Source organism: Pleurodeles waltl, chromosome 5, assembly GCF_031143425.1.
Source record: "Pleurodeles waltl isolate 20211129_DDA chromosome 5, aPleWal1.hap1.20221129, whole genome shotgun sequence".
Taxonomy (NCBI): domain Eukaryota; kingdom Metazoa; phylum Chordata; class Amphibia; order Caudata; family Salamandridae; genus Pleurodeles; species Pleurodeles waltl.
The window spans coordinates 1,266,611,040-1,266,683,128 of NC_090444.1; positions in this window are offsets into that span (position 1 = coordinate 1,266,611,040).

The window sequence follows — 72,089 nt, forward strand, 5'->3', positions numbered from 1 at the left end:
AGAATTTGCAAACCTACCCCTGCAACTGTGCCCATGACATTGCCACCACAGTGCACTGTTATAAGGTCTGGGTGTTGATGGTTATTAATGGTTTCAAATAAAGGGGGCAATTGATGCTAATTTAAACCTCTCTGGTCAACCCAAGCATTATCCACATTAGATAAACCCAGGTCCCTGTCAATACCAATTGTTCGTGCACTTTCGGGCCCAAAACACAAAGCTGTGTTTCACAATCCACACTCTGAGCATTTGGCAGGGAATCTGGAGTACCATATAGAAGACGGCTGCAGCTGAATGAAGCATATTTGAAGTGAAATGCAGTTAAAATGGATGCTAGTAGCTAGAATTTCAAAGAACACATTTTATTGGTTGTTGTTTATATGTTTGTTCATGAAGCTAGTTAGTGATTTTGTGTGAAAAGTAAGTAAATGTTGGATTGGTTTTAGAGAAATTGCAAAACAATATGAGTGTTTGTCATATGTTTATTGTTTCAGAAATGTAACCATACCTGCTAAACTTGGTATAAAAGTAAGCATGGTGCACTCAAAAACTGTTATGAACTCATGACCTTTTGCTGCAGTAGAATGTTGTAGATATTTTTACCATGGTAGCACAGCTACAGGAGCATGAGTGGCAACGGAATAGAAAGAGACTAGAATGGGATTTTATAGTTGCAAATCTGGTGGGAATAATCCATGAAAATTATTATTTGGTGTGGGTATACTTTTTGATAAAAAAGTGTAAATATATATATCATTCTTTTCAAATACATAGCAACAAAAATATGTTGTAGTCCGGCGCATATCCACGGATCCAGTGCCTATTTACATGGAGGCCACACTAAATGCTGCAGCTGATTCATGGATCCAGTGAAAACCCCTATTGAATTGGGCTATCTTTGGAGAAGTGTTGGAAAGGGTTAACTGTAGAAGCCAGTCTCAAGTGGTATAACATAAGTTTAATATGAAAGGGAACTTGTGATTGGTTTTCTGATTGAGTAACCTTGAATGTAAAGTTGAAAATGTTGCCATTAATTTTGCCTTGTATGAGAGTGGTGCACGTTTCTTCAGCTTGGCGTTTGTGCATTTTTCAGTGAGAAGAAATTCTAGTTTTATACTGAAAGACAAACACACAGTCCAAAAGCACACTCAACAGGTATGTGTAGTGAAATGCAGTTTATTTTCAAATGTATTAGTAAAGGAATGAGTGTATATAAGGTGAATTAAAGTGAGCAACATGTTGATAAAATGCAAAAAGGAATATAAATGTAAAGGGTTGTGATTAATATAATGAAAATGAGAAAACTCACCAATAAAATAATTAAAGGCTTTTCTTGGAATTAGAAATGCTGCTTGATGAGACTTCATTTTTTTCAGCATAGAAAAACTGACCCCTGAGCTATGTTGGCAAGAGAGTAGATTGATTTATGATTAAAAGATTAAACATGTTAAACACTGATATGTCTAGTTGTATATACAATGCCCAGTTCATAGTAAAACTCACATATCTATTTAAGAAAGGGTAGAGCTTCTCACACACCCAGTTGGACATAGAAACAGCCATTTACATATTAATGTACACACCAGAGAGCAGGTATATATGGATCAGTGTCAAAGCTAGTTGGGTAGTGATACAGCCTATACAGTATGTAGTTAAGTACATAGATTATCTGGGTGCTCATTCCAGAAGTAGCCCTTTATGCATAGTTTGGGTGTAGTTGCTAAATAGTGACACAGCTTACTTACCCATCCAGAGTAGTAGTCTTTCAAACATGTCTTAGGCCTACTACTGCAAAGCTTAAGTGTGAAAGTTTTAAATCAGCTTGACTTGGCATTAGAAAACCTGCTTAAGAAGCCTTACACAGCCCTTTTACTCCAGGAAAGTCACCACTCAGCTAGAATGTAGGTAGGACATAGAGCAGGGTGCTTAAAAGATGGAACATATTTATCTTTGTTTCACTGACTAAAACATGAATGGCAGGTCCCTATGATCAGTTATACATGCAGTCTACTTACAAAAGCATAACGCCACGCACACCCCATCAGTCAGACACAGAACGTGCCAATTATACATTCTTGTACACATCCCGACAACAGCTTTACATGCTGCAGTATGATACCTGGTTGGCAACTGATACAGTCACTCCAATATGTAGTCAAGTACTCTTATAATCATGTTGCTCATTCAGAGAAGTAGTCCTTTAAACATGGTTTTGGTCTACTAATGATGAGCCTGAGTTTACAGTTTTACTGTCAGGTGGACATGCCATTAGAAAAGCTGCTTGACAAGTTTACACTCCCCTTTTATCACACAAAACTCAAGCCTTATGTTGGAAAATGGGTTATTGGTAGGGCAGGTAGGTACCTACACCTAGCAACAAGCCTCAAACCTCCACATAAGTACAGTTAGGTCTCAGTAAATTAATCCCAGCTCTACCCTTGGTAGCTTGGCATCGAGCGTCAAGGCTTAACTTAGGAGACAAAGTGTAAAGCATTCAAATATCACAAAACAGTAATTAAATAAAACACAGGAAACAGTTTAAAAATCCAAAACCAATTTATAAAAATAGCTTATATTTTTATCTTTAAAATGACACAAAAACGATTAAAATCGGTTCAGGGGAACCGGAGATATGAATTTTTAAAGTATTATTATTTTCTAGCGCTTAGAAACAAAAAGCGCCAATCGGGTCATCTGGTTGCACCAGGACCGGAGCAAAGTCAAACTTTCAGGCTGACCGCGATGGAGCCCTGCTCGGCTACATGTCGCGGGAGGCCTCGGTTAAAAAGTTACCTTCTGACTTAGTCTCTTTTTTGATGTTTTTCTTCCCCGGGACGAACCTGCCAGTTGGATCCGACCTCCTGGAGCCCTTGTCCGGATACGCGAAGTCGGTTTCCTCGGTGGTGATTTTTACCTTCGGACTTAGTCGTTTTTTTTAGATGAAAATCCTTCGACCGGGGTAAACCTGGATCTTGATCCGACGTCCGTGGAGCCCTTCTCGGATACGATGGCTGGAAGGTCCCGGTCAACTTTTTACGTTCGGACTTAGTCTCTTTTTTGGATGTTTTTCTTTACCGGGACGAACCACGAAGTCAGGCCGGGTCGCGGTTGAGGCAAGCCGGCTAGAATTTCCGCGTCGGGTCGGTCACTTTATGGAGCTTTTTTTCAAAAATTCTCCAATATTTTCCAAACTTCTGGGGCTTCACCCAGATGTTCTTTTAAGGTTCTTTTGGGGTCCACAGCTCACCCCAAGGGTCCAGAAGTTCTGTGATGGTCCTTGGGAAGTGCGGACTTCAACTCCCAGAATACCCCTGGCGCAAACTTCTTTTTGGCCACTGGACAGTGGTCAGCTGGTCACTTTTTCAGGAGTTGGTGCAGGGGACTCTAAATAGCAATTTTTCACCTGTAGCAAACAGGGAGTCCCTCCTTGAACCAGTGGAAGCCAGGCAAAGTCCTTCTTGTGGTGAAGCCCAAGTGTGCAGCTGGTGCAGTCTTTCTGAGTGCAGGGTCCAGGTGCAGGCCAGGGGTCCAGCAGGGCAGTCCTTCTTCTTCTTGTAGTTCCTTCTTCTTGAAATTTGGTGGGGATCTGAGGCGTGGGTGCAGGTCTGCCAGTTTTATCCTTGCTCCTGGGTGAAAAGCAGGGGGGCCCTGGTTCTCCAATCAGGGACAGGGTCGTCCCCCTGTGATGACCACTTCCTGGGAAGTGTGGCAAAAATCCATCCCAGAAGGCAACAGTCTCTAAAAATCTAAAATGGACGAATCTGATTTTTGGAGGAGAGATCTGGCTGAGCCCACCCACTGATGTGGCTAAAAATCATAAACACACCCCTCTCCTGCCCTCTCCTAATCTAATCAAGGGGGCACCTAGCTGTCTGGGGTTGCAGGATGTGGGGGTGTTTTTGGGTGCTCCAGATGTCCTTCTCTGCCTTTGAAGACCAGTTTGGCAGCCCTCCCCCTTCCTGCCTCACCATCTGCTGAGGGGAGATTCTCTCCCCCAAGCACATTCCTTTGTGTGAAGCCAGGCCACTTCACACCTCATTAAAGTAGCCTGGCAGAAGCTGCTGCAGGCTGGCCAATCAGAGCACAGCAGCAAAAACAATGCAGAGCTGAAATTGGCAACTTTTTAGGTAAAGTCTAAACTTTTTACCTGAACTAGTTATATTAAATCCAACAACTGGAAGTTGTGGGATTTATTATAACAATCAATTTGATACCAAATTCTTGGTATGTAACATTTAAGGAGACTTTAAAATTTAAAATAAAGTCTGCCCATTCTAGCCTATGAAGGCCATTTACTTCAATGAGGGAAAAACGAATTTGGCTGTTTTTACCTCACCAGGGCTTATAAATCTATTTTTATAAAGTCCCTGCTTATAGTTACATGGCACCCAGCCCTAGGGGCACATAGGGCACACCTTAGGGGTGACTTATATGTAAAAATAAGGTAGTTTAAGACTTTGGAAGTACCTTTAATTCCAAAGTCGAATTTGCATATAACTTTAATTTAAAAGCAGCCAGCAAGGCAGGCTTGCTTTTAAAATGACACTGGGCACCTCAGCAATGCACCTAGGTGTGCACCACCTATGCTGTGGTCCCTAAACCTACATGCCCTACCTATTATTAGGGACTTATAGGTAGGTTAACTTAGCCAATTATAATTAGCCTAATTTGCATATCCATTTTACACAGAGCACTGGCCCTGGGACTGGTAAGCAGTACCCAGGGCACAGCCAAGAGTCAGTAACCACCAGTACCTATCCAGAAAGAGTGGGGGTGACCAGGCAAAACAAAAGGACTTTCCTACACTGCCCCCCCCCAGATGAAAGGTGATGGGTACTAACCTACACCCTGGTAGTCCTCATCAGCTAAGTGGAAAAACCTGGAAAGGCCATCTGCATTGGCATGGGCAGTCCCAGGTCTGTGCTCCACTGTGAAGTCCATCCCCTGTAGGGAAATGGACCACCTTAACAGTTTTGGGTTCTCCCCCCTCATCTGCATCAACCATCTGAGAGGTCTGTGGTCAGTTTGTACACGGAAGTGAGTGCCAAACAAGTAAGGCCTCAACTTCTTCAGGGACCAAACCACAGCAAAGGCCTCCCTCTCAATGGCACTCCATTTTTTTTCTCTGGGGAGTAGTCGCCTGCTGATGAAGGCAACTGGGTGATCATGGCCCTCTTCATTAACTTGTGCTAACACTGCCCCAATCCCTTCCTCTGACGCATCTGTTTGCACTACAAACTCCTTGCTATAGTCAGGGGCCAGTAACACTGGTGCTGAACACACAGCCTGTTTTAGGGTGTCAAAAGCTTTCTGACACTCTGGGGTCCAAATGACCTTCTTGGGTTGTTTCTTGGAGGTAAGCTCAGTCAGAGGAGCCACTATAGTCCCAAAATTCTGAACAAACCTCCTGTAATACCCAGTCAGGCCAAGAAAGGCCCTGACCTGAGTCTGGGTTTTTGGAGCCTCCCAATCCAGGATAGTCTGGATCTTGGGCTGGAGAGGTTGTACATGGCCTCCACCAACAAGGTGGCCCAGGTACACAACAGAACTTTGCCCTATCTGGCACTTGCTTGCCTTGATAGTCAGGCCTGCTTGAAGCAGAGCCTGAAGCACTTCCTTCAGGTGGACCAGGTGGTCCCTCCAGGTGGAACTAAATACAGCTATATCATCCAGATAAGCTGCACTAAAAGATTCCAACCCAGATAGGACTCTATTCACCAACCGTTGGAAGGTGGCAGGAGCATTTTTCATCCCGAAGGGCATCACCTTGAACTGAAAGTGGCCCTCTGGTGTGGAAAATGCTGACCTCTCCTTAGCTCTTGGACTTAAGGCAATCTGCCAATATCCTGAGGTCAGATCAAATGTGCTCAGGAATTTGGCAGCCCCCAACCTGTCAATGAGCTCATCAGCTCTAGGTATGGGGTGAGCATCAGTCCTAGTGACTGCATTTAGACCTCTGTAGTCCACACAGAATCTTAATTCTTTCTTCCCACCTTGGGGATTAGCTTTGGGCACCAGTACCACTGGACTGGACCAAGGACTATCAGAGGGCTCAATTACCTTCAGGTCCAACATCTTAGCCACTTCAGCTTTGATGTTGGCCTTGACCTGGTCAGACAGCCTGTACAGCTTGTTCTTGACAGGCAAGCTGTCACCAGTGTCAACATCATGGACACACCAATTGGTGAGTCCAGGGGTCAGGGAGAACAGACTAGCAAACTGTCCCAAGACTTGCTTACAGTCTTGTTGTTGCTGATCTGTCAATTTGGGAGAGAGTACCACTCCCTCCACCGACCCATCTTTTGCCTTTGAGGACAGGAGGTCTGGCAGAGGTTCACCCTCCTCCTCCTTCCCTTCATCAGTGACCATCAGCATGGTCATGTCTGCCCTGTCCTGGTGAGGTTTCATCCTGTTTACATGTAGGATCCTGTGAGGATTCCTGGGGGTGCCAAGGTCCACCAAGTAGGTGACCTCACCTTTTTTCTCTAGGATTGGATAGGGCCCAGTCCATTTGGCCTGTAGTGCCCTAGGAGCCATGGGCTCCAAAACCCACACCAGCTGTCCTGGGTGATACTCAGGCATGGTAGCCTTTTGATCATGCCAGAGCTTCATGAGCTCCTGACTGGCCTCCAGGTTTCTGCTTGCCTTCTTCATATACTCAGCCATGCGAGACCGCAGGCCTAGTACATAATCCAGCACATTCTCCTTGGATTCCTTGAGAGGCTTTTCCCAAGACTCTCTCACCAAGCACAATGGGCCTCTTACAGGGTGCCCAAACAGTAACTCAAAGGGGCTGAATCCAACCCCCTTCTGTGGCACCTCCCTGTAGGCAAACAGCAGGCATGGGAGGAGGACATCCCATCTCCTCCTGAGTTTGTCAGACAAACCCATGATCATGCCCTTCAGGGTCTTATTGAATCTTTCCACCAGACCATTGGTCTGTGGATGGTAGGGTGTGCTGAACTTATAAGTAACACCACACTCCTCCCACATGGCTTTCAGATAGGCTGACATAAAGTTTGTGCCCCTATCTGAGACCACCTCCTTTGGGAATCCCACTCTGGTGAACACACCAAGTAGGGCCCTAGCCACTGTGGGAGCAGTGACTGTCCGGAGGGGTATTGCCTCAGGGTACCTGGTGGCATGGTCCACTACCACCACAATGTACCTGTTACCTGAAGCAGTTGGTGGGTCTAGGGGACCAACAATGTCAATCCCCACCCTCTCAAAGGGAGTCCCAACCACTGGCAGTGGAATTAAGGGAGCCTTTGGCTTGCCCCCTGTCTTGCCACTTGCTTGACAGGTGACACAGGAGCTGCAAAACTCCCTGAATTTTTCTGACATTTCGGGCCAAAAAAAATGGTTGACCAGCCTGCTCCAGGTCTTGGTCTGTCCCAAATGACCAGCTAAGGGGATATCATGGCTTAAGGTAAGGAGGAATTCTCTATACTTTTGGGGGACCACTAATCTCCTAGTAGCCCCTTCTTTAAGGGCCCTTGCCTCAGTGTAGAGAACTCCATCCTCCCAGTAAACCTTGTGGGTACCACTGGTATCCCCTTGTTCTTGCCTGGCAGCAGTCTGCCTCAGGCCCTCAAGAGTGGGACACTCTCCTTGTCCCTGGCACAACTCTTCTCTGGTGGGCCCACCTGCCCCTTGCAGTTCTGCCAAGTCAGGCAGAGTTTGCAGGGAAGGTGTCCCTCCCTCAGAGTTCAGATCCTCCCCCTCAGGGTTGGATTCTTCCTGACCCTCTGTACTTGTTGGGGCTGGCAAGCCAGACCCAGTGCCTTTTCTCTTTTTCTTGGAGGCTTGGCCCATTGTTCCAGGGTCCAAGTGTCCAGCATTCCCCTGTTGTGCCGCCTGTGACCTGGTCACAGCACACACCCATTCAGGGAGGTCCAGCATCTGTGCATGGACCCTTCTTTCCACTTCTGACCACTCAGATGCTTCAATATCATTCCCCAGTAGACACTCTACTGGGAGGGCAGGAGCTACAGCTACTTTTTTAGGGCCAGTCACACCTCCCCATTCCAGACTCACCATAGCCATGGGATGGAGTTTGGTTCTGGTATCTGCATAAGTCACCTGGTGGAAGACACTAGGTAAGACCTGCTCTGGAGAAACCAGCTTTTCTGCGACCATTGTCACACTGGCTCCTGTATCTCTCAGAGCTTCCACTTCAGTCCCATTGACTTTATGCCTCTGCCTATACCTCTCCATGATGGGAGGTAAGGTGGCCATAGTTGCAATGTCCACCCCACCCACGGATACTAAGGTGACCTCAGTGTACCCTGATTCCACCCCTGGGCCAACTTCCACCCCCAACCCTACACTAGCAATCCCCTGGGATTGCCCACCAGTGGGGGGCTTCTTGGTGCAGATAGCATCTCCTCTTTTATGTCCTGGCTGATGACAGTCAAAACACTTGCCGGCCTTAGCAAGCTCCTGAAACTTTCCTGCTTTAGCAGGATCATAATTCTTTCCCTGATACCCTTTCCCTTTAAAAGTGAATTGGCTCGGGGCTCCCCCTCCCTGAGAAGTTTTTGGGGACTCTTGTGAGGACTCTTTGGGTTTTTTGTCATCTTTCCCCTGGTTCTTCCCCTGAGAAGAACCATGTCCTCCCTTTTTCTGATCACCCCCTGGGGGTTTCTGGTTAACCCTAGTTCTTAACCAGTCATCTGCTGCCTCCCCCAGCTCTCTGGGGTTGGTCAACCTAGAGTCTACTAGATACTGGTGGAGCCTCTCTTGGACACAATTAGTTAGAAGGTGCTCCCTCATAATCAAATTGTACAGCCCCTCAAAGGTACTTACCCTGTTGCCCTGTATCCAGCCCTCCAGTGCTTTTACTGAAATGTTCACAAAGTCCACCCAGGACTGGGTGCTTGTCTTTTGGGTGTCCCTAAACTTAAGCCTATACTGCTCTGGGGTTAGACCAAACTTTTTAGTCAAGCAACTCTTCATACTGGGGAATGAGTCTGCATCCTCCCCACTCATGGTTAGGAGCCTATCCCTCCCAGAGTTGGGAACTAACTCCCAAAGGAGTGAACCCCAGTACTGAGGCTTGACTTTCCTCATCTGGAGGGCCCTCTCAAAGGCCCCCAGCCACTTATCTATGTCATCCCCCTCTACATAGGCAGGAACCACCCCTTTGGGTAATCTGGGGGCAAAACCCCCACCCAGGGACACCTCAGTTTCTTTCTCGCTGCCTCCATCTTTTTTTTCTTTGCTTGCCCACTTTTTCTTTTCTAGGGCAAGCTTATCTGCTTCCAAAGCTATGTAGGCTAGCTGGGCTTCCAGCTCTCTTTCCCTGATGGATGGGTTCTCTCCTCCTGAAAGGACCCCCTTCCTACCTCTAGCTTTGGGTCTGCCCCTAGTGACTGTATCCACTGAGGACCGTTCTTCCTCTTCCTCACTTAGGTTCGGATGCCTTCCCTCCCCTGAGTGGTTAGAGTTAGCATCTTCCCCTTTTTCTTCCCCCTCTGGAGCTTCCTCTGTCTCTACCTCTTGGGCCTCAGCCCATGCTGTCAGGGATTTAATCAGGATTTGCTTCCTGAGATCAGGGGTTGCAGGCAACCCTCTCTCAATACACAACCCCCTAAGCTGGACTACTGTCAGTGTGGGTAGGCTAGCCAGATCAAGCTCCATGGTTCCCTAGTTTTGTGTCAACAAAAACTTTTTGCAAAAATTGGTAACAAGAATTTAGAAAAATTACAAAAATTCAATAATTGAAATTAATACAAATGAATTAAAAAAAAAAAAAATCAAAATTTAAAACAATTTTTGCACTAGGACAATTTAAAGGATTTTTAATTTGTTTTATCTAAAACTGTAACGTGATATTGAACACAAGTACAGGATCCCGTCGCTGCTTCCAATTATGTTGGAAAATGGGTTATTGGTAGGGCAGGTAGGTACCTACACCTAGCAACAAGCCACAAACCTCCACATAAGTACAGTTAGGTCTCAGTAAATTAATCCCAGCTCTACCCTTGGTAGCTTGGCTTCGAGCGTCAAGGCTTAACTTAGGAGACAAAGTTTAAAGCATTCAAATATCACAAAACAGTAATTAAATAAAACACAGGAAACAGTTTAAAAATCCAAAACCAATTTATAAAAATAGCTTATATTTTTATCTTTAAAATGACACAAAAACGATTAAAATCGGTTCAGGGGAACCGGAGATATGAATTTTTAAAGTATTATTATTTTCTAGCGCTTAGAAACAAAAAGCGCCAATCGGGTCATCTGGTTGCACCAGGACCGGGGCAAAGTCAAACTTCCAGGCCGACCGCGATGGAGCCCTGCTCGGCTACAAGTCGCGGGAGGCCTCGGTTAAAAAGTTACCTTCTGACTTAGGGCCAGATGTACGAAAAAAGCAATTTGCGACTTGCAAATTGCGAGTCCCTGCGACTCGCAATTTGCAACTCGCAAATTGCTATGCAGTACGGTGTCTCAGACACCGACTGCAACTCGCAATGGGGTCGCAATGACCCACCTCATGAATATTCATGAGGTGGGTCGCAAATTGCGGCCCCATTGCGAGTATAGGCACTTGCTAACATGGAGGCCTGCTGACGTCAGCAGGCCTCCATGTTAGCGACCTGCTTGTCAATAAAGCAGGTTTTTTTTTTTTTAAGTGTAGCCCGTTTTCCCTAAGGGAAAACGAGCTGCACTTTAAAAAAATCCGAAACCTTTAGTTTCGGTTTTTCAGGGCAGGGAGTGGTCCCTTGGACCACTCCCTGCCCTGAAAAATTAATATCTGGTCCAGTCACAAAGGGGAAGGGGTCCCATGGGGACCCCTTCCCGTTTGCGACTGGGTTACCATCCACTTCAAGTGGATGGTAACTGCGAGTCCATTTGCGGCCGCTTTCGCGGCCGCAAATGGAATTGCATACCAGTGCGAGTCGCTAATAGGAAGGGAACACCCCTTCCTATTAGCGAGTCTGAAATGCATTTTGCGAGTCGGATCCGACTCGCAAAATGCATTTCTGCATAGCAAACCCACGTTTGCGAGTCGCAAACGGCGATTTTCGCCGTTTGCGAGTCGCAAACGGGTTGCTACATCTGGCCCCTAGTCTCTTTTTGGATGTTTTTCTTCCCCGGGATGAACCTGCCAGTTGGATCCGACCTCCTGGAGCCCTTGTCCGGATACGCGAAGTCGGTTTCCTCGGTGGTGATTTTTATCTTCGGACTTAGTCGTTTTTTCGAGATGAAAATCCTTCGACGGGGGTAAACCTGGATCTTGATCCGACGTCCGTGGAGCCCTTCTCGGATACGATGGCTGGAAGGTCCCGGTCAACTTTTTACGTTCGGACTTAGTCTCTTTTTTGGATGTTTTTCTTTACCGGGACGAACCACGAAGTCAGGCCGGGTCGCGGTTGAGGCAAGCCGGCTAGAATTTCCGCGTCGGGTCGGTCACTTTATGGAGCTTTTTTTCAAAAATTCTCCAATCTTTTCCAAACTTCTGGGGCTTCACCCAGATGTTCTTTTAAGGTTCTTTTGGGGTCCACAGCTCACCCCAAGGGTCCAGAAGTTCTGTGATGGTCCTTGGGAAGTGCGGACTTCAACTCCCAGAATACACCTGGCGCAAACTCCTTTTTGGCCACTGGACAGTGGTCAGCTGGTCACTTTTTCAGGAGTTGGTGCAGGGGACTCTGGATAGCAATTTTTCACCTGTAGCAAACAGGGAGTCCCTCCTTGAACCAGTGGAAGCCAGGCAAAGTCCTTCTTGTGGTGAAGCCCAAGTGTGCAGCTGGTGCAGTCTTTCTGAGTGCAGGGTCCAGGTGCAGGCCAGGGGTCCAGCAGGGCAGTCCTTCTTCTCCTTGTAGTTCCTTCTTCTTGAAATTTGGTGGGGATCTGAGGCGTGGGTGCAGGTCTGCCAGTTTTATCCTTGCTCCTGGGTGAAAAGCAGGGGGGCCCTGGTTCTCCAATCAGGGACAGGGTCGTCCCCCTGTGATGACCACTTCCTGGGAAGTGTGGCAAAAATCCATCCCAGAAGGCAACAGTCTCTAAAAATCCAAAATGGATGAATCTGATTTTTGGAGGAGAGATCTGGCTGAGCCCACCCACTGGTGTGGCTAAAAATCATAAACACACCCCTCTCCTGCCCTCTCCTAATCTAATCAAGGGGGCACCTAGCTGTCTGGGGTTGCAGGATGTGGGGGTGTTGTTGGGTGCTCCAGATGTCCTTCTCTGCCTTTGAAGACCAGTTTGGCAGCCCTCCCCCTTCCTGCCTCACCATCTGCTGAGGGGAGATTCTCTCCCCCAAGCACATTCCTTTGTGTGAAGCCAGGCCACTTCACACCTCATTAAAGTAGCCTGGCAGAAGCTGCTGCAGGCTGGCCAATCAGAGCACAGCAGCAAAAACAATGCAGAGCTGAAATTGGCAACTTTTTAGGTAAAGTCTAAACTTTTTACCTGAACTAGTTATATTAAATCCAACAACTGGAAGTTGTGGGATTTATTATAACAATCAATTTGATACCAAATTCTTGGTATGTAACATTTAAGGAGACTTTAAAATTTAAAATAAAGTCTGCCCATTCTAGCCTATGAAGGCCATTTACTTCAATGAGGGAAAAACGAATTTGGCTGTTTTTACCTCACCAGGGCTTATAAATCTATTTTTATAAAGTCCCTGCTTATAGTTACATGGCACCCAGCCCTAGGGGCACATAGGGCACACCTTAGGGGTGACTTATATGTAAAAATAAGGTAGTTTAAGACTTTGGAAGTACCTTTAATTCCAAAGTCGAATTTGCATATAACTTTAATTTAAAAGCAGCCAGCAAGGCAGGCTTGCTTTTAAAATGACACTGGGCACCTCAGCAATGCACCTAGGTGTGCACCACCTATGCTGTGGTCCCTAAACCTACATGCCCTACCATATATTAGGGACTTATAGGTAGGTTAACTTAGCCAATTATAATTAGCCTAATTTGCATATCCATTTTACACAGAGCACTGGCCCTGGGACTGGTAAGCAGTACCCAGGGCACAGCCAAGAGTCAGTAACCACCAGTACCTATCCAGAAAGAGTGGGGGTGACCAGGCAAAAAAAAAGGACTTTCCTACACCTTAGGTGCACTGTAGGTAGATCATAGAGGAGAGAGCTTTGTGATTAAAAGGTCAAACATGTATTTGTTAGTTTAACTTAGATCTCAAGTTAGAAACCCCTTTGCCCAGTCATACATGAAGGACAATACACATACTACAACTCATATTGCAAATTACAAAATGATAGTCATTCACACAGCCAGTCAGATACTGAGAGAGCTACTTATACATGTCAGTAGACACCCAGAGAGCACATATGCATCTAGTAGTAATTATCTCAGTTGCACACAAGGTTAGATACCTTAGTACTCATCAGTACAGTCAGCAAAGATGCAGAAAGTGACCCACATGCACATTTACAGGCCTATACACTAAGAGAGCTAAATATATACTGCACTGCTATATTTACTTAAACATCTAGTGCTCATCTAAATAGGGACTAACACAATCACTAAAAGATGCAGGCAAATACTGTTACAACCTAGTTACCTATCTAGAGAAGTAGTCATTTAAGCAAGACTTGTGAATACTACTGTACTTCCTGAGTAACAGCTCTTTATGAAGAAATAGAGGCACTCACACATGCAATCAGACAGAGAAACAGCTTCTGTGCATTGATGCACACATCTAGACACCAGCTATACAGTATATGCTGGAGCATGAAAACTAGTTGTCATCTAATATAGTCACTCCAATATAGAGTCAAATACTGTCATAACCTAGTTCCTCATTCAGAGAAGTTTCTCTTTAAATATGGTTTGCACTTACTAATAGTAAGATTGAGTGTTCAGTTTTACTGAGAGCTTGACTTACCATTATAAAAGCTACTTGACAAGCTTTACACTCCTCTTTTAGCATGGAAATCTCAACCCTTGGATAGGCTGTAGGTAGGCCATAGAGGAATTTGGTTTATGATTAAGAGGTTAAGCATGACCTTCTGATGCTTAGACTGACAGATCATATATACATTGATGCATATAGTAGCAAATGCAAGTACACACTGATGTATCACTGACACATCCAAACACAGACTGCTGCATGCATTGACATACCCTGCCACACACTGATTCATGCACTACGACACCCAGACACACATTATTACATACACTGATACAACCAGGCACACACTCATACATACACTAACATGCCCAAGCACAAACTGATGCATTTGCTGACACACCCAGGTTATTCATATGTTCACTTACTTGTATATTTAGAGACCCATAGAGTTATTAAAAGAACCAATTATAAAATGGTATACTTACTTAATCACTGGCTGACACACCCATAAAAGTACTGTTACAGTGATTCAAACATGTACTCTAGTACTAACATAACCTATTCACCCATACAGAGAAGGATTACTTTAAACATGGCTCAGGCCTACTACTGTACAGTGTGAGTTTGCAATTTTACTGTCAATGTAATTTGATAATAGAAAACCTGCTTCATAAGTCTTATTCTGTAGAGCTAAATGTATTCTATGTTTGTTTTCCAGATATCTAGTTCCAATTAAATAAGAAGATCCACAAACCACATAGAAGACAGAAAAGGAAACAACAGTACTACCTGGCTGTAACTGACAGTAAAAAAAGGTGATACAGTGGAAAATGTGCAGAAAAAGAAAACAGTCATTGGTATGAGTACTAAGGATTTTTTTTAAAAATATGCTGGTAAATGCAAAATGACAGAAACACGTTAATTGAACAGTGAAGTTTGAAATGTACTGACAAAGAGAAAGAAGCGCATGGTAATAAAATTAGGAAATTTAATAAGAAAAGAGAAACTTTGACTTGGAGACTGGGATAGTTTAAGGAGTTAAGAGTAAAAATTTTCTGAAACAAACTACTTCAAAATGTGTTGAAAAAATGAAGAAGTATAAGAGGAGAGGTGCTGTTCTTAAGAAAAATTAACATATTGAGAGTATAGGTGAGCAAGCATTTTCTGTAAAGAGGAAACTTTTTATCTTCATATTGAACAGAAAGAAGGCACTGGATAAAATAGTATTATGCATGAAGAAAAGAGCATTAAGCAAAGGCTTATAAATAAAATACATTCTGTAAAATGTTTAAAGGTGAATGGACACAGACATCAAGTACAGAGCAGTTTGTTAAGGAAGAGAGCTGCTTACAATTCAACACATTAGTGTATGCAGTTGACACAACAGCTCATTAGTAATAAATAAAAGATGGTGCAGTAGAAAAAGCCGAGATAGTTCCTAGGAATGTAGAAGAAGTGATAGCTGAAGAGGTATAATGAAGGCTTGTACATGTGGAAGTGTAGCAGTATTTGTGCTATTTATCAAGAATCAATTGATCAATTGAGAACTTTCCTAAGAGAATTTTCATGTAGAACTCTGAAACAGAAAATTATGTTTCATGGATTAGATCCATGCAAAGTTAGGAAATACACCAACTTTCAAGGGGTTTTACTAGCATGTCTTTCAAAGAAAGTGTGTAAAAGCACTTCTCATCACTTTAGAATGTGAGCTGTGCATCACTCACAAATGTGAAACTTAGGAGACTTTATTATGAAAAGTCCAGCTTTATATCTAGGGGAGATGAATAGAGCTTTTATTGCACGGTACTGTGGCAGAGATAGTGAAAGTTTGTGTTGATATTCAGATTTCTTTCTTTGGTCCCGAAGAAGAGTGTAGGGAAAATGAGGAAATAATGGCTGGAGATGCAGAGAAACAGAACAGAGAGATTAGTGTTGACCATTTTGGAAAAGGGGTAGCCATGTTTAACATACTGTATTCAGATAAACCAGAATGCGTTTGTATTTGTTGTCGCTGCATTCACTATAAAAAACAAACACGGAAAGTAATTATATTTTCTAAAATTGAAGAAGAAATAGAAATAAGTGGCAGGAATTCTGTACATATCTGTTTGTAGAATAATGCTTTGAAATATTCATAAAGCAAACAATATGTAAATATTGTTATGATAAATTAGAGGATAATAAAATGAAAGCTAGAGCAAAACATAATAGATTAGAATTGGTACCAATCCCACAAGAACTTGAATAATTAAATGTGTATGAATCAATTATAATTCAACTTTCAATCAATAGTTCAAATGGACCCTAAAACAGGGAAACTACCACCAACAGAGCTATAGAAAGGGCTGAAAGCACGAGTTGTCCACTTAGCTTTAGATTTAAAAGAGTGTTGACACTATGGGTGTTCAAAAAGATGTTAAAGAGCCACTCATTATTCTAGTAAATGGTGTGCCTACAAAAACTACAAATAAAAAAGAGTTATTGAATGTGAGTGAAGTGAAAAAAGTCATTTTATATATGAAAGAATGTAAATGTTTTATAAAGATCTTGAGTTTGTTGGAGATGTAACTTGTATTGATGAAGAGGTATTGCAATCAAGTGGACAGATAGAAAAAGCGGATAAACACAAATCAGAAGAAATATATGAGCACTATACCATACATCCACTTCATTCCAAAGAAGCTGTTGGGGGTGCCATTGATCTGTTTCACATGAAACAGGTTAAAGGAGCTCCAATGAGTGTGAGGGAGAAAAAAGTCCGGAAGCTTGCATGTTTTTCCAGAGTTATTTCTCACTGGAGTATGCGGGCGCTATGATGATAGTCAAAATACAAAAAAGAGGGGACAGGGTGAATAAAGGTCCAGCATGCACCCCCCAAACAAGCAATGTAAATAGGAGCATGCAATTCCTAAATAGAAGGAAAATATATAGGTTGTGAGTAATCTGTGGCACCAAATTCAATGATCTGATTGCTCAGGAGCAAGAGCCCTCACACACTCAAATGAGTGTCATGCTTCATCATCGGGCTGCTGCTCGTTGGGCAGGCGTTGGTTGCTACAGTTGGTTGGTTTGACATGCCAAAGCTAATTTATTAAACCACAGAAAACTTAGGGGCATATTCACAAGGAACTAGCGCATCAGTTCTTGTGCACCAGTTTCCTTGTGTCACCCTGCTCCCCCTAATGTCATCTTTTTAGCACAGTATTTACAATTCAGCACACCATGGCCACATTAGGACATTAACATCAACATTTTTTACACTATTTTGGTGCTTTGCTGAACTAGCACCAAAGAATTTGCTGCTAGTCGAATAAAGCACAGAGAGGCACGCAGGCTTATGCACTGGCGTCACTTTAACAACTGCCCTGGGCAGGAGTTAAAAAATTATGTTAGAATGGCGCACTCAAAACTTGTAGATTTCACTGTGTCATTTTTGTGGGTCTCCTGCGGGGGACAGCCCCCCTTGCATACATTTTACAGAGGCGCAGGTATAATGTGGCTCAAGGAGTTATAAAGTGGTGCAATTTTTGCACTGCGCCACTGTGTACATATGGCTCATGGTGGGGACTGGTTAGCACTGCCTAAGAGTAAAAAAAAAAAAAATTTACAAAAAAAAAAAGGCGCTATGGTGGTTCTAGGGGCATGGAAATATGCCCCTTAGTTGTCAAACTGCTGAGAAAAAAATATTTTTTCTGCTTAGCACTTCTGCAACTTTTAGAACCTTGATGTTCTGAAACAGAGTTACTAGGACAAAATGACTGCTACAGATTTTTTTTTAATGCTGTAAAAGACAGCATTGAGTTTCCAATATCTCCCAACTCCTTGTAAATGTCAAATGAAGAAATTGAACAAGATCAAACAATTGCTACTGAGATATCAAAGGATAGTTCATAAAAAAGCTAGAGTTCCAGGCTTCTCAGTCAAGATCGTTTTAGAAAGAAGTATATATCAGAGTGAAAAAAGAACACTATGGTGGTCATTACAACCCTGGCGGTCGGTGTTAAAGTGGCGGTAAAAACGCAAACAGGCTGGCGAAAAAAAAAATGGAATTATGACATCCGCCACTTCACCGCCATGGCGGTGAGAACCGCTGGGCTGGAGATTGCGGTCTCCATCCTGGTGGTCGTCACTAGACCGCCGACAGTATCAGGGCCCTTCACACCGCCATGGATCTCGGGTGGTTGGGAACCGCCATGAGATCCATTTCTTCCCTGGCACTGATAGGAGTCTCCCCCACCCCCGCCACCCCCCACGAATCCTCCCCCTGCCTCCCCCTAAAGGTGGCACAACCCCCTCCCCACCCCGACCCCGAACGTGCACATATACACACCCCTATACGCACACACCCCGAACATGCACATATACACACCCCTACGTGCACACACCCCGAACATGCATATATACACACCCCTACACGCACACATATACCCCGACAACACATACCCGCACACATACAAACAGACATGCACACCGTCCGACCCGCACACATTTCCCATACACACAGCACCCCCCGCATGCATACACTCACTCACTCACCCCCTCTACACGCACACCCCCATGCACGCACACAACACACAACTCCCCTCCACCCCCTTCCCTAACGGACGTTCAACGTACCTTGTCCGTTGATCCTCCGGGAGGGGACGGGATCCATGGGGGCAGCTCCGCCACCAGAACACCGTCACCAGAACACCGCCACACCGAATCATGGGACGTGATTCAGTGGGCGGTATTCTGTTGACGTGGCGGTGGAGGATGAGCAACCTCCACTTTCCCGCTGTCAGCCAGTATGGCTGCTGGCGGCTTTCCGTACGAAAAAGGACGGCGGCCAGCCACCGGTCATAATACGCGGAGCGGAAGACCGCCACCACTGGCGGTCTTCAACACGGCGGTACCTCAGCGGTCTTGCGAAAAGACCGCCGAGGTCATAATGACCTCCTATGTATTCCTCCACAAAAAGAATCAATGTAAATGTTCAACTTTTATGCCACTTCTTTGTTATATCAGTGGACAATCTGGCACTGGAAAGAGCTTTTTAATCCAAATTCTATCCGCTCCCCCACAAAGGACTACATACTCCATTTTGTTGTGTGTAGTAACCACACCTTCTGGATTAGCTGCATACAATATCAAAAGCACCGTCTACTTATGCTATCTTTTGAACACAATAATAAACTGGAGTAGCAAAAGTTATCTGGTGAAGCTTGTCACAAAGGTTCCATAGTTCTGAAGAAATTGAAACTTTTAATCATCAATGAGATGAGCATGGTATCAGACAGAATATGATGTACTTTTTGGAGGAAAGCATGTGTTTTTGGTGATTATTGCAATTTACTCCTGTAAAAGAGCAGCCTGTGTTTAAAACAATTTTTAATTTAAAAACTCAGAATTCTTTAGGAAGCATTGGACACGTAAACATTTGTTTGAATTTCCAATACAAAGAACTTAATAGAAATGTGTGTCACATATCTGATATGCAATATGGAAATATATTGCGTGATATTAAATTAGGAGTACTGTCAAAAGAAGGAAAACATTGCTTGCAAACTAAACATATAAAGAATATATTTCCTTCGAACAATTGTGCAGCAGAGCTAGTGTTTGACTTTATTCAACAACCAAATTCCATTGTGTGTTTAATGCCGACTTTTCATGAGTATACCTTTTAATTAACAATTGCTACAAATGGAGAAAGAACAAATATTGGATCTCACAGCAATTGATAAAATGGAACACCACAGAGAAACGATACTGTTGACTGAAAAACGACAATTAAAACAGAATTCTTTGGAGAAGTCTGTTTCCAAAACTGTGGGGTTAGAAAAGTGTTTGCATGTTTTTAAAAACTGTAAAGTAATTTTTCTGTGTTATTTAAACAATGAGGAAGGATTAGTTAATGGAGCCATGAGTAAAATAATTGATTTCATTTTCTATGTGAACAGGACTTGGGTTGAATATCTGTCAGTTAAGCTTAAACAACTTGAAGGTGTAGAACAGATAGCAAGGCCTATTACACGTTTCTTGCTTGTAAAAGACGTGTAAGTCCAAAAGAACCAGTTCACTGTGTCTCTCTTGCAGAAGCTAGAACAATCCATAAATCTCAAGGTTTAAGTGTAGATGCAGCATTCATTAATGTTGGTAGTACTGTTTTCAAGGAAGGTATTTCAAATGTAGCAGTGTCTTTGGTTAGAACCTTGCTCCGTTTGAATCTCATAGAGTTTGATGATAGTAAAGTAAATGCCAATTGAAGTTGTGTGAAAGATTATAACTGTTTAGGACACTATCCAGTTCACAAAAAGCCTAGAATCTTATCAAAATGAAAGGCTTTAAAGAACAACAGTGACATTCCTGATGAAAAGTGCAAGAACGACAAGAAAGAGGATTTGGAGAAAAATATAAAGGTGAGGGTGAAATAGTTGGTTACCAGTTTGTCAAATCTCTCTGGAGTCAACTTCTATGCCAATGTAGTTCTCACTGCTCTAAAATCTTTACATCAACTAGTTTACGCAATTGTGCCCTCTACTCCCTACCTTGTGCAGTGATAGAACAAAAACATATTCTGCATCTTGTATACGAGTTGTGCATTGGATCTATACAATCCACACAAAACACTTAAAAAGTTGCACAAGAGTTCTTAATGGTACTATTTGATATCTTAGAAAAATATGGTACTTATTGATGACCTATTTGTACCGGGGTGTTTCAGTGTCTCTATGAGTGTGTGCCTGTGTGTGTCAGTGTATGCATCAGTGTGTGCCTGCATATCTAAATGTATGTATCTGGCATGAGCCTGGGTGTGTCAGTCAGTGTATATATGACTATGTGCCTGGCTGTTTTACTGTATGTAGAAGGGTGTGCCTGGGTGTGCTAGTGTATGTATCAGTATCTACCTGGTTGTCTTAGTGTATGCATCAGTGTGTCCATGAATGTGTCAGTGTATGCAGCAGTGCCTGCCAGGGTGTGCCAGTGTATGCATTAGTGTGTACCTTCACATTGCCTTTGTTTACTTTTTTGGTACTTTCTATATGATTATTGCTCAATTTAAAACTACATACTCATTCTTTTTCTCTTGTAGCCTAAAATATGAATAATGCAGGAGGGTGGCCACAGGACCTGGACTAACCTCCTGCATTTGAAATACTATTGAAATTCACTGAAAAAAACAAAGGCTACAGAGATGTTATAGTTAGGAAATAGAATTAAGAAAGCCTTAGAAATTCAGTAAAAAAACAAATGTTTCATATACGTTAGAGTTAGGTACTGAATGTACTCATGCAATACCATAGAATTTCAGCAGTTATATTTGCCAGCCCTAACTATAACTTATGTCCCCGCAATGCACTGCAAATTACCTCACACACTATATCACTCATGACATGATCAGTGACATCACTGATAACATCTCAAATGACATCACTGATGACATCATCCACCTAAAGACCCTCACACCCCATTCAAATGCCTATAAAAACTTCTTATACATTCACTCACACCCTCACACACGTACTCACATATCCATTCACACTTCCATACAATCGCACACAAAAACACTCACTCATTGTAAAATGCACTCACACACCCATTCGCTTACTCTTATAGCCAGTCACACAACCACTCAATCTGCCATGCAATAACTCAGACACTGAATTATGAGACATTCAGATGGCTACACAGCTAGTACAAACTTCACTTATTCTCATATACAGTCGCTGACTGAGCCACTCACACACCCATACACACCCATATACCCACTCATATGCCTACTTACTCAGCAATTACAGCCACACAGACACTCAGCCATATTGATATGCAGGCATTCAGGCAATAAGTCACTCACCCATACAACCCATACAACTACCAGTACACCCACTCACTCACAAGTGCTAGAAGTAACTCAGCCAGTCACTCATGTACACACTTACTCACACATCTACTGTGAGAAATTGGGCTGCTGGCTGACTGTGGTGTGAACCCTCGTTAAGCCAGAGCCACAATCCCTTGCAGGGTGAACCACAAAAAGGCACAATGTTAACCTGTGCTTAACCATGAGTAGCTAGGCACAAAAAGCAGTCAGGCTAAAGTTACAGGCAATCTGTTAAGTATGTATGCAGTACAGAAACAGCAACACAGTGATAACACAAAACAATTAAAATCCCAAACCAATTTAGAAAAATAAAGAACGTTTTAATACCTTTTTTGAGAACAAAACCATGATAATCCAATTAGAAGAACGAGAGTTCTGATTTTTTACAGTTTAAGGTTCAAAATAGCAGGTCCTCAGTTTTAGAAAATGGCCACGTGGGCACCTTCAGCCCAGAAGTGGTGGGAGACATCTTGGGGGTGCATGACTAACTCAGGCTGGGTCCAGTAACAGGTTTAAGATGGTGGGAGCCTGTGATGTCCCTGTGGCTCAAAACAAGAGACCAGATGAACTAGCCCTTAGAGTCACTTCTGGAGTTCCTGGGTGTAGGTGGTGATACAGGGCTGTGCAGCAGGGCTGGTCTCCGAAGGTCCCAAGCAAGCTCCAGACAGCAAATCAGTTCTTCCAGGTACAGCACAGTCTGGCAGAGCACACAGCAGGTCACAACAGGCATTCCTCCTAGAGTCTTTCCACAGGTCCATTAGTGAACTGAGGAGCGGGTCAGAGAGCCTTGCTTTTATACCCTGGTGCCCTGCTCCTCGAAGTTGGAAAAAGTTTCCAAAAGGATTCTCTGAAGTTCTAGGAATTTACTGCCTCTCCTGCCCTGGCTCATATACAGTGTTGTTAAGCCTATTGGGTGGCAGCAGAGTCTAGCCTATTCAATTACAAGTGGAGCTGTGCTTAGCTCCGCCCCTTCAAGTCAGTTAATGGCACATTCAGGATCTGCTAAACCCCCATCATGTGATTCTCTGGGGTGAATTTACAAAGCCCCAACTATCAGTTGCGCCCAGTCATGTGACCTAATTCAGGTTACAGGCACAGAGGGCTAAGGGCAGGAAAATGCAAAATTATTAAAAGTGTTTTTTTCAATCTTGTAATAATAGATCCAACTTTACCAATAAAGAGGTTTTATTATTACAAGTTCATAGCTACCAAACATGAGATATCTGCTACTCTGGTTTAGGAATAACACATTTTAATGTTAATAAGGAATCTCCAATGTTACCATGTGGGAGGGGTACACTTCTCTGTAGCGATAACACAAATTTAGGAGTCTTTCACTACTAGGACATGTAAAATTAAAGAGTGCATGTTCTATCTTTTAATTACACAGCACCCTGCTCTATGGGCTACCCAAAGCCTACTTTACGGGTGACTTATATGTAATAAAAGGGGAGTTTAAGACTTGGCTAGTGGTTTTAAATGCAAGTTGACATGGCAGTGGAACACTGGCTTCAGGCTGCAATGGCAGGTCTGGGCCAAGTTTTAAGGTGTGACCTAAGTGGGTGTCACAATAAGTGCTGCAGGCCCACTGGTAAAATTGAATTGTCTTTATTCCTTTAATAAGAGTCCAAGGTGAAGAGGGCATCCTAGGGCCAAGGTCCAGCAGCTGTTACTACTGCTACCAGTGCCACCGCTAGTGTTTCAGCTCTGGCAGATAGTTCTGCTGGCTCTGGGTGTCATATTGATTAGTATTTCTTACTTTTATCTATTCCCACTAGTAATGCATTATGGCCCTCTATATTTACTTTTTTCAACTCCTCTACCTAATGTTTGTGATCCTTTCATTTCCCTGTGTTTTACATATTTCATATTTTCACAGCTGACTTTATTCTTTAGCTTTATTCTGCTCCATTTTTAGGGTCGAACTTGCAATAGCATGCTGTAGTGCATGCGCCTCACTTGCGAGACACATTTTGTAAACAGAAAAGGGCCAATTATTGACTTGCATGGCACTCTTCTTTACAGCCTCATAATTGATCACTGCAGGTATATTATTATTTCCATTCCTATCCATGGAGCAAGGATTGATTCAACTTAATCAGTGCCCGTCCACTGCACCCCACATGTTTGAGATGCTATTTTGCTCTTTTTAACTTGTAGTGACCAGCATACAGAAGACGTGTGACTAGCAAAAACATGCCCAGAAAGACGACCAAAATTACCAAGTTTTATTTTCTTTAGTAAACTCTTTTCCTTCAGTTTGCTAAGCCTTCTTTTCTCACTTTGCGTTCATGTTTTTTTGTTTTTTTGTATTTGCTTGTTGGCGCTGTTCTCAAAAGAAGATAATTATCTTGTTCTAAATATTGCAAAGTGACATTGTTTCTTTCTTATGTTTAATTTCCAAAATTATGGTTTAACACATGCTTTCACATATAATCATGCCATACACCACAATCCATCCCACTGCAATCCACTCTGCCCCACTCTGATCCACCCCATCTCTCCCCAATCAATCACCCACTCAAACCAGTCCACCGCAGACCAATCCAATCCACCCACTCAAATCCTAACCATTTCATTCCAAACCACTCACCGTAATCCAGTCCACCACACTGCAATCCTCCCAACCCACCCCACTCCAAATTGCCCCACTCTAACCTGAAGCAATCTGCCCTACTTCAAATCCAAACATATCTGCTCACTCCAGTCAACAACAATCTGTCCCTTTTCAATCCAAAGAAATCTTCCCCACTCCATTCTGCTCCAATCCAAAACAAACTGCCCCACTCCAAACCATAGAAATCACCCCCACTCCAACCCAAATCAATCTGCTCCACTCCAATCCAAAACAATCAGTCCCCCCCAAATCCAAAAGTCCGCCATTCTTCAATTTGCCAAACTATTATAAAAAATAACCTGCCCCACCCCAATCTGCCCCACTCTACTCCAATATGCCCCACTGAATCCAAAACAATCTGCCCACTTTAATCAGCCCCTCTCCAATCCAAAACAGTCTGCCCCATCCAATCTGCCTCACTCTAATTTACTTTACTCCATCCTGTCCCTCTCCGGTCCAAACAATCTTCCCGATTCCAATCTGCCCCACTCCAATCTGCCCCTCTTCAGTCCAAAGTAATCTGCTCTTATCCAATCCACCCCACTGTGATATGCCCTACTCCTGTCCAAAATGATCTACCCAACTCAACTCTACCCCTCTCCATCCAAACCTTTCTACTCCACTCCAATCTGCCCCACTCAAATTCTAAACAGACTGCCTCATTCCAATCTGTCCTACTTCATACCCATCCACTTCACCCCAATCTAAACCACCCCACTCTAACCCAATTCACCCCAAATAATCCAATATAATCTACCCCACTCCGATTCAGCCCACACTAAAATGACCCACCCCAACCCAGCCCAATCCAATCTACCCCACTGCAAATCAATCCACCTAACCTCACCCCAATCAAATCCACCCTATAGCATCCCAATCCATCCCACTCCAATCCAATCCACCCCATTCTAATAAAAAATAATCAGCCATTCTACAAACTGCCCTATCCCAATGGGGCACTCCGATCTGCCAAGCTCCATTCCAAAACAATCTGCCCACCTCAATCCAAAGCAAACTGCCCCACTCCGATCCAAAACAATCTGCTCCACTCTAATTTGCCCCACTCCAATTTGCCCCTCTCCAAACTAACCAACTTCAATCTGCCCCACTCCAATCCACCCACTCCAGTCTGCCCCACTGCATTCCAAATAAATCTGCCCACTCCAGTCTGCCCCACTCCAATTTGCTCCAATCCTATCCAAAGCAATCCTCCCCACTCCAGTCTACCTCATTGCAATCCAAATCAATCTACCCCACTCTGAGCTGCCCCATTCCGATCCAAAGCAATCTGCCCCACTCCAATCTTCCTCACTCTGATCCAAAATATTCTGCCCCACTACCACCTGCCCCATTCTAATCAAAAACAACCTACCTCACTCTAATCTGCCCCTCTCAAGTCTGCCCCACTCCAATCCAAAGCAATCTGCCCCACTCCAGTCTGCCCCACTCTATTCCAAAACACTCTGCCCCTCTACAATCAAAAAGAGTCTACCCCACTCCAATATAAAACAATCTGCCCCACTCCAATCTGCCCACTTCCAACCTGCCCAACTTCAATCTGTCCTACTTCAATTAGCCCACTCCAATCGGACCCACTGCATTCCCAAATAATTTGCCCACTCCAGTCCGCCCCACTCCAATTTGCTCCAATCCAATCCAAAGCAATCCTCCCCACTTCAGTCTGCCTCATTCCAATCCAAATCAATCTGCCCCACTCTAAACTGCCCCATTCCAATCCAAAGCAATCTGACCCATTCCAGTCTTCCTCAATATGGCCCAAAAAAATCTGCCTCACTCCAAACTGCCCCACTACAATCAAAAACAATATACCACACTAAAATCTGCCCCTCTCCAGCTTGCCCTACTCCAGTTCAAAACAATCCGCCTCACACCAGTCTGCCATATTCCATTCCAAAACACTTAGCCCCTCCCCAATCCAAAACAAGCTGTTCCACTCCAATCTGCCTCTCTGCAATCCAAACCAATCTGCCCCACTACAATCCAAAACAATCTGCGCAAATCCCAAACAATCTGCACAATCCAATCTGTCCCACTTCAAACCAAAACAGTATGCTCCACTTCAATGCGCCCCATTCCATTCCAATCCACCTCACCCCAATTCAATCCACCCACTACATCCCTATTCTCCCCACTCCAATCCAATCCACTCCAGCCCACTCTACTCCAATCCAACATAATCAACAACACTCAAATCCACCCCACGCCAGTAAATCCAAATCCAGTCTACACCACTCCAGTTCAATTCAACGCACCCGTACACTCCATTCCAATCCACCACAATCCATCCCAATCTCGTCAAATCTACCCCACTCCAGTCCAATCCACCTCACTCCAGTCCAACCACCGACCCCACTCCAGTCCAATGTACCCCACCCCACACCAGTCCAATCCTCCCCACTACAGTCCAATTTACCCCACTCAATTTCAATCCAATCCAGTTCAATCCAATCCAACCCACCCCATTCCAATCCAAAAGACACCACTCCAATCCAACCAGACCCACTCTAATCCAACCCATTCCAATCCATCCCAGCCCACTCTAATCCAATCTACTGCAACCCAATCCACCCCACTGTTATCCACCCACCTCACTCCAATCCATTCCACATCAATCCAATCCACCTTAATGCACCCTACTCCAGTCCAATATGTTCCATCTTAATCCATCCACTCCACCGCACTCGACTCTAATTCAATACACTCCACTCCACTCTAATCCACCCCTCTTGAGTCCAGTCCAGTCCACTCCAGTCCAACCCACTTTAGTCCAATCCTCCCCACTCTAGTTCACCCACTCTTATCAAATCCACTCCCCACCAATCCAATTTACCTACTCAAGTCCACACCACGTCACTCCAGTCCAATCCACCACATTTCACCCTACACAAATCCAGTACACTCAAATGAAGTCCACTCCATCCCAATCCAATTCCACCCAAATCATATCCACCCCATTTCAATCTATCCCACTCCTTGAAATTCCAACCCACTCTAATCCAAGCTACCAGACACCAATCTACTCTACCTCAATCCAATCCAAGCAGCCCTAGTACAATCCACCCTCACCAATACAATTCACCCACTCGAATCCACCCACTCCACTTCAATCCACGATACTCCAATCAACACCACTCCAATCCAATCCACCCCAGTCCAATCCAATTCACCCCAATCCAATCTACCCCATTCCAAACCAATTCTGCTTACTCCAGTCCAATCCAACCCACTGCAACCCAATTCACACCACTCCACTCCATTCCACTCCACTCCATACCACCCCACTCCAGTCCACCCCCCTCTAGCCCACCCCACCTTACTCCAGTCCACTCCGCTCCTGTCCACCTCATTCAATCCAATTCACCCCACTCTAATCTACCCCACACCAGCCCTACCCAACCCACTCCAATCCAACCCATCTCAGTCCAATCCACCACACGCCAACCCAATCCACCCCACCCCATTCCAACCCAGCTAATCCACCCTTCTCTACTCTTATCCAATCTCCTCCAGTCCACACCACTCCAATCCTACCCACCCCACTCCAGTCTCTCGCAACCCACTCCATCTCAACCCGACCCACCCCACCTTTCTAATCCAGCCCATTCGAATCCAACCGAGCCCACTCCAATCCAACTCAGCATACCCCGATCCAACCCATTTCTGTCCAACCCAGCCCACTCCAACACTCCAATCTACCCTATTCCACATTCACTCCAGTCCAATCCACTCAACTCAAATGGAGTCCATTTCACTCCATCCAATCCAATTTCACCCCAATCAAATCTACCCCACTCCAATCCATCCCACTCCACCACACTCCAAGAAAACCACCCACTCCAATCCAACCCACCCAATTCTAATCCACCCCACTTCAATCCAATCCATCACACCCCAATTCAATCTACCTTAATCCAATTCACTACAATCCAATCCACCCCACTCTGCTACAATCCTCCCCACTCCAATCTACCCCACTCTCGTCCACCACAATCTACCTCACTCCAAACCAATCCACCTCACTCCAATCCAATTCACCCACTACACTGCTTGCACCTCAGTGCAATCCATTCTGCTCAAATCCTTTCCACCCCTCTCCATTTAACCCGCTCCAGTCCACCTCACCTTACTCTAGACTACACCACTCCTGTCCACTCCACTTCACTTTGTCCAATTCACCCCACTCCAATGTACACCACACCTATCCTACCCATCCATTCCAATCCAACCCAATCCAATCACCCGACCCCACCCCAATCTAATCCATTACCACTCCACTCCAATCCATCCCATCCAATGCACCGTGTCCACTCTAACCCAATAGCCAATCTACTTTGATCCACCAGATTCTATCCCAATCAAATCCAACCTATCCCAGTTCACTCCACCCCACCCCACTCCAATCCAATCTATTCAGCCCATCCCACTCAAATCCAGCCCACCTCACATAAATCCAATCCATCCCACTCCCATGCATTCTACCCCACTCCATGCCAACCCACACCACTCCAATCCTATCCAGCCTTCCCCAATCTAATCCACCCTACCCAATCCAATCCACTTCACCTCAATCCAATCCAATCCACACCATCCAATCCAATGCAATCTACCGCACTCTAGTCCTCCTGACCCCTATTTTAATCTTCCCCTCTCCAATTCACCCCACTTCTCTCTAATTCAATCTACTCCTATCCACCTGACAGTACCCCAATCCAATCCTCTCTAGTTCAGTCCACCCCACTCCAATCCAATCTATCCAGCCCACCCTACTACCCCCACTCCTATCCAGCTCACTCCACTCCAATACAACCCACCCCACCCTACTTCAGTCAAATCCAATCTATCCTATTCTGGGCTAATCTAATCCACCCCACTCCAAACCACCAGGCTCCAATCCAATCCACCCACATACTCTACCCATTCCAATCCACCCCACTCTTCTCCCTATCAATCCATACCTCTCTACCCTAATCCAATACACCCCACTCTAACAGTCCAATCTACCCTATTATCTCAATCCACTCCAACCCACTCCATCCTATTCAATTCCATGACATTGCACCTTACGACACTCTCTGGCACTGAACTGCTAAACTCTACTTCCCTCAACTCAGCTTGACACTCTACTCTCTTACTTCACACTATGATACTCTACTCCATCGAATCCACTCTCCATTACTCTACTCCTCCACTCTACTCTATGACATTCCACAACACTAACATTTAACTCTGCTGAACAGAAGCCACACTGGTGTTCACCATGGCAAAAACATATTGCCAAAGTCAAAAGCTCTTCTACAGGTGAGACATATTGGGTTTGACAATGCTTGTTTAGTAAGCTTGCCCTAGACCGTCTTTTATATGTCTTGTGAGAACTGTTAAGAGAACAGATGTTTGGTAATGTAAAGAAGAGCTCAGGTATTCACAACATATGTTGGTTGAGAAGACTTTCTTTGGCAACCATTCAAAAAGTAGAGGGACAGAGATAGAGTGGTCATGGACCATGAATGCTGTCTTATACTAGTAGTTTCCATGACAGTGAAACATGGCAGAAATGAGGTACCAAACTAATGTCATGTGACCTTTGCATTCACTTACACAACTTCATTGTGTTTCATTCTTATCGGTTCATACCCTTCTCCCTTCATTAGGAGAAAAACGTTTTTTGTGAACTACTTGGTTTTTTAAATGCTTTCAGCCAAACTTCAAAAAGCGATACTTTTGATAACAGATATCGAGCTAAACTTTATTGAGGTATTGATGTTGTTCCTTCTGCAACCAAAGAGGTGGTTAATGTGACATTTAAAATGGGTACATTATGTTTTTGTCTAGACATGCAGTCCACCTCTGTGCCACCGCAAGCACCAGTCAGACTGAGGCTGAGACAAAGGAGTCCCAGATCGGTGGAGGGGTAACAGTTCTAGTGGTGTCAGGGACAAATGGTAAACCACCTTGCTTTATTATTGACAATACTGTATTTGTTAAGCTATCCTACCCTTCACTTCCCTGCCCACAACATTTTGCCACCTAAAACTGCAACACAGTTTAATTCAACGCTTCACAGTAGGTATCAAAATGTCCATCTGCTCCAGTTAGCAGCAGAGCACAAAGTTGGCAATACATACAAACCAAAGATAAGATACTACTTCACTTCATAATTATTTCTGTCCCAGCCTACCAAAAAATATAAATTCCATCTTGGCATGTGCTACATTTTCTGCCCAAGTGACTTACCGCCATGGTTTTCGTGGCGTTAAGAAAGCCACGAAAACCATGGTGGTAGGCGGGGTCAAAAAACCATGGCGGTCGTAGTTGTACATTGGTGGGCTGGGTTCAGCCAACATGCCAATGACATAATATGGCGGTAAGTACTGTCAGCCAGTTGGCAGTACTTACCGCCATATTATCTCCGACCGCCGGGGTTGTAATTACCCCCTTAGTAATAAGCATTGACCTACTAGTCCTGAATAACACACAAAATGGCACCCAGCCACATGGTTAAACAACAGCCAGCAAGGAGGCATTGCCACCACAACGAAGAAGAGCACAGGCAGGCCTAAAGCACACTTCCTGCCTACAAAAAATGTCCACCAGCCACATAGTCAAACAACAACCAGCAAGGAGGCATTGCCACCTCAACAAAGAAGAACACATGCAGGCCTAAAGGCATACTGGCTGCCTACACAAAATGGCTGCTAGCCACATGGTCAAACAACAACTAGCAAGGAGGCATGGCCACCACGACAAAGAAGAACACATGCAGAACTACTGGCTGCCTACACACATTGGCTGCCAGTCTCATGGTCAAACAACAACCAGCAAGGAGGCATGGCCACCACAACAAAGAAGAACACATGCAGTCCTAAAACACACTGGCTGCCTACACAAACTGGCTGCCAGACACATGGTTAAATAACAACCAGCAAAGAGGCATTGTCCCACAACAAAGAAGAACACATGCAGTCCTAAAACACACTGGCTGCCTACTCAAACTGGCTGCCAGACACATGGTTAAATAACAACCAGCAAAGAGGCATTGTCCCACAACAAAGAAGAACAGATGCAGGCCTAAAGCACACTGGCTGCCTACACAAAATGTCTGCCAGTCACATGACCAAGCAACAACCAGCAAGGAGGCATGGCCACCACATCAAAGAAAAACACGTGCAGGCCTAAAGTCATACTGGCTGCCTACACAAAATGGCTGCTAGTGACATGGTCAAACAACAACCAGCAAGGGACATGGCCACCACAACAAAGAAGAGCACATGCCGGCCTAAAGCACACTGACTGCCAACACACAATGGCCTCCAGCACATGGTCAAACAACAACCAGCAAGGATAGATGGCCACCACAACAAAGAAGAACATATGCAGGCTTAAAGCACACTGGCTGCCTACACAATATGGCTGCCAGACACATGGTCAAACAAAAACTAGCACGGATACATGGCCACCACAACAAAGAAGAACACATGCAGACCTAAAGCACACTGTCTCGCTACACAAAATGCCCACCAGCCACATGGTCAAACTCCAACTAGTAAGGAGACGTGGCCACTACAACAAAGAAGAACAGATGCAAGACTACTGGCGGCCTACGCAACATGGTCAACAGCCACATGGTCAACCAACAAGCAGGAACGATAGATTTTTTTTTTATAGGTTTAGGAATATAATCAACTATACAAAAAGGGCACCTGACCACATGGCATGGGGAACAAAGACAAATGGTGGCCTATGACAAACACTCTCAACCACAGGCCAGACAAATAAGGCATTGGTGCAGGAGGTAAGACAGCATTTAATCAGTAATTAGAGAAACTTAAATTAAAGGGGCTAAACATTTTACAACAACAACACACATCATACAAAAGCATTAAGGCCCATATTTATACTTTTTTAGCGCCGCATTTGTGCCATTTTTTGACGCAAAAACGACGCAAACTCGCAAAATACAATTGTATTTTGTGAGTTTGCGCCATTTTTGCGTCAAAAAACGGCGCAAATGCAGCGCAAAAAAAGTAGAAATCTGGGCCTAAGTACTATAACGCCACTATACACTGTTTGCAGAAAAAAAAGTGAAATAACGCCAAACTACATTTTGTTTTCTTTAATCCAATGCCATCCATAGTATTTCAGTTCCACAAATACCACAAACAGTTGTTTCATCATGCATTCATGACTGGTACTGGGCCTACAGCTGGAAGGCCTAGTCCATTAGCAGGCTAGGCCACTTAACATTAACATAGTAAATTGAATGAAAACTGCAAATTTACAAAACAAAACACGGAGAAAATGTAGTGGACTGTAAAACATTTTTCCTTTATCGAACAAAAATTACAAGTAAAACTATAACTAGGTCCCAAATGCAGGCTATCCACCACAATAAATTTAAAACATTGGATTAAAGTACGAAAAAATCTTGTGCATGCCCTCTACCAAACAAAAAAGTTGTACAACACCCTTATACAAGTATTTTTAACTTAATTGTGAAATCTCAAATACGACAAAGTCCTTAAAACCAATGATATATCCAGCAGACAAACAAAGTGATCCTTCCAGCTCTAAATTCAAGTGAAAAGTGACCAGGAGATAGACAGAGGAGTGGGAGGAGCCTAATGGACAGGAAAAGGATACTGGAGTCTCTGGGGCACATCCTGTTGTTGGAAAAAAATTAAATACAAGAGTACTACTCGCACAACAATATCAAAGCGAACGGTCAATTAGAGAAGATGTTTCACTCAAAGTTGAAGATTTTAGCTGTTTCAGCAGTCGATCGTGCTCACTCGTGCCCACCCACATCACAAAAGACTTGCTTGAAGTCACTGGAGTGGCTCTAACTCTCACAACCTTGTGCTTGCGAGATACGGAAAGTCTCTCGTCTTACTTCTTACACGCAGGAAATGACAGTAAGCGCGTGCCAATGGGAGATAAACTGAAAAAAACTCTGCTACGTTTCTGAGTGTGAACTGTGTGAGCGGTAACTATGTGTTCTTCGTGGACTGAGGAGTGGCCGAATTCCACCACCTCCACCACTAAGTGGAGTTTTTTGCCCAGGCCTAATTTTTTTGTGGCAGCCCATTTGCAACAAACAAATGCATTCCTGCAGGGTATTCACTCTGGCATGGCGGCCCACCAGAGATCAATCCAGGCTCTGGCCTCCTCTCTATTGGCAGCCATTGTCCCTGTTTCTAGCCTCCCCCCTCCAACTTTCTCGACCCAGTCCCATTCCCCTCAACCCCAATCTATCCCAAGCACACAGGTAGACCAGCATGCACCCAGGACAACACACAGGAGTGGTTCAGGCAAACACAAGCCCCACACATCATCCCAAAGGCACTCACACAAACACCATCCAGATGCAGACATACCAACATCCACTGCCTTTACTGTGTCCCCCTCCTCCTCCCTCCCAGTAGCGTCTACACACACACCCACATGCACTACATCCTCATCCACTACCTCCATCACCAACACGTCTATCACTACACACCCCTCACTGGCAGTCACCACCCCCACATCCACGCACATGTCCCCTGCATCCTCTCCCACTGTGTCTGTGCCCCCTCCTCTCAAAGTACACAAATGCAAACACTCAGACACCCAACAGCCATCCACCTCACAACAGCATCCAGCCCATGCACCTGCACCTGCACCCACACACAGCAGACATACACCTCCTACAACCACTTCCTCTTCCCCCAAACCTTCACCCTCTTCCCACCCCAATGCCCCTAAGAAGTTTTTGCTCTCCACCGTTGACCTCTTCCCTGCCCCTCCCCCGTCCTTCACATCGGGCCAGGGTGGTCAGAACCTAGGCGAGCACCTCAGCCACCCAGACCACGGCCATAGTAGTGTCGACAGCTACTGCAGGTGGAAGAGGATCCTTGGGACCAGCTAGCAGTACTGGAAGTGTGAATGCACCATGTGCATCAAGGAAGGGCAAGGAGGGACCACCAGCTGCGAAAAGGAAGGGCAAGGAGGCACCGCCAGCTGCAAAGGTGAAGGGCAAGGAGGCACCACCAGCTGCCAAAGGGAAGGGTATGGAGGCACCACCAGCTGCAAAAGTGAAGGGCAAAGAGGCACCACCAGCTGTGGAAAGGAAGGGCAAGGAGGCACCACCAGCTGCAAAAGTGAAGGGAAAGGAGGCACCACCAGCTGCGAAAGGAAAGGGCAAAGAGGCACCACCAGCTACAAAAGTGAAGGGCAAGGAGTCACCACCAGCTGCAAAAGGAAAGGGCAAGGGGCCAGCACCAGTAGGCAGGAAGGACAGGAGGCCTGGTGCTGGGACTCATTTGAAGCCCCCACCACCAACCATGGCAGTTCAACTGTTCCCCCCCACTGCCAGCAGCAGTAGCCCCAGCACCTCCACCAGCACCACTGCCAGCAGCAGCAGCCCTAGAGGGCAGCCGTTTGAGGCTTCAGGGTAAGGGCTGGAGCCTCCCCCACCACTTCCAGCACCACTGCCAGCAGCAGCAGCCCCAGTGGACAGCTGTCTGATGCTCCAGGGGATGGACTGGAGCTTACCCCCACCACTGCAAGCACCGCCGCCTGCACCAATACCTGCACTGCCTCCAGCATCCCCAGTGGGCAGCCGTCTGAGGCTGCAGGGGATGGGCTGGAGCCTCCCCCCACCACTGCCAGCCCCGACACCAGACCCGCCACTGCCACCACTGAGCAGCTGTCACCACCGGCAGGCAGTGTGTAGTCCTGCCTCCATGGGCTGTAGTGCGTCCTGGACCCTCCAAATCCTGTAGGTGTGACACCCAGGTGAGAGACTGTGACCTTGCACTCCCCAAGATCCACATCACAAGGCAGAATTTCCCTCCAGAACCAGTGGAGAAGCCATCCACTCACCCTGTCCTTCCCAGGATGAAGCACACTGGGCACACGCCCCCTCCAGAACCAGTGTATAAGCCATCCACTAGAGATACTGTGGCCTTGCACTCCACAGGACCAACCAGTGGGCAATCCACCCACATGTGAGACTGTGGCCTTGCACTCCCCAGGACCAAGCACAGGGAATGTTGCCCCCTCCAGAGCATGTGGGCAAACCACCCACTTGAGAGACTGTGGCTTTGCACTCCCCAGGACCAAGCAATGGGCAAACCACCCACTTGAGAGACTGTGGCCTTGCACTCCCCAGGACATCGCACAGGCCATGCAGCCCCCTCCAGGACCAGTGGCATTGTACCATCTTCTGGCTGAGGTGCCCGCATTCCCCATCCCCCTGAGCTGCCTGTGTATTTTTTACCTGATGCCCCTGCAGTGTTCTCTCTGTGTTGTTGCAAGAGTGAGGTGGGGCCCTGGCCTATGTGTTGTGGCCCTGTAGCCCACAGACATTGAGGACTGGACAGTGTCCCTCCATTTGTAAATATGTATATGCATTTTTATTTTGATGCACTTATTCATCATATTTTATCGTATTACACTCACTTTCTTCCAATCTTTTTGTCTTTGCATTATTCCTGAGGGGCGGGGGGTGATGTAATGTTACTGCATCTGGGTGTGTGTATGGTGTTGGGGGTGGGGATGGGGGTGTTGCATATGTGTGTCACTCTCTTTTCCTCCCCCCCTCTCTTGTGTGCTAGGCAGCAGTACTCATGTGGTCGTCTTCACCGGCATTGCTGCTCATAATGCAGGAAGAGGTAGACGAGCATGGGGAAAATGTTCAACTCGGGCTCAATGACATCGTAGTTGAGTCCTTTGACTTCTGTGTTCTGGTTCTGCCTTCATTTTGATGTCATTGGTACCTCCCCAGAAAAGGTAAGGATAGGCCTGTCTTAATACAGTGGGCTTTACATTGTCTTCCTCCTGGCGGTTACTGCCGTGGTGCTTGTTGCTACCGCCGTGGTGGTCGGAGTGTTAAAGTGGCTGTGTATCTGAGCAGTTTCCGCCGTGGTCATAATTCCATTGTGTTTTACTGCCGGCCTGTTGGCCGTATTACCGCCGCTTTATCACCGACCGCCAGGGTTGTAATGAGGGCCTTAATATGCATCTTGTGGTGAATCACTCTATGTGGAGGTGTAAACATCTGCTTCTTGTGCCATTTGGAGGTTGCTGAAAAGGGTAATGATGATGTGCTATAGGGGAAACTCATTGCAGCAGTGCTGCTTTGTGAAACACCCTCATTCCCACCTTCTTCTTCTATCACTGTGAACTGAGTTGTTTCCCCTCTCTCATCACAACTAGGGGTTGGCAGAACTAGCATAATTTGACTCAGAAGATTTCACTGAGTTCTGCTAATGGACAGAAATAGGCTCATCACACTGCTCGCTCTGTGATTTAGTGCCAGCTGAGTGTTCGCTGCTGAGAAATCAGTGTGAACCATACCACACAGTGTGCCAGAGGGCACAACTCCTTGAGTTGATTTTGAAGCCACTCAAGTAGATTTTTTTACTCGGACTGCAGCTTTCTGACAGAGAATGATTGAGAATGCTTTCATTACAAAAATCTTGTACAATATCCTCCTCACTGTCAGGAATCATGCTAGGGGATAGCAAATCTCCCTCTTGTTCATCAACTTAACATTCTGGAGCGTCACTGGAGAAAGAACTTAACTATTTGGTGATTGGTGAAATTTAGGTGGAAGTCTGTGTTACCAGAGTAATGCTGAGTTGCCATATTCTGCGAAAGACCGGAATATTCTGCCTACCCCTACTCACCACCCCCCAGCTATGTTTTTGAGGTGCTCCACCCACCGGATTGTGTAATATTTTTCAGATTGGATGTTTGGCCTCCAATACCATAATGTGAACCTGGCTTACCTTGATGAACACTTACATGGCAAATGAAGCAAATTAAAATGTTATGTTTCTGCATGCTAATAAAAAAAAAGAAGTCCAATCTAGGGAGGATAAACATTTTATAGTGCCACTGCCAACGTCTGAAGAACTGGACATTGACAGGTTTGTTGTTTGCCTCTCTGTAGGGCATTCTTCAACTGTAGTAATGGTGGATCTTGTCTGGGCATGGATCTTAGAAATATGGAAACTAGAAGAGGTAGTGGAACCACAACCCTCTGAGCAGGCTGAATAGGAGGGATGATATCGGCATACTCTGAGCCACCCTCCACACTGACAATCATTGGCTTGTCATCACTGTCAATTTCCATAGTTCCACGGCTTTCAGGATCTTTCCTTTTCCCTTATCTTTCATGGTGGGTCTCGGACATGGCCAGGGTCCACTCCATATCGACATCATCACAAGGGGGTTTGAAGAAGATGGTGGAGCACCCTTTCTTTATCTTGCTGGAGATCCTGATGCACATGGTTAAAGAGCAAAATATTGCTCAGCAGGAAACTCAATCTACTCTTCTGTTCCTACTTCAGGAATAACTGTTGCTTGGCTGTGGCTCCTGTTGTGCACTTTCTTGGGACGACTCAGTGCAGTGACTGTATAACTGAGAGGTATGGGCTTGGGCTTAGGTTAAGGGTGTGCCGTTAATGAGGGAGTGCTGTTCAAGCCTTTTTCTGCCTATAGAAGGGTGTATCATGCTTCTTGAAAAAGATGCCATGCAGCATGCCAGTGGTAGCAATCTACTTTCTGTTCCTCCTCACTGTCTACTTTCTTGGTAGGAACACCCTTCTCTGGACCCACCTTCAGGTTCTTAGCTCTGGCAGTTGTCACTTAGCACCACAAGCGGAAACAGAGGAGGACTCAGGTGGTGTCACTGTCGGCCTTCTGAGTGGCAATACTATGGCCCTCATTCTGACCTTGGCGGGCGGCGGAGGCCGCCCGCCAAAGTCCCGCCGTCAGGTTACCATTCCGCGGTCGAAAGACCGCGGCGGTAATTCTGACTTTCCCGCTGGGCTGGCGGGCGGTCGCCTTCAGGCCGCCCGCCAGCCCAGCGGGAAAGAGGCTTCCACGATGAAGCCGGCTCGGAATCGAGCCGGCGGAGTGGAAGCTGTGCGACGGGTGCAGTTGCACCCGTCGCGTATTTCACTGTCTGCACAGCAGACAGTGAAATACATTTAGGGGCCCTCTTACGGGGGCCCCTGCAATGCCCATGCCAGTGGCATGGGCACTGCAGGGGCCCCCAGGGGCCCCGCGACCCCCCCCTACCGCCATCCGGATCCCGGCGGTCGGACCGCCGGGATCTGGATGGCGGTAGGGGGGGTCGGAATCCCCTCGGCGGCGCAGCAAGCTGCGCCGCCTTGGAGGATTCAATGGGGCGGCGGTACACTGGCGGGAGCCCGCCAGTGTTGCCGGTCCGACCGCGGCTTTACCGCCGCGGTCGGAATCCCCATTGGAGCACCGCCGGCCTGTCGGCGGTGCTCCCGCGGTCCTCAATGACCGCCTATGTGTTAGAAATTGGGTTTCTGGTTGGCTTGGGTATGCACCTAAGCCAGACAGAACCCACCCACTCTAGTCAGGGCAAGTGAGTTACACGTCCAAGATAACCCCTGTTCAACCCCTTCGTAGCTTGGCACAAGAAGTCAGGTCTATCACAGAGGCAATGTGTAAAGCGTTTGTACAACACACACAACACACGTGACGCACTATCCCCACCACAAAGGAAACACAACACCAAGTTATATGAAAATATACTGTATTGTACACAACGCAATTATTAGACCAAACATCACATATCAGTAATATCCTGCTACATTAGCAGTTGTCAGAACGTTGCACATTAGTTACTCTGCAAAACTAGCAGTAGTCACATATAACACACAGGTTACTTAGTATTCTGCAACATAAGCAGTAATCAGAAAACATGTTAATACACCAAAACACTTGTCAAGAATATCATAAACGCCCATATTAGAAACATTATAAAATATATGACAAGTCCGTAAAACATATTAGCATTTTATGACCATAAAAGGAACATTTGCATACAAATATGAAACATCATCAAACAGGCAAACAACATATAAATCAATAAAGCCTCTAAAAATAACTTATGTTGTATATATTGGGGGTCATTACAACATTGGCGGTAAAAGCCGCTTACCACCGTGCAGAAGACCGCCAATACACCGCCGCGGCCGCAGTAGACCACCACAGCAATTATGACACACATCACGGAATCCGCCAAAATTCAGACACCCACACAACACCGCCACACCAAAGGTCAGCGATAAACATGCAGAAACAAATCCTCCACCTCCACGCAAACAGAAACACGCCCATGCTATTACGACCCACGAATCCACGTGGCGGTCATTCAACTGCAGTATTCCATTGGCGGTACACACCGCCGCGCTCAAAATACACACACAGCTCCAAAACACCGCCACATTGGACAATTACAAATACACACACCTGATTCACATACACACACCACTCCCACACACCCAACACAATATAAAACACACACCCACATCACCCACAAACCCCTACAACCAGAAATTCTGAGAGAAGGTGAGAGAGAGAGCACAGCTATTGACAACCCCATCACAAAGAGGCACACAACACCATCACCCACACAACATCCACGCACAAAACACCACATACCACTACACTCACCACACTCATCACCACATACACCACCCCACACTCACACACACCACCCCATGTCACGCCAAAGACACCCCCGCTTGTCCGAGGAGGAGCTCAGGGTCATGGTGGAGGAAATCGTCATGGGTAGAGCCACAGCTATTTGGCTCACAGGTAGAGCACACAACAATAGCCAGGAAGATGGAGTTATGGCGCAGAATAGTGGACAGGGTCAACGCCGTGGGACAGCACCCAAGAAATAGGGAGGACATCAGGAAGAGGTGGAACGACCTATGGGGGAAGGTGCGATCCACGGTCTCCAGGCACAACATCGCAGTGCAGCGGACTGGCGGCGGACCCCCACCTCCTCCCCCACAACTAACAACATGGGAGGAGCAGGTCTTGACCATCTTGCATCCTGAGGGCCTCGGAGGAGTCGGTGGAGGATGGGACACTGGTAAGTCAAATCTTAACTATCACATCCCCCACCCTACCTGCATGCTATCACACACCCCCACCCTCACACCCTCCCCTATCACCCCAAATCCTCACTAATCTACCCATAACACAAACCACCCATCCCAACATCAAGCCCTGCATGACACAACTAAGCATGGTAACCCCTCACTACAGCATGCTCACTGCACATACCCAGAACACCCCCCCAACCATCATCACACAAGCCCCAACACAGGAATGCTTGCACTGGGGTACACGCACACCCACCCATTGCACACCATGACACACACACATGCAATAATTCATGTACTTATACCCCTGCAGGAACCCGAAGGTCCGTCACCACACCAGAGGGTCCAGACAACACCACTCCACCCCCAGAAGAGGCCCACAGTGACGACAGCAGCTCTGCCCCACTGGATCTTGATGACCAGCCCGGACCATCGTGGGCCTCAGGACAGTCGGTTCCCCTTGGCCAGCCACAGCCCAACACCGACCTTCCACCCTCTGGTAACACCAGCACAGCACCCACCCTGCGGGCCCAAACCTCCCTACCCAGGACAGGTCTATCAGCGGTGTGTCCACCACTACAGGGCACCCAGGCTAACCCACCACCCCAACAACAACAGGGACCTGGGGGCAGTGTTAGTGGGCACACGGTCCAGGGGACGGAGGCACAGGAACACCGGGGAACTGGGAGGGCTGCTGTGCGACAGAGGGAGGACAGGCCAAGGGAACAACTCTCCACGAGGCCCTCTCCTCCATCATGGGAGCCTACCACCACTCCCAGGAGACGATGGCGACGGTCCTGGACAAGTTGCAGGAGACCCTGCGTCTGCAGGAGGAGCAGTATTTGGGGTTCAGGGAGAAGCACCACCGCCGGCGCTAGTGGACAGGAGGCATCGCCACAGGACCACCACACCAGCACCCCACCCCCTGCAGACGGACAACCACCACGCAAGCGGTCCCTGAGATCCAGGAACAGGACAGAGCAAGATGGCAAGACCCCTGCCAGGAAATAAGACCACCCTGATTGTCCCCCCACTGTCCCACTTTGTTACCCTGTCCATATTCGAACTGCCCCAGCTCCACTTCCAAAGCCCAGATGGCCAGTGCACCTGTGAGACTAATTGATTGGACTCTGCCATGGACATTCCTCCACCATCACCCATCACCATTTTACAACCCCCCAACATTTTATGAGCACTTAAATAAACACCCTTGAAACACCAAAAAATCTGGAGTCAGTCTACGATTTGGTACTTTGTATTATCAATCACAGTGCCATAATGGGTTACCCATTGTAAGGCTAACATACCTATGTCACACATCACAAGCCCTTGAAGGATGCAAGCAGTTGACACGTAGGTTACCACACTTGTGAAACTGAAATGGAAGGATACAACTCAATTAACAAATAGTGAGTGAAATGTAGGTACAGGATAGAGGTAGACGTGTGAAAGTTAATGTAATGTCAAACCACAAAATGTTCTCACCTGTTTGTCACTGGAAATATTGCTGTATGACTGACTCCCTGTTGTCGTTTTCTTCTTCCTCAGATTCATCCTCATCACTGTCCACAGGCTCCACAGGCTCCTCAGCTGCTACAACACCGTCATCTGGATCATCCTCCTGCAGAAAAGGCACCTGGCGTCGCAATGCCAAATTATGGAGCATGGAGCAGGCGACGATGATGTCGCACACCTTCTTCGGTGAGTAGAATAGGGATCCACCTGTCATATGTAGGCACCTGAACCTGGCTTTAAGGAGGCCGAAGGTGCTTTCGATCACCCTCCTAGTCTGCCCATGGGCATCATTGTACCGTTCCTCTGCCCTGGTCCTGGGATTCCTCACTGGGGTCAATAGCCAGGAAAGGTTGGGGTAACCAGAGTCCCCCAATAGCCATACACAGTGCCTCTGGAGTTGACCCATCATATCATATCACCGCCATTTTCTATCTCTTCAATCACTAGATACCTGACCTTCGACAGGAGAGGACCTACACTGCTAGTGCTGCTGTGACCTCGGTCTGGAAGCGACGATGGCTGTTGCGTCTGGGGAAAGGGCCCTTGCATTCACTGCACAGGAGTTGGAGAAACTTGTGGATGGGGTCCTCCCCCAGTACACGCTACTCTACGGTCCTCCAGACCAACATGTTAGAACACAGGGAGCACGTTGTATGGGCTAGGCCTGGGTGGAGAGGGCTGGGTGGAAGAGGGAAGGGGGCAGAGTTCATAGAACATTTATGCATGGTAAAGAATGGGCCACATGGCCAGAGTGGGGAGGGTGGCATTCACATCGACGGTGCAGTTAGTAATGACTGTTCAGCGCCCACCAGAAGAGGGACATTTGGCATGCCATCGCCAAGGAAGTCCGGACCCTGGGGGCCCACCAGAGACGGGGCACCCACTGCCGGAAGAGATGGGAGGACATTCGCTGCTGAAGCAAGAAGACGGCGGAGGCTCATCTGGGGATGGCCTCCCAACGTGGGAGGGGTGCCCGTCGCACCATGACCCCCCTGATGTTCCAGATCCTGGCGGTGGACTACCCGGAGTTGGATGGGCGCTTGAGGACATCACAGCAGACACAAAGGGGTGAGTACAACCTCATTCTGCGGACTTTGCATGCAGTGGAGGTGTCTGGGTGGGGAGGTGGGCTGTGGGTGTCCCTAGGCCAGGGCGAATTCGGTAGGCAAGGCCCCTCCGTAATGTAGGCCATGTGGCACTCAACCCCACCTCAGCAGAGTGCCAAGTTGAGGTATAGTTGCCCCTGTGGCATCCATGTGCGCAGAAGTCCACCATTGCCATGTAGGCCATATCCCAGAAATTGCATGTGCAGAGGGCAGGAGCACGGCGTTATGCAGGGGGCTGCTGCGTCTGTCTTGTCCGCCAACGGTAGCGGAATGCCATGCACTAAAACTCTCTTTCTTCTGTCTCCCCCCCTTTTCCTGCTCTCCCTGTCCTCCTGTACATCAGCATCATCAGGCGGAGGTACAGTGGCACCGGAGCACGAGGGAGTTGCATCCCACATGGCCATGGAGGGCCACACCACAGACTCTGAATGCACCAGTGGGACGGAGGGCGAGGGGAGCTTCACGTCGGCCACCGTATCACCAACCAGCGAAACGGACTCGTCCGCCGATGGGAGCTCCCCTGTGGTGGCGGCACCATCTGTGCGCCCCACTTCTACAGGTACAGCCGCCACCTCCCCTACCAGCACCGCCCTCCCAGCAGCCCCTCAGCGTTCGCCCCGTGCCCGCTCACCCAGGAGGGTGTGCATAACCTTCGCCCCAGGCACTTCAGGCACTTCAGGCCCTGCCCCAGTCACCCCAGCTGCCCTCAGTGAGAAGGCCATTGACCTCCTCAGGTCACTCACTGTTGGGCAGTCTATCATTTTGAATGCCATCCAGGGTGTAGAACGAGAGTTGCAACATGGTAATGCATTCCTGGAGGGCATTCATTCTGGTCAGGCTGTACTTCAGCGAACACTGAAATCTCTGGCCTCAGCACTGATGGCAGCCATTGTCCCTGTGTCCAGCCTCCCCCCTCCAACTTCCTCCACCCAGACCCAATCCCCTGTACCCCAGCTCATCCCAAGCACACCTACGACCAGCATGCACACAAGTCAACACACACAAGTAGCTCAAGCAAACATAGGCACCACACACACCACAGGCAATCACGCAAGCCTCACCCACATACAGACACTGCAACATCCACTGTCTCCTCTGTGTCCCCCTCCTCCTCTTCTCCCTCCTCCCTCCCAGTCTCGTCTACACACACACCTGCATGCACCACATCTACAGCCACTAGGACTCGCACCAAGACACCCAGCACCACAAGCCGCTCACCTGCACTCACCACCTCCACTGCCATTTACACGTCCCCTGTGTCCTCTCCCAGTGTGTCTGTGACGTCCCCTCCCAAAGTACACAAACACCGGCAATCACTCACCCAACATCCATCCACCTCACGACAGCCTCCAGTACCTGCACCTGCACCCAAAACACCTAAAGTGACACCTCCTACAACCACCTCCTCTTCCTCCACTCCCAGACCCCCTCCAGCTACCCATCCCAGTGTCCGTCAGAAACTGTCCCTATGTCAAATTGACCTTTGTGCCCCCACCATCCCCTCCAATTCATCAGTCCCTTCGTAGCGCCCCAGCCAAAAAGCCTCCAATACCAGTGGTGCGTGTTCAAGTTTTGTGGAGTGCACCGGCCACCAGTGCAGGCAGTAGGACCCGGAGCCAAGGCACTGGCAGCCCACCCCCTGTAAAGGGACCGTGTTAAGACTCCTGGTGGGACAAGTGACATGGGTTCGAAGGGGATTGGTGAGTCAGCTGTAACTCCAACAAAGGTGGGGAAGGTCCAGAGGAAGTCTGCCCAGCCAGTTGTGAGTGTCACGCGGAGAAGTGTGGCATCATTTCCGGCGTCCAGACACAACCGCCAGCACCGTCGTCACTGGTCCAGAGACCACCGCCACCGCCGGAGTCACAGCCCAGGAGGGCCCAAGTATCGTCACTGGTCCAGAAACCACCGCCGGAGTCACAGCCCAGGAAGGCCCAAGTATCGTCACTGGTCCAGAAACCACCGCCGGAGTCACAGCCCAGGAGGGCCCAAGTATCGTCACTGGTCCAGAAACCACTGCCGGAGTCACGGCCCAGGAGGGCCCAAGTATCGTCACTGGTCCAGAAACCACCACCGGAGTCACAGCCCAGGAGGGCCCAAGTATCGTTACTGGTCAGGAGACCACCGCCGGAGTCACAGCCCAGGAGGGCCCAAGGATCGTTACTGGTCAGGAGACCACCGCCGGAGTCACAGCCCAGGAGGGGCCCAGATGCCACAGCCCCACTGGGCAATGATGGAACGTCATGCCACCCACCAATGCCCATTGTAGAGAACGTCATGCCACACACCAATGTCCGTATCAGAACCGCCATGTCAAAGCACCGCTGAACAGTCCAGAACCGCCATGTCAAAGCACCGCTGAACAGGGCTAAGACCGCCATGGCAAAGCACCGCTGAACAGGGCAAAGACCGCCATGGCAAAGCACAGCTGAACAGGGCAAAGACCGCCATGGCAAAGCACTGCTGAACAGGGCAAAGACCGCCATGGCAAAGCACCGCTGAACAGTCCAGAACTGCCATGTGACAGCACCGCTGAACAGTCCTGAACCTCCATGGCACCGCGTGGATTCGTGGGTCGTGATAGCATGGGCGTATTTCTGTTGGCGTGACGGTGTCAGTTTTGATTTTGCCAGTTTATCACTGACCTTTGGTGTGGCAGACTTGTGTGGGTGTCTGAATTTTGTTGGATTTCGAGATGTGGGTTGTAATAGCTGTGGCGGTTTTCTGCGGCCACGGCGGTGTGTTGGCGGTCTTCTGCACGGCGGTAATCGGCTTTTACCACCAATGTTTTAATGACCCCCATAGACCTCTTTTATCAATGTCCCTAGAAAGTGGATGAATAGGATTTATGCACAAACTGGCAATGCAAAATGACCACCAGCCATATGTTCACAAAAACAAGCAAGAAAGGATGGCCCACAAAGAGCACATGAATGCATATGACAAAAACACACTGGCTACACAAAATGGCCACCCAGCAACATTGCTACCAAGAGCAAAGGCATTGACAATGAAGAACACTGGAGGTCTATGGTAAATACAAAGTGGGTCTGTGAGTGGGTGCTTCAGTGTCTTAGTAGGTCTGTGAGTGCGTTTATGAGTCTCTGAGTGGGTCTGTGAGTGTCTCAGTGGGTCTGTCAGTGGGTTTGTGAGTCTATGCATGGGCCTGTGAGGGGTGTGTGAGTCTCTTAGTGGTTCTATGAGTGGCTTTATGAGTGTCTAAGTGGGTCTGTGAATGGGTGTGTTAGTCACTGAGTAGGTCTGTGAGTGGGTACATAAGTCTCTGAGTGTGTCTGTAAGTGAGTGCATGAGTTTCTCAATGGGTCTGTGAGTGAGTGTATGAGTCTGTGAGTAGGTCTGTGAGGGTGTGTGTGTGAGCCTAAGTGGGTCTGGAACTGGTTCCATGAATGTCTGAGAGCATCTGTGAGTGGGTGTGTGAATGTCCGAGTGGATCTGGGAATGGGTGCATGAGTGTCTAAGTAGGTGTGTGAGAAGGTGTGTGAGTGTCTGAGTGGGTCTGTAAGATGGGTGCATGAGTCTCAGAGTGGGTCTGTGAGTGGGTGCATGAGTGTCTGAGTGCATCCTTAAGTGGTTGTGTGAGTGTCTGTGTGGGCATGTAAGTATCTGTGTGAGTGACTCGTCCACAAAGGAACCTCACCTGCCCCTTTTTTTCAACAAGATTCCACAGTTTGCAAACAATATATACCCAATTGGAGTTCTTTATGAATCCTTGGGTAAATGTCAAGTGTATATTCTACAGTACAGCTGCATTGTGGACCACGAGGTAATGGCTTTAGTGACTTTGTATATGTTTGGCAAAGTGATTGTGACACGTGAGTCTTTATTCTGTGATAACATGAATCCTCTTATACACAATTAAATGAGACTCCAAAATGTACATCTCCACCAAACCAGTGTCTTTCCTTTTATCTATATAACATAACTGCTTCTTTACTTTGTGGGGATCTCCACATATTATATCTCATTGGGAAGAGGGGTAATTTTGACCCTGGGGCCCCCACCCCCCAGGGCCCAGCCTTAACATATGTTTTTTTGGGTAGATGGGCCTTGTGTCTCCCCTCTCTGGGCCATCACAGCCCTGGGGACCCCAGCCCGCAGAGCCCGGTTATGTCACCTGGGTGCCCCTCTGGTCACCCAGTCAGCATCGATATGGAACGCAGGGGGATCCTGAATGACCCCACAGTACCAGCTGGCTCCCTGCCTCCTATGGGAGCCGACATTGCTGTCACAAACAGGGAGTTGGTAAACATGCAGCCTCATACATTCACTCCCTGTGTGTGAGAGCAAACCTTTCATCTGCTTTTCTGCCTGTATCTCTGAGGGCAGGGAAATAGATGGAAACTCCACTCCCAGCAAGTGAGAGCTGTCAGACAGCTCTTGCTTCCTGGGAGCAGAGTTGTTTGTTGAGTTTTTGGCAGAGTTGTTGACTTGGCAGGAGCTGTCAAAGCTCCTGCCAAGTCAAAGCAAACAGCTATGTCTCAAGAATGGGCACCCTGGGACTTAGCAGGTACCAACCCTGGGCGATGGCAGTCCCACAGCCATATTTGGCTCTAGAAAGGGGCCTCGCAGTGAAAATGTTTTAAAAAAATGCTTTTTTACCCTGGCATTGTCCCTCTGGGAACTCAGCAACAGAGCTAAGGGGTCAGCGTGTCCCTCCCCTGACCCCTTTTCTTTTTTTAAACTTTTATTCAGAGACTCAGCTAGATTTGAGTCCCATGATGGCTGCCAACACTTCCTTGTTGAAGTGTTGGCAGCCAATCAGATCTGAGCTGTAGATTGAGAGGGTTTGCAGAGCCTTTGCATCCCTATATATACACATTTGATTTTTCTTTAATGTCTCAAAAACTACTGAATGGATTTACACCAAATAACAAAAGGGTGCTTTCTGCACCAAGAACTACCTTTCTTCCAAATTTGGTGTATTTCCCTCCAGCAGTTCGGGCTGTAGTCCTGTTCAAAAACCCTATGGGAATTTACATAGTGAAAACACATTTTAGAACCTCACCCAAAAAATCTTTAAAACAGGACCTATTCCAATATGAAAGACTTTTTAAAAAGGAGATAAATTGTTTTTGGGAGATGATTTTGTCCTAACAGTTATATCGAAGTTAGTAGGGTTCCGCTGGGCCTTACAATATTGATCACACCCACTTACCAAAATCTCCACCTGAAGCTGCTGGAAGAATGGTCTAATCATGGCAGCTACTTGCAAATGTATGCTGGGACTTTTATAAAAATATGTGGCAACTGAACTTGACGAGATTAGGGAAGAAATACATAAGCTCAAAGAATTATTTCACAAGCATAGTTTGAAAGAAGAAACTGAGCAAATTATGATTGAATTGAAGAAAGAGAAAAAGAAAGGGAATATTTTGTGTGATAAATTTGATTATATAACAGGGAGAATTTTGAACTTCAAAAGAAGTATGACTCAGCTTGCCAAGAGTGTAGGCAGATAAATTCCTTACGTAATCAAGTATTGGTGACTAATGATTCTATTTGTGACAACTTCTCAGAAGAAGACAACCAGGGAAACACCAATGTACCACACTTTAGCAAAAGTGAGGAATTTTGTTTTTTACAAGTAAACCAAGCATCTCATCACAAACCCCCAAAAGGAAAAGGAGGAGGCAACAAGGGAGAAGAAAACCAAGAAGGGGTGGGTATGGCCAAACAAGGAGATATGTTGCATGGGAAGAGCACCTGGCAAAACAAATAATGGGTGAGGACACACTAACTGTTATAAATCTTTCTGATTATAAGCTGAGTGAGGATGAACAATCCTTGTTGCAATGAGGTCTATCTTTTTGTCCCTCCTCCAATTTAAGTTTTTGTAGAACTCATAGTGATTTATTTCATTTTATCAGAAAATTGAAATTATTGAAGGTGTTTACTCAACAAGAAGAAAAACAGAGGAAGAGATTGAATTCATTGAATGTGAATAAATATAACCATGCTTTTGAGAACTTCTGTATGGAGGCTATTGGTAGTTTGGCCTCTTTGAGGGAATTAGAACTTGGGGCAAGGGATTGGGTAACAGAAAGAGAATTGCTTTTCAATCTAGGGATAGAGACCGATAGACATCAACTAATTCAGACCAAAATCTAAATGCAACCCTGTAACCCCCCCTCCCCATGATTACATTGATTGTTTTCAGGATGTTGTCATTATGGAGCTTATGAAACTTTAAAAAACTGTAGGAATAATTATGCCTGTAACATAAGTTTTTTTTTATATTTATTTTTATTGAGCAGATGCAAATCTTGCAAAAGAGTTCAGAGATCCAAACAAAATTGTTACACTTTATCATCCCAATACTTCATTAACATTTGATGAACTTCGAACAATAGTTATACTGAGACTTTACAAAAAAACATTATGTCCTAGATAACTCCTCTACCTCAAAGGTAGGTCCCCAAATATCCTTAAACTTCCAACCTTTCCCTATTCTTTGTGCATAGAGCTTTTCCTTAGACCTTACCACCTTCATCTTTCCCTCCCACGCTGCAAATGTGGGAGGGATGGGTGATTTCCATGCTTGTAGAATCAATGATTTCACAATCAATGAGGCTATGAAAAATAACTGCTTGGCCTGCATCCTTAGGTTCGGGTGCTCTGAAATTCCAAAAAGAGCCCCCAAAGTATCTGGCATAAGTACACAATGTAATTTCATGCTAATCCACTGAAAAACTTTAACCCCAAAAAACGTAAGCTTGGGACAGGTAAAACACATATGGAGCCAGTCCCCTGAATTCTCATTGCATCATGGACAAGAGCCTGAGAGATTTGGATTTTTTTTTTTTCATTTGGGAAGGAGTATGATAAAACATCCCTTTTGTAAAAAAAGGCCATTCTTTTCAAATTTGCCCCCCTAATCACCTTATGTAATGAGCTGTTAGAATAACTCCACATTTTCAGCTCAATTTTGCAGCCAGTGGACCTTTTAATCTTTGTTAAAAAACAGGAAAGTACTTGTGATGTTCCCTGGGAGTTAAAAATCCGGTACCAGTTCCCCACCCCCTTCTGATTTCCGTAGAATGTCTGAGAGGTGAGAGAGGCAGGTTGACCTACTAAGGCAGTATGGGGAAGCAAAAAATGCCTGATCTGGAGATAAGAATATTTTAAAAAATCAGGGATCCGTACTCCCGTCTGACATTGATCCCAGGTCTTGACTTTCTTGCCTACTAGAAAATCGGAGAAGCTGGTAAACCCCGAGATTAACCATTGATTTAGATGTGCAGGAATCAGGTTTAGACCCATTATCCCTGCCTGTGTCAAAGACAATTTAGGGTAGAACCTGATGATTCACTACTTTTCTCAAAATTGTGAAAGCCAGGCGTAAACTACGGTAGAGACTTTATATCTAGTAGGCTTGAGTTGTCTCGGACGTTTAAGGAAAGGGACTATCTGGCAGCCATTCTCACCTAGCATTATGTTGAAGTAGAAACTAGAATTAGGGGAAGAGGATACTTTAGAGACCCAATCTATAAATGCAGAGTCATAATATTTCTTAATGTTTGACAGGGCCAGTACTCCAGTTTCGACCGCGAGAGATAGAGTCTCCAACTGAACCCTTGTTTTTTTATTGGCCCATACAAACTTGCTTAGTAGCACATCGAGTTCATTAAAAAGATTTATGTGAGTTTTGATAAACACGCTAGAAAAAATGAACAAAAGAAGAGGAAGAATCATCATTTTAACCAGGGCTACCCACCCAATAATTGATAGCGGAGAGGCTTGCCATTTTTGTAATAGATGCTGCACTTTTTTGAACATCGGGACATAATTTAGGCCAAAAAGATCCAAAAAGTCTTGGGAGACATAGATACCCAGACATCTTCTGGAACGTCGAAGATGATACTGGGCCCACATTTCTAATGGAAGAACATTCTCGGTGATATTAAACAATAGGGCTTCTGATTTAGAATGACTGATCCTATATCCCCCCCAACTCTGTAAAAGCCATTATTTTGGCAAAAGCCCTAGCAATATTAGAGGATTCTGCTGCAAGATAGAGTGTCATGTTGTCCCCAAAAATTTTTAGTTTTGGAGCCTGGATGATAGGAGGGAGAATAGAGGCGTCTTGACGCAGGGCCACCACTAAAGGTTCAATAAACAGTGCAAAAAGCACAGGCGAAAGGGAGCATCCTTGACGCGAACCTCGCCTGACTTGAAGAGTTCATGCGTGAATTAATAAGTATTTTTATTTGAGCTTTAGAATAGAGATTGCACAGTGTTTGAAAATATTGGCCAGGAAACTTTTACTAAGATCTGAAAGAGCACCTCTCATTGAACTAGATCAAAAGTGTTCTCAGCATCCAACATTATAATAGCCGCCGGTTTATCGTTATGGGAATAATAATCTATCACCTGAATTAAAAAGTTGGTATTTGTCGCTAACAGCCTACCAGGAAGAAAGCCACACTGATCTTGATGGATTAGATTCTGCAATACTAAAGTCAATCTTTGTGCCAAAATCTTCGTTAATAGCTTATTATCAAAATGTAATAAGCTAATCGGATGATTCGAATCTGGTTTCTGAGCTGGCCTATTTTTTTTCAAGAAGCTAATCACTATGGCTCTTGTAAAGGATGGAGGTATATCAGCCCACTGAAGAATACTATTGAAGAGAGCAGTAAGACACCCGACAATCTGATCTACAATGGTTTTATATACTTCTGCCGTCCTACCCCAAGGATTTCTGTTTGCTGAGGCCATTATTGCCTCCTTAACCTCTGCGGGTGAGATAGGAGATAAAAGTTCTGCCCTTGAAGATGCATCTAAGCTGGGCAACGTAATTGAATCCAGATACTGCTCGAACCGCTGTACGCCAGTTGGAATAGAGTAGGAATATATTTTTGAATAATGCAATAGAAAAACTCTTTCTATATTTTCCGAATGACTTACCAGCGTCTGACCCTTCATCGAAGATAGATTTAATTGTGTCCTTTTGGGATTTTATTTTATTTACTGATCTTGCCAGAAATGTATCTACAGGCTTGCTTTCTTTGTACCAACCCTGCAAGCGTTCATGTAGGTTAACTAGCTCACAAGATAGAAAATAATCGCTTAGCTTAGCCTGTGCCAGTCTTAAACTTTGAAGCACTTTCATGCTTTGAGAAGTCAAAAGGGTCCTTTGCACTTGATCAAGCTCTAATTGAAGCTCTTTGACCTTTTGCTTATTAGATTTTACCATGAAAGCCTTGTTGGATATAGTTTCTACTCTTAAATGTGCTTAAAGTGCTTCCCAGTTCGAAAATGGAGATGCTGAATCTTTGTTGAGTTCAAGAAAGGTGGTAATAGAAGATTTGAGAATCCGCACCCACCCTACATCTTCAAACAATGATTTATCGAAGCACCACCGTGGGCGAGTTGTGAGTTCGCCAGAAACATTAAGATTGACCTGATGTGCTGAATAGTCAGAAAAAGGATTAGCGATTATGTTCGAACTGATTCATGGGAGAAGGAACGAAGTTAGAATAAAGCCTACTCTAGATGCCGTATTATATTTTTTTCAAAAATGCATGTAGTCATTGTCCTGAGGACGGTCCGTCCTCCAAGTATCAACTAATGCCAGGACCGAGATAATTTTAGCCAACCACTGCAAGACTTTAGGTTTATTCTGTTTCTTATTTTTATGAGAAGAATCCATCTGTACGTCGAGTAGAAATTCTCCACCGATAATTAAGAGACCGTGGAGTGAAATTAACACCTTATAAAGATTCTGGAGAGCAGTAGGATCGTCCTCTAATGGGCCAGAAAAGCTTGCAAAGTGGATATGCTTGTTGGAGATGAGCATACTAATTAGCACCCAATGTGCCTGTGGGTCGTGATAAACCTGATACACCTTCCCTGGAAATCCTTTAGACACTAGAATAGCAACCTCCCGAACAGCGGCATTAGCCGACACATAATAGGCATGAGCAAAGAAATTAGGGAGCTTTGGGGGCTTATTCTGCCGCTTTAAATGCATTTCCTGCAAGATAAAAATCTGTGATTGTGACGTCCTAAGCCAGTTAAGCAACACAGCAAACTTAACTTGATTATTAGCGCCATTAATATTACAAGAAATACCTCTTAATTCGCTCCCTGTCCCCCATTTAGCAGATAGAATCATCCTTTACCAAACTCATAGCTCCCTCCCAAAAAGGCTTTTCTGCATGGATGATTATTTTGAATTAGGATCTGTTTTATCCTCAAATTTGTCATCTGCTCTTTCCCCCCCTCGAATACCTACCTCCCAGCTTGCAACTGGATTTCTTGTCGTATTTCTAGCTCCACCCTGTGACCCCCCTCCCCATCATCATCGTCGAGGCCCTCTCCCTGTCAAAGCCCAGCTCACCTGAGTCCTTGTTCAGTTCTGATGGAGGTTGAAGACAATCCGACCCCACCCTGAAACTGCTTGTTCCAGCACACTAGTTTTTAAAACAGTGCACTAAGAACAGAAGCTCAAGGGAAGTGGGGAAGTGGATAAAATAAAATAAAGAGACAACAGCGTTCTTGCGTTTCCACTGTTAAAGTGCTGCACAAATCTGCGGCCCTCTCTGACTTCTGTAGAAACTGGTGCCTAATGAAACATAAACAAAGAACAGATAAGTACATCCTATTCCTAACTGGGTTCCTGACTATCCCTTTATTTATTAGAAATTTTCTTCTAAAAGTACCTCTTGGATCCTGGTCTCTAGTTTCCAGGTTTGGAATGTGTTACTGCTCTGGGATGTGCTTTCTATTACTCTAAAGCTTCTAAAACATTAAACAAATACTGTACTTTTACATCAAAATACAGCATGTAATTTGTGCAAGTCCTTGATTTACTGTTTGCCTTGCTGTTAATGGTTTCCACGGTTCGATTCTTAAAAGTTCCATAAAAAAAATGTTTGCTTCACAAAGTTCCACAAAGTATTCTTGTAACAAAGAGTTTGAATCACAATGTTCGTGGAAGGTATCTTGTTTCAAATTGTCTATACACGAATCCAGAAATTGTTGTCAAAGTTCTTTCAGGTAATAAAAGTTTTGCACTTACTTGTTGCTGGTAAGAGATACTGATCAGTCTAACCTTGTCTTCTTTCTCTTTTGCAGGTTGCTTGTAGGAGAGAGGCTGAGGCAAGGAGGAACCGGAAACCGGAAGAAGGAAGAGCCAGCAGCTGCGCCCATTGAAGCCAATGAAAGTCTGTAGAGAGCAGGAGTGCCAGCGCCGAGGGATCTGTCCTCAGGTAAGCGGGAGGTAGACGAGCACAAGCACTGGGCGAGGCTCGGGGGCTGCCTTTTATAGACAGGGCTGGGTGTGGTCCTCACATGCTGCACATGTTCTTGAAAGGTGTGCAGAGCTGGGTGTGGTTTGAAGAGCTGGGTGTGGTCCTCACATGCTGCACATGTTCTTGAAAGGTGTGCAGAGTTTCAGTTATTATGCAAATGAGTTAAATTAACACATGGCCTAGAGAGGAGTGTTTTAAAGAAGCCTTGGTAAAAGCAAGGCCCAATGTGTAAACAAAACAGCACATTAAACAACATACACAGAAGCCTAGGGGGCAGGGGGGGAAGGTGAGATAACAAGAAAGGCTTTCAATAGTAAGTTTAAAAGGGAGCTATTACAGAACCCACTAGTGCAGTGAGAGGGGACATGCTCTTTGCTGTGCACAAACCCTAACAGTTCCCCCCTCAAAGGCCCTCCTACAGGACGGGGTTTTCCTGGATTTTTTAAATAAAACCGTCTAATCAGCTCTGGGGCATGTACATATGATGCTGGTTCCCATGAATTCTCAGATTCATCATATCCTTTCCATTCTACTAAATAAAACAGACGTCCACTAATTCTTTTTGAGTCTTTTATGCTTTTCACTTCATATTCTAGATTTCCCTTAATTGGTATGGGTGGAGGTGGTGGTTCAGGTCGGGTTTTTGGATTGTACGGCTTAAGCAAGGACACATGGAATGTAGTATGTACTGGATATTCTTTTGGTAAATCTAATTTTACTGTTACCGGGTTTACTATGGCAGTTTTACTAAAGGGTCCAATGAAACGTGGTTGCAGCTTTCGGGATCCCTCTATGTTTAGGTTCTTTGTGGAGAGCCATACCTTGTCACCGATTTTATACATTGGGGCCTCAGATCTGTGTTTGTCTGCTTGTCTTTTCATGCTTTCCTTGTACTTTAATAAATGTTTCCTGGCTTTGTCTTGTATGTCACCTAACCTTGTTAGTCTATCCGTTACTGTAGGTAACAGAGAATCTTCTAACAAAATGGGTATAGCTCTTGGATGATACCCCTGCAAGAAATAGAATGGTGAGCAAAGTAGAGCTGAATGCTCAGTATCATTATAAACAAACTCCGCTACAGGGAGAGCTTCCAACCATTCACTAGAATAATCAGCCAATAAACAACGTAGCGTTTGAAGTAAGGTTTGGTTCAGTCGTTCAGTCTGTCCATCTGTCTCTGGGTGGAAAGCAGTGGATAATGCCACATCTATTTTCAGTTTTTTACATAGTTTTTTCCAAAATTTAGAGTTGAACTGGCTCCCTCGGTCTGACACCACTTTGCTTGGCAAACCATGTAAACGCACAATTTCCCTTATAAAAATATTGGCAAATTCTGCCGCCGTGGGTAATTTCCGTAATGGTACAAAATGTGCCATTTTAGATCAAAAATCCACTATAACCAACACTGTTGTGAAAGATTTTACAGGTGGTAAACCTACAATAAAGTCTACGCTCACATTGTGCCAAGGTTGTTTGGGTATTGGCATTGGTATTAACAAACCGTCAGGGGCCTTATGAGAAGATTTATGTCTTGCACAAATTGGACAGGTAGTGACAAATTGCTTAATGTCCTTTCTTATAGTGTCCCACCAAAAGTGTTTTTGCACATTTTCCAGGGTTTTTACCCAACCAGGATGACCTGCCAACGGTGAGGCGTGATGCCAAATTATCACCTGTGTTTGTAATTCAGAGGTGGGCACTAACAGCATGTTGTTGTGATACAATAAACCTCGTTGTATTGTGTTATGGGAATCCTTTAACCAATCCTGAGGTGCTATTTGCATGTGTGCATTATATAGATCTGTGATGAAATCCTTCTGTTGTACTGGTGCCAAAAACTTTTGGGGAGGAATAATGGGTTCTCCTATTTTATCTTGTTTCATGTCTGAAGTATGTCCGTATCTAGATAACACATCAGATTGAATTTGTTGTGCACCTGGTCTATAGGTTATTACAAAGTCAAATGTGCTAAAAAAAATTAACCAGTGCATCTGACGTGGTGTTAGTGCTTTAAGTGATCCAAAAAACTGTAGGTTCCTATGGTCAGAAAAGATTGTAACTGGGTACTTGGCTCCCATTAAATGGTGCCTCCATTCTGAAAAGGCTACTTTGATAGCTAGTAGTTCCCTTTCAGCCACAGTGTAATTTTGTTCAGCTGGTAATAACTTTTTGGAATAGAAGGCTATAGGATGTAACTGGCCATCTACTGCATCTCGTTGAGAGAGAACTCCTCCTAAAGCTACTTGTGAAGCATCCGCTTCAACAAAAAAAGGCAAGTCAGGATCAGGATGTTTCAGAATTGGGGCTGAAGTGAACTTTTGTTTTAGGAGTTGAAAGGTGTGTGCCGCCTCATCAGTCCAAAGAAATCGTTGCCCTTTCCGCAACAAGGTAGTTGTTGGGGCCGCAATGTCTGCAAAATGTGCAATAAACCTCCTATAAAAATTGGCGAAACCCAGAAATTTCTGAATATCTTTTACAGAGGATGGTTCTGGCCAATCAGCAATACCACTGATTTTCTTTACATCCGTAGTTATTCCTTGAGGTGACAGGCAGTATCCTAAAAAGTCCACCTTGCTGACATTAAAAGTACACTTTTCTAACTTAGCAAAAAGATGATTTTCTTTTAACTTTGATAATACTGCACGAACATGTTGGGTATGTTCTTCTGAGTTCTTAGAGTAAATGAGGATGTCGTCTATGTATACTATGACACAAACGTCCAGGAATTCGTGTAGGACCTCATTTATAAAGAACTGAAAGGCCGCAGGGGCATTACATAACCCAAAGGGCATTACTGTGTACTCAAATAAACCAAACTTTGTCTTGAAAGCTGTCTTCCACTCATCCCCCTCTTTTACTCGGACCAGGTGGTAAGCTCCCCGCAGATCTAGTTTTGTGTATACAGTAGAATGTCTTAATTGATCCAACAACACAGGTATTAGAGGAAGAGGATATTTATTCTTTATTGTAGCCTTATTTAGTCCTCTATAATCGATACACACGCGCAGGGATTTATCCGGCTTCGGGATAAAAAGAGTGGAGATGACACCGGAGATGTGGAATGACGGATGAACCCAGACTGTAGTAGGTCATCTAGGTAGGTTCTTAAGTATTTGGTTTCTTCGTCAGTCAAAGCATATACTCTGTTATTAGGTAAAGGGGCCCCTGGGATAAGATCTATACGACAGTCATAAGACCTATGTGGGGGCAGCACACTAGCCTTTACTGGATCAAAGACGTCTTTAAAGTCAGAATATTCAGGAGGGAGATTTGGTTCATCTTGCATAACACTAGCACAGTGTAATACTGTGCTCTGTTCTGTACCTGCTTCTTGATAGCAATTGGTTCTACAGAAAGAGGAATCCAAAGTAACATTTCTATTCACCCAATCAATTTTTGGGTTATGAGTTGTTAACCAGGGTACCCCGAGAATCAAACCAAAATTAGGAGTATCTATCAGATCAAAGCTAATCACCTCTGTGTGCCCGTTCTGACAGACCATAACAAGTGGACTTGTTTGTTTTGTGATTAATCCAGAGGTCAATTCTGACCCATCCACTGCACATACTGCTTCTGGACAAGGCTTTAGGCACATAGGAAGTCCTAAGTTTTCAGCTAACTTATTATCCACAAAATTTCCTGTCGCGCCTGAGTCCAGTAGGACAGGGAGAGAATGCCTCACTTGGGTAGTAACAATTAAAACGACCTGAATTATGAAATGTCTAGGTATGTGCGGTACCATGAAGGCTGCAGCATTAGAGGTTTGATTAAGATGTTTTCTCGAACATGTAACCTCTCCCCTTGTCGAGCTTAATCGTTTCCCGATTCAGTTGAGGAGGTGGAGGAAACAGCACCCTTTCGTGGATTTTTAGGCTTTACTGGACATTCTCTGGCAAAGTGACCTGCCCTTCCACAATATAAACATAATTGAAGTTTTCTCCTTCTTTCTTTTTCCTCTGATGTGAGTGAACCTCTAAGTGTCCCTATTTGCATAGGCTCAGGTTCAGGGAGTTTATTATCTGGGTCTTTCTTCTCGTGTCTAATAAAAGTTAACCGTGATTCCAGTTTGTATTTATCTCCCTTTCTTTCTCCTAGTCTATGTTCTAATTTCACAACTAAATCTACAAAGTCCGAATAGTCTTCTGGCAAATCAACGAAATGAGCCAGCGCGTCTTTTAACTCGTCTCCCAAACCTTTATAGAAAAGGGAGACACGCTTTTCTTCTGGCCAGTGTGTCTCGGTGAGTAAACGATTAAAACTAGTGAGATAGGTCAATAAATCCTTGTTACCTTGTTTAAGATTTAAAAGCTCATTATCACTTGCCTGCATGAAAGTGTGTTTTGCAAAAAGGCTGGTCATGGTACGTTTAAATTGATTCCAATTATGGAGGATGGGATCATCTCGCTCCATGAAAGGAATTGACCAATTGGCTGCTGTGCCACCCAAATAAGACAAGACGAATGCCACTTTCTTAGCATCAGTAGGGAACTGTTGTGGCTTACAAACGAAGTGTAATTGACATTGATTGATAAAAACATGGAATTTGTTACTATCTCCATGAAAACGTTCAGGTGCTGCTAAGGGCACAGCATTAGGAACATTAACAGTGACCTCAACTGGGGGAGGCAAAGTTGTATGTTTTGATGGCGCCCCTGTCTCTGAGGAGGTTTTAAACAAAGGCGTAAAAGCTGTGTTCCACTGAGATACCCTAAATTTATACCTGCTTAAATCCTGTTTTAAAGAGGTATTCTCCATCTTTAATCTCTCTATTTCCTCTTGTATATGTTGCAAGATGCCAGACACTGATTCATTATGAGCCAAGTCCTCATTTAGGGCCTGCGCCATATCCGTGACGTCAATGCCCTCTATTTCTTCCCCGATATTCATCGTCCACCAGAACTGATTTTTATTTTTAATTTTTTTTATTTAAGGCTTGTGCTTCTGTCAAAGACCAGCTCACCTGAGTCCTTGTTCAGTTCTGATGGAGGTTGAAGACAATCCGACCCCACCCTGAAACTGCTTGTTCCAGCACACTAGTTTTTAAAACAGTGCACTAAGAACAGAAGCTCAAGGGAAGGGGGGAAGTGGATAAAATAAAATAAAGAGACCACAGCGTTCTTGCGTTTCCACTGTTGAAGTGCTGCACAAATCTGCGTCCCTCTCTGACTTCTGTAGAAACTGGTGCCTAATGAAACATAAACAAAGAACAGATAAGTACATCCTATTCCTAACTGGGTTCCTGACTATCCCTTTATTTATTAGAAATTTTCTTCTAAAAGTACCTCTTGGATCCTGGTCTCTAGTTTCCAGGTTTGGAATGTGTTACTGCTCTGGGATGTGCTTTCTATTACTCTAAAGCTTCTAAAACATTAAACAAATACTGTACTTTTACGTCAAAAAACAGCATGTAATTTGTGCAAGTCCTTGATTTACCGTTTGCCTTGCTGTTAATGGTTTCCACGGTTCGATTCTTAAAAGTTCCATAAAAAAAATGTTTGCTTCACAAAGTTCCGCAAAGTATTCTTGTAACAAAGAGTTTGAATCACAATGTTCGTGGAAGGTATCTTGTTTCAAATTGTCTATACACGAATCCAGAAATTGTTGTCAAAGTTCTTTCAGGTAATAAAAGTTTTGCACTTACTTGTTGCTGGCAAGAGATACTGATCAGTCTAACCTTGTCTTCTTTCTCTTTTGCAGGTTGCTTGTAGGAGAGAGGCTGAGGCAAGGAGGAACCGGAAACCGGAAGAAGGAAGAGCCAGCAGCTGCGCCCATTGAAGCCAATGAAAGTCTGTAGAGAGCAGGAGTGCCAGCGCCGAGGGATCTGTCCTCAGGTAAGCGGGAGGTAGACGAGCACAAGCACTGGGCGAGGCTCGGGGGCTGCCTTTTATAGACAGGGCTGGGTGTGGTCCTCACATGCTGCACATGTTCTTGAAAGGTGTGCAGAGCTGGGTGTGGTTTGAAGAGCTGGGTGTGGTCCTCACATGCTGCACATGTTCTTGAAAGGTGTGCAGAGTTTCAGTTATTATGCAAATGAGTTAAATTAACACATGGCCTAGAGAGGAGTGTTTTAAAGAAGCCTTGGTAAAAGCAAGGCCCAATGTGTAAACAAAACAGCACATTAAACAACATACACAGAAGCCTAGGGGGGAGGGGGGGAAGGTGTGATAACAAGAAAGGCTTTCAATAGTAAGTTTAAAAGGGAGCTATTACAGAACCCACTAGTGCAGTGAGAGGGGACATGCTCTTTGCTGTGCACAAACCCTAACACTCCCGTCCTGGCCCTCCCTCCCTTATGTCCCCCGTGATACCCCCTCCACCGTGACCTCCCACCCCATATCTCAAAAATGAGTGCACTGTCATGGCACTCCAAGAGCCTGATTCCCCAGGATCTGCAGGACCGGTGGGCGCAGAGATCCGAGGAGGGAGGGAAGAAAAGAGAACACCTGCCAGAACATTGAAAAACTGTGCAAAGTTTTGAATTAACAGTTTTTTACCTGTTCCCTTTGCTCCTCTTTGCCATTTTCATCCTACATATCTTATCTTGTCACTTATTTACCCCCTCACCCCCTCACTTCATCTCACCCATTCTCCTGTGAGAATCATTTTAAGGAAGCTAAAAAGTCCTTTGCCTCCTGAACACTCTGAAAAATATGTGTTTAATCTTTAAAAAGTACTTTCAGCTTGGATAATTGTACATTGCCAACCCGTGCCCAAGGCTTTTGAAAGTCATCAATCAGTCCAACAAATTCATATCTCCGATGAGCCGCTGTAACCAACATATCTGAAAACACTAGAAAGCTGAACGTATCCCAATGCTGAAAGTTCCTCATTTTGATTGCCTGCAAAAGGATCTATTCTTTGATCCTAAAGTCTCCAAGGTTGACTACTATAGTACGAGGATATTTTAGGTTTGCTGGGCACGTAACTGGAACCCTATGTGCTCACATTATGGAAAGATCTGCTTTGGGCTTAGCTTTATCTGGCAGAATACAATTGCAGATGAGGTACAAGACTACCTTGGTAACTGATGAAGTTGCCTTCATGTCTTCCAGGACCCCAAGAACCTGAGATTCGAGTGTCAGAATCTATTTTCCAGCTTGTCTAACTTAAACTGGAGTTTCTCGAGTTCTGATTGGATCAGGGGCAATGTCGACTCTGATTGATTTTCCCAAATCTTCTAGATCCGATACTCTCTGTTCCACCTGAGTTAATCTGGTAGAAACATGGGTAAAGTGAGTGTTCAACTGGCTGAGCTGATCTTTCTCCTTATGGGCCACCTCCTGAGATAACTTGATTGCTCGCAACTCCTCTAAAATCTGCCCCATCCATTCTTCCATTGAAAAGGTATGAGGTGGCTTATGCATTGGGCTGTGATTGCCAGGGCTAGAGCTAGGAGTACTAGGAAGTACATCTTAACATGCCCCGGCGTTTGGTGACACTAGGTTGGATATAACCACCCCAGAATTGCCTATTGCCACATTAGTAGTTGTAGCGGGGGCAAAAGAGCTGTCTAAAGCTCCCTTTTTACCTGCTAGTATTTCAACTTCTAGTCCCATTTCTTTAATATTGTCTTTACCAAGTGCCTTCGGCACTATCTTTGCATAGTTACTGATTGAAGAAAACAAAGGTACGTGGTCCTCTCCTTATATTGCGGATTTCCATTAAGAGCCACATGGGGGGGCTGTCAGGGGCAGCAGAGATAGATGAAGAGGCTGTTGTGGGGGGGTGGGTTGTTATTCCATGTACTTGCATTTGTCGTACTGGTGTCAGCTCATGTCCTTGTCCTGCATTAATTGGCAAAGTCTCAGAAAGAACTGGTGTAGGGGGTGATCAGACCTGTGGAACGTCCTGTGTTCCTGTGGAATCCCTCAGCATCCTCCCTAGAGAACGTTGTCCTGAGCTAGGCCTTTGTCTAGTCGAAACCAGAGTTTGAGCTTTTGCCTTAGGGCCCTTTATATTTTGGCCCATTATCTGTGGCCTACCGCTTACGTCACCGGTCAAGCGTTTCATTATACGTTTAGTCTTGTGATAGTTGCACTAGAAGAGACAGCCAGCATAGGTCCTTGCGAAGTCTAAATCAGCTTGGAGATAGGAACTCTTGGAGAAGTCCTAAGCGATAATGAATGAGTCTCCTTCACAGATAAGTCTATTACGCTGCCTTGGCCCTTATCTGTACTGATATATTGGCTAGTCAGAGTTTAGATCTGGATGCCGGTACAGTTTAAATGCACATGTATTGTCCCCCTCTTATGCTCAGAATCCTCCCATGCATAAACTGCGCTTTCTTTTTTTTTATTTCCTCCAGACTCTATATATCCCCTAAAGATTCTTGTTGGATTGAGCCATATAAAACACAATCACCCCCCACTCGTTTGCTCAAGCCCCCACAGCTGCTCAGTATATTGATAAGACCTCTCCTTCTTCTCTAGCATTGTTTTTGAAAAGAAAGAGTACCAATTCTTTAAGTTGTGCGTAATATTTTCTCAAAGGTGGGACTAAGTTGGTGCGAAAGCTGCAGCCCCCCCACCCGGCCGCACTGTCTTATAATTGACTTTTTTACTTATCTTTTTTGTGTTCTTGCTGCTGCCTCTATGTCGCAGGCATTGTATCTTGGTGCCTCCATGGGAGACTGGGTCTTCTCTGTCCTTCGTTAGATGAGTGTAGCTCCATCCAAGTGTAACCTCATCAACAGCGTTCCAATGCTGACCTGCTGCTCCAACTGCAGCCGGAGGTCATGTCACCTATCTCAACCGTAAACTCTGTATCTTGCTGATGAGTTGATCTGGGGGGGTGCGTGACCCGGTCAGTTTTCACAGGGCTTATCGCGAGGCTGAGGCTTTGCTCCCCAGCTCTCCCCGGAGCTTCAGATGCCAGTACAAATCATACCGCCCTAGCCACACCATACTCCTTTGAGTTTCACCACACATAGCTGCCGTTCCTAGACTGCTGGTGATAGGATCAAGGGGGGCTGCAGGAGCTTAGTGCTGGGGTTGTTGTGGGAGAAAAAAAATGAAATCCGCTCTCTGAATACTACAGAGGTAGCGCCGTGTTCGTTAGCGCGCTCCGGCCCACCCGCCATCTTGCCGATCCTTCAGGCTCTCAGTCACGGAGCATGATGGGAGCTCCACGTGACCACCTGTAACTTAAGTTGAAGACAGAGGAAAGCATTTTATTCCCTTGCCAGCAGTATGTAATTTGTAATTAAACCAGCTGACAAGGGGGGAGTGCAATGTGGTATTGAGGGATGTGACAAAATATCATGAAGAAGCAAAAAGGCAGCTGGATTTGTCTGGTTGCTATGAGAAGTCATCCAGGGAGGCCTACAGATGCATTGTGATTAAAGTCTAGATGTAGGTAGGTTTAAAATTGCGACTTGCAATTTGCAAGTCCGTGCGACTCGCAAATTGCAAGTTGCAATTTGCTATGCAGAAAGGTGTCTCAGACACCTTCTGCAACTCGCAATGGGGTCGCAAAGACCCACCTCATTAATATTAATGAGGTGGGTCGCAATTTGCGACCCCATTGCGATTATGGGCACTCACGGGGATGGTGGCCTGCTGGAGACAGCAGACCACCATGTCCGTGACTGCTTTTTAATAAAGCAGTTTTTTTTTTTCCATCTGCAGCCCGTTTTCCTTAAAGGAAAAAGAGCTGCACTTGTAAAAAAAAAACGAAACCTTTAGTTTAGGTTTTTTTCAGGGCAGGCAGTGGTCCATTGGACCACTGCCTGCTCTGAAAAAATAATTTTGTTTCCATTCACAACGGGGAAGGGGTCCCATGTGGACCCCTTCCCGTTTGCGACTGGGTTACCATCCACTTCAAGTGGATGGTAACTGCGATTTCATTTGCGACCGCTTTTGCGGTCTCAAATGAAATTGCATAGCATTGCGAGTCGCAAATAGGAAGGGAACACCCCTTCCTATTTGCGAGTCGGAAATGCATTTTGCGAGTGTGATCCGACTCGCAAAATGCATTTCTGCATAGCGGAGAGGCTTTTGCGCCTCTCAAATGGCGTTTTTCGCCATTTGCGAGGCGCAAACCCTTTCCTACATCTGGCCCTTAGTTTCATACAATCTTATCTGATTAGAATGGTAAGGGTATCTTGGAGACTGAAGAATATCAGTTTCTAAATGTTAAAGTTAATACGTCTACTGCTCCTACCATTTATATGTTGCCTAAAATTCACAAGAATAATAAGACTGTTCCTTGTAGGGCAATAGCAGTCTTTTGGAGGATGCATTGATTTATTTGGATTCCTGTTTGTGTCCATATGTACTGAACCTTCCATCATATTGTAGGGATATATACTACTACTGATTTTATATTTATATTTTATATATATAATTATATACTATATAATTTATATTTAATTATAATATAATAATACTGATTTTATCACCAAAATACAAAATATGCAATGGAAATCTGAGTACATTGTGGTTAAAATAGGTGTGGTATCCCTTTATAAGTGTATTGATCATGCTCTGGGGGTGCAGGCATGCAGGCATTTTTTTAGACAGACCTTTGTCATCATTCTAGTATGTTTTTGCACATGTTAAGGTTTTGTCTTGAGAACAATGGGCCTGATTCATAAAGGTAAACCTAGACCAAAAGTCTAAGGGGCATATTTAAGAGCCCCTCTTGCCATTCCAACACCATATGAGCGTCATTTTTTCATGCTAGTGTGGCATTAGAAGGCTAAAAATGCCACGCCACATTGTAACTCTTTGTGCTACATTATACCTGCACCAGACATAGGGGGTCATTCTGACCATGGCGGTAATTACCGCCATGGCGGAGGTCGGCGGTAGCACCGCCAACAGGCTGGCGGTGCACCGCGGGGCATTCTGACCGCGGCGGTTCCTGTTCATGGCGGCTCTCCCGCCATGAACAAGATGGCCGTAAGAGGGCCCCAAAAAGTATTTCAGTGTCTGCCCAGCAGACACTGAAATACGCGACGGGTGCAACTGCACCCGTCGCACCTTCCCTCTCCACCGGCTCAATTATGAGCCGGCATCCTAGTGGGAAGGTTGATTTGCCCTGGGCTGGCGGGCGGTCTTTTGGCGGCCGCCCGCCAGCCCAGGGCAAATGTCAGAATCACCGCCGCGGTCTTTCGACCGCGGTGCGGTGTTCTGACGGCGGTACCTTGGCGGACGGCCTCCGCCGTCCGCCAAGGTCAGAATGACCCCCATAATGTATGCAGAGGGGGTGTTTCCCGGTAAGAGGCCAAAAATGGCACAAGGAAATCTAAGAGATTTCCTATCACCATTTGTTGGCACTTTAAATGCTTGCTCAGAGCTGGCTTTAAAAGGAGGCTTTTATTGTTTACAATTTGCCTCTCAGTGCTTTGCAGGATTAGTGTCAAAATCTTTGACGCCTATCCTGCATAGCGCTGGACTAGCATCAATAATTTTTATGCTAGCCCCCTAACTACTGCCATGGTGCACCGGAATTTCAAATATGGCTCAAACATGGTGGCATTATTGGGGCACTAAGGGTTGCAAGAAAAGTGGCGCTGGACTGGGCGCAACACCAATTTTCTTAAATATGCCCCTAAGTTTAGACCAAAAGTGTAAACTTAAAGGAAAAGTCTAATTTACTCGTCGTAAAGTTAGACTTTTGGTCTAGGTATAAAATTATTAGTATTAAATATTAAGGCCCTCATTACGAGTTTGGTTTGCAGAAAACGCCAACCACCAAACTCGCAGGGAGGAGTCAGCTGTCATACCAGCTGCGTACCCCCCCTGTCATATTATGAAGTTCCTGCTTGGCTGACTGGTGGGACTATTGTATTTCTATGTTCCTACCCATCAGACTGTCAGGAACAGGGCTATGATATTGGTCTCGGCTCCTTTAATCACTTCAGCACTACAGAACTCACAGAATGTGCACTGTCTGCAAAGCAGACAGTGTGTGTTCTGAGGGTGCTGGACAGAGGTGCCCCTGTGGTCCCCCAGGACTGTGTTTCCACCTGCCTTTCCATGGCAGGATCTCCTGCACGGAAAGGTTGGTGGAAACAGGAGTCATGATCAGATTGGCGGCACTGAGCTCAACGCTGCCTTGGCTGACCACTAGTATGACTGCCGTCAGCCTGTGGGGAACCTTGTTCACAATGCTGACAGTGATCCTCTGGGGATCTGACTGCCAGAGTTGCAATGTGGCAGTCACAATACCTGGAGTGAGGTGGTCCAACCATCACCACAACTCATAATGAGAGCCTTAATTCATAAGTAGGTTAATTCAGCTGCAGGTTTTTCATTCTACTTTTAAATACATACACTTATTTCCATTGATATTAAAATAAACATATTTTTTTCAAGTTTAATAAATGTTTTTTTACTTTTATGCACATTTTAACATAAGTGAGATCTTCACCCTTCAACTGTCCCAATGTTAAAATATAGAATTTTTATTTTTAAAATCATTAAACCTGAAAAAATGTTTACAATTTGTTTTATGTTTAATATTATTGATATTTTTTTTATTTTAAACATAGAATAAAATTCCAAAAGTGCATTAATGTTTCATTTAACATTCAAACATTAAGTGGGTCATTATGACCCCGGCGGTCGGTGATAACGTGGCGGTAGTGCTGCCAACAGGCTGGGGGTCCATACTGCCACATTATGACATTGGTGGGTAGACTGCAGCCAATTCGCTAATTTACTATTCCGACTGCCATGGCGGTAGCAGCCGCCAGGCCGTTGCTAAGAATCTTCAGCCTGGAGGCCGCTATAGTACCACCAGCAGCATCATAACCCTGCCTACTGCGATGGTTTTCGTGGCTTTGGCAACGCCACGAAAACCATGGCGGTAGGCTCTACCAGTGGTAGGGAATTCCTTCCCTGTCACTAGTAGGAGGCTCACCCCCTAAACACTCCCAAGAAACCCCCACCCACCCTCCATCCATGACCCCTTCTGATACCTCACTCTCCTATTCGCGCGCACTCGCAGACACGCACCATGCATGCACACACTCACTCACACAGGAATACACGCATTCATTCATGCATGAATCAATTCATTCTCACACACATCTGTACACACATTCACACTGACATGCAGACATGCATTCACATTTCATTCATACACACATTCTCACACATGCAAACACCCACGCAAACAATACTACACACACATTTGCATTCACGCACACACTCACACATTTCCACCCCACCCCCTACCCTGTCAGAAACCAAACTTACCTTCATCCAGGGGGTCTTCCAGAAGGGAATGAGACGTGGCGCTGCCACCGCCAGCAGCGCCGGCCAGCAGAACACTGCCATGCCATATTATTTCTCATAATACGGCTAGTGGTGGTCTACTGGTGTGGCACAAAATTCAGCTGTGGTCATAATTTGGTGGATGGATGTTGTAGGAGGCTGGACTGGCTTGTAGTGAGTACCAAGGGGTACTTACACCTTGCACCAGGCCCAGGTATCCCTTATTAGTGTAGAGGGGTGGCTAGCAGCTTAGGCTGATAGAAAATGGTAGCTTAGCAGAGCAGCTTAGGCTGAACTAGGAGACATGCAAAGCTCCTACAGTACCACTAGTGTCATATGCACAATATCATAAGAAAACACAATACACAGATATACTAAAAATAAAGGTACTTTATTTTTATGACAATATGCCAAAAGTATCTCAGTGAGTACCCTCAGTATGAGGATAGCAAATATACACAAGATATATGTACACAATACCAAAATATGCAGTAATAGCAATAGAAAACAGTGCAAACAATGTATAGTCACAATAGAATGCAATACGAGCTCATAGGGATAGGGGCAGCACAAACCATATACTCCAAAAGTGGAATGCAAACCACGAATGGACCCCAAACCTATGTGACCTCGTAGAGGGTCGCTGGGACTGTAAGAAAACAGTGAGGGTTAGAAAAATAGCCCACCCCAAGACCCTGAAAAGTGGGTGCCAAGTGCACCTAAGTTCCCCAAAGAGCACAGAAGTCGTGATAGGGGAATTCTGCAGGAAAGACCAACACCAGCAATGCAACAACGATGGATTTCCAAACGAAGGTACCTGTGGAACAAGGGAACCAAGTCCAAAAGTCACAATCAAGTCGGGGGTGGGCAGATGCCCAGGAAATGCCAGCTGTGGATGCAAAGAAGCTGCCACTGGATGGTAGAAGCTGAGGATTCTGCATGAACGACGAGGGCTAGAAACTTCCCCTTTGGAGGATGGATGTCCCACGTCGTGAAGAGTCGTGCAAAAGTGTTTTCCCGCAGAAAGACCGCAAACAAGCCTTGCTAGCTGCAAAGCTTGCGGTTAGGGTTTTTGGATGCTGCCGTGGCCCAGGAGGGACCAGGATGTCACCAATTGTGTCAGGGGACAGAGGGGGCGCCCAGCAAGACAAGGAGCCCTCTCAAAAGCAGACAGCACCCACAGAAGTGCCGGAACAGGCACTACAAAGTGGAGTGAAACAGTGCTCACCCGAAGTTGCACAAGAGAGTCCCACGCCGCCGGAGGACAACTCAGGAGGTCGTGCAATGCAGGTTAGAGTGCCGTGGACGGAGGCTTGGCTGTGCACAAAGGAAATCTTCGTGGAGTGCACAGGAGCCGGATTAGCTGCAAAACACGTGGTTCCCAGCAATGCAGTCTGGCGTGGGGAGGCAAGGACTTACCTCCACCAAACTTGGACTGAAGAGTCACTGGACTGAGGGAGTCACTTGGAAAGAGTTGCTGAGTTCAAGGGACCTTGCTCGTCATGCTGAGAGGAGACCCAGAGGACGAGTGAAGCAGTTCTTTGGTGCCTGCGGTTGCAGGGGGAAGATTCCGTTGACCCACGGGAGATTTCATCGGAGCTTCTAGTGCAGAGAGGAGGCAGACTACCCCCACAGCATGCACCACCAGGAAAACAGTTGAGAAGGCGGCTGGATCAGCGTTACAGTGTCGCAGTAGTCGTCGTTGCTACTTTGTTGCAGTTTTGCAGGATTCCAGCGCGGTCAGCAGTCGATTCCTTGGCAGAAGGTGAAGAGAGAGATGCAGAGGAACTCTGATGAGCTCTTGCATTCGTTATCTAAAGAATTCCCCAAAGCAGAGACCCTAAATAGCCAGAAAAGGAGGTTTGGCTACCTAGGTGAGAGGATAGGCTAGCAACACAGGTAAGAGCCTATCAGAAGGAGTCTCTGATGTCACCTGCTGGCCCTGGCCACTCAGAGCAGTCCAGTGTGCCAGAAGCAGCTCTGTTTCCAAGATGGCAGAGGTCTGGAGCACACTGGAGGAGCTCTGGGCACCTCCCAGGGGAGGTGCAGGTCAGGGGAGTGGTTACTCTGCTTTCCTTTGTCCAGTTTCGCGCCAGAGCAGGGCTGGGGGATCAATGAACCGGTGTAGACTGGCTTATGCAAAAATGGGCACCATGTGTGCCCATGAAAGCATTTCCAGAGCCTGGGGGAGGCTACTCCTCCCCTGCCTTAACACCATTTTCCAAAGGGAGAGGGTGTAACACCCTCTCTCTGAGAAATTCCTTTGTTCTGCCTTCCTGGGCCAAGCCTGGCTGGACCCCAGGAGGGCAGAAACCTGTCTGAGGGGTTGGCAGCAGCAGCAGCTGCAGTGAAACCCCAGGAAAGGCAGTTTGGCAGTACCCGGGTGTGTGCTAGAGACCCGGGGAATCATGGGAGTGTCTCCCCAATACCAGGATGGCATTGGTGGGGCAATTCCATGATCTTAGACATGTTACATGGCCATATTCAGAGTTACCATTGTGAAGCTACACACAGGTAGTGACCTATATGTAGTGCACGCGTGTAATGGTGTCCCCGCACTCACAAAGTCCGGGGAATTGGCCCTGAACAATGTGGGGGCACCTTGGCTAGTGCCAGGGTGCCCACACACTAAGTAACTTAGCACCCAACCTTTACCAGGTAAAGGTTAGACATATAGGTGACTTATAAGTTACGTAAGTGCAGTGTAAAATGGCTGTGAAATAACGTGGACGTTATTTCACTCAGGCTGCAGTGGCAGGCCTGTGTAAGAATTGTCAGAACTCCCTATGGGTGGCAAAAGAAATGCTGCAGCCCATAGGGATCTCCTGGAACCCCAATACCCTGGGTACCTCAGTACCATATACTAGGGAATTATAAGGGTGTTCCAGTATGCCAATGTAAATTGGTGAAATTGGTCACTAGCCTGTTAGTGCCAATTTGTAAAGAGAGAGCATAACCACTGAGGTTCTGGTTAGCAGAGCCTCAGTGAGACAGTTAGGCATCACACAGGGAACACATACATATAGGTCACAAACTTATGAGCACTGGGGTCCTGGCTAGCAGGGTCCCAGTGACACATAACAAACATACTGAAAACATAGGGTTTTCACTATGAGCACTGGGTCCTGGCTAGCAGGATACCAGTGAGACAGTGAAAATACCCTGACATACACTCACAAACAGGCCAAAAGTGGGGGGTAACAAGGCTAGAAAGAGGCTACTTTCTCACCCAACCCCCCCCCCCAAACGAAGGACAATAAGGCTAACCTTGGCCAGTTGAGACTTTATTGTCTAAGTGGTGATAAGTAGAGAGTAGCTCTGCAATAGACTGGTTACTCCCTTTATCATCCACTATATGGTTACCTCCCTGTGGGGATGTAAACCACCCTGTTTGAAGTTTTTTAGCTAAGCAACAATGTGAAGATGTATTTTCAGAGTTTCTATCAGTAAGTTTTAGTTTAGAGCAGTGGGAATTGTCCACTGAACCTATTTGTAGTGATGAAAATGCCAGACAGGGATGCTGTCTCAGTAAAGCCATAGCTGAGCAAAAACTTTGTCCATATGGCTGGAAGAGAGAACAGGGATGCTGTTTCTCTTTAGTTGGAGCAGGGCAGGGATGCTGTCCTATGAGCTCCACACTAGGGCAGGGATGCTGTCCTAAGTGTTGTGAGGCAGTGCAGGGTTTCTGCACTAAAGTTTCTCTGGGAGGGTTGGAGGGATGCTCCATGCTAACTAAAATGGTGCTCTTTTTCTCACCAATGTTAGTTATCCCACAGAGAGGTACTTCTACCTCAGGGAGTACAGCTTTGCCAGCTGATGATTCCCTTGAAACAGGTGCCACCCCAGGAGAGGTTTCTCCCACCACAGGAATGATATCCTGATTGGCAGGGTGGTTAGGGGATACTGTGATAGCCTTTTTACCTGTTGTTGGAGAGGGATCCTGAGTTTTCATGCCTTCTCTCCTTTGCTTTTTCATTTCAGTAGAAATGAGAGGGAACAATTCCTCTGGGATGCCCAGCATGGCTGCATGGGCATAAAACTCTACATCAGCCCAACCTGAGGCCTCTAGGTCATTACCTAAGAGACAGTCTACAGGTAAGCTAGGTGACACTACCACCTGCTTAGGGCCAGTAACTCCACCCCAACTAAACTGAATTATAGCTAAGGGAAGAAACTTAGTGGAGTTATGGACATCAATAATCTTATGCTGTTGTCCAATGATGTGTTGTTCAGGATGCACTAGGTTTTCAGTCACCAAAGTGATACTGGCACCTGTGTCACTGGAGGCCAAGGCCTCAACACCATTTATTGAAACTGTCTGCCTGTACTTATCCATTGTAAGGGGACAAGCAGCCAGTGTGGCAAGGCCAATGCCACTAGGTGTGACAGAAACTGTCTTGGGACTGACTACCCCAGTTTCTATTATGGACCCATAAGTGAACCCAACTACACCCTTAACTTGACTGTTGCCAGCAGTCCCACCACTAGTACCACTACTGCTAGGGGCACTAGAGCTTGATGTATTAGTGGTGGTAGGCTCGGGGGTTTACCTGGACAGGACTTATCCCCTGGCCTATGGCCTCTGTTTTTACACACAAAGCACCAGGGCTTTTTAATGTGTGCAGGTTGGGAAGAAGAGGAAAAATTTGTTTTATCCCCACCCCCTGAAGAGTGTTTAAGATTTGAAGTGGGATCTTTGGTTTTACCCTTATCCCCATGCTTA